Below are 60886 nucleotides of genomic sequence, written 5' to 3'. Positions count from 1 at the left end.
ACCCTAAGCAACTGCTGCTATCTCCAAAGTTTGGTCACGTTCCGCCTCATTAGCTATTCCCACCTGGCAGTCTGTCATTGGCTACTCTAAACATACAAAAGTCCGTGCAGCTTCCGCCCAAGTCGGAGACCTCTGAGCACACTGCAGAGTGACCTCGGAGAGCTCTGGACACATGACAGAGTGAATTGGCAGCCTGATCAACCACCAATTTCTCCTCGTCATTGACCGGCCCTGACATACCCCATTCCTTTGCATGCTCGTTTTGTCCATGGACTCGTTTCGTTGGCTCGTTGCGTTACCTGTTATCCGTAACTACGTAAACAACCTCATAGCCTGCATCGTGACCACCAGCAGCGTAAGTAAAATAAACTTTGAAACCAATACGCTGTGTCTCACCTCTCCATCCACCAGCCCGCCTGACGACTGATTAATTCGTACCCCTCAGGTCGGCTCTAGCTGTCTGAGACATGGCATCACGAACAGGATCCAAGGGCACGGTGGTGGAGATTAATCTAATTAAGTGCTGCCCCTGGCACACCGGGGGGCGCCGCGTGGATAACGCAGATGAACTCTGGGCACATATCGCCTACCATCAGGCAGTTGGAGGAAAAGGAGAGAACCTCCTCGGAGGCTACTTCTCGGTGAAGGGGGAAGAGGCGGTCATCAAGGAGTGGAAAGCGTAATGGCCAGTGACCGGGTTCACTATAGACCCCTAGACACAGTAACAACAGTATCCCTCGCCAAAGTCAAACCAGCGGGCAGAGCAGACCCAACTCTCGCCCAGGAGTACGCCGCCCACTGTATAAGATATGTGCGGGAGGGCAGAGAACTGACACCAACTGACTGGTTCAATCCCCCGACCCTGGCGCCCGGGTCGAGGGGCCACGAGCTTCTCTCGGATCTCCGAGAAAAGTTGGAGTCGGAGGGCTGCACCACAACATGGTGGGCAGGCCCAAAGTGGGATAAGGGAAAAATGTTAAATATAATGTTCCGCACGATCACAACCCTGCTGTGGGAAAATGCCAATCTAGAGGCCCAACTGCTCACCGCCGCCCAGGCGGCCAAAGAGGCAGCGGTAAAAGAAAGCCCCGAGCCGCTGGAAAACCCCGAGCCGCTGCCATTCCAAGATGGCACTGGGGAAAAAGAGAAGCGCGCGAAAAGTTCAGAGCGCGCGAAAAGTCCTGGGGAAGAAGGGGCGGTTACGCAACCCATGGCCCCGCCCCCCAAGGTGACATCACCTCCGACATTCCCGCCCCCTTATGAAGGGGAAAGATTGTATCCACTCCTCCCGCCAGATACACCTGCTCTCTCAGCAGCCGCTCACCCCGTAGCCTTAGTGAAGCAAGTCATCGATGCGCAGGGTGCAACCTGCACCACCACCACATACCGCACCCGCACACGGGGAGAACTGCAGGAATTGTGCTGGGAATCAAAAATAAAACCTGGAGAACCGCTAGCCATATGGCTAGGACGCTTGGTCGTGGAATTTGGGTCGGACTTGATGGACTTGGAAGAGGCTAGCTTCCTAACCCGCCAAGCCTCATGGAGTGGGAGGCACGCCACCGACCTGGACGTGGTAGCGGGTAACATTCACTGGCCCATCCCACTTCCAGCGCTTGTTGCAGGCCAAGTTAGCCACAAATCCCATGTGTGGCACGACGGCCGCCCACCAAAGGCCAGTGCGGAACAACTTCTGCTGGCTATAATAGGGGTTTCATACTGCTCTTGGAACCCAAGGGTGTTTCAGCTGGGGCTGACACAACCTCAGCAGCGGGGGGTGTGGCCCCACTGCCACCTGTGAAACCCTGGAACTGTTCCGGCAACTCTCAACAGCGTGGAGGCCTGCGTGGAAATCTATGGGGGGGAGGATGCTATAACACTCCGGCTTCTCCTCAACCCAGTGGCTGGCCAGCCCGCGGGTAATCTCTTAAGCCAACTCCCGCGGCTGCAGGCCCTTGTGAAGCTGGCCACAGCAACCTCCAGCGACTCAGAGCATCGACTCATTGCATACCCGATCGAGGCCCAGAACACGAGACGTTACGAATCTGACTTGACGAACACCGCGACCGTTGCCACAGAGAACACCAGAGGAGCGGGCCATGTTTGGATTCCTATTAAACCACTCGAAACTTTCGAAACAACAGCTACGCATCCTAGGGGACGAAGGTCAACGTCACTTGGCAAGTGAGCTAGGATTCAAGTTTAATGATAAGCAAAAAAACGAGTAGTAGCCGTTGGTCATGCCGGCAGCCTTCACAAACCCGACCCCGCTGACCCCCAACCCTATGTTGAGCTCCTCGCTTGTAATCCTCATGACCCAAGCGACCGCCGCCAAGTATCTTTCCTGCTCGACACGGGGGCCCAGGTCAATGTTGTCACCAATACCACGCCCTACATAAAAACTGCTAAGACCATCCAAGTACAAGGACTCAACGCCATCGCTGCGATGCCCTGGATTAAGTTCCAAATCCAGGGGCACGTACTAAATGGCGTCCTAGGGAGCATCAATATCCTGGGAATTCCAGGAATCAAAGCACTTAACCTCAAAGAACAGGTGCTAGCAATGGGAAGCGCTTGTATCCCGGAGCCGAATTGGCACCAACCGACACTCCGTAACACCTCCACCTGGCGATACCAGCCAATCCCAACCAAGGGCCCCCTTAAAGGGTCCCTCACCGACCTCCTGCGGCGACTCGAGCAACAGGGTTGCATCAAACCAGTAACCGCTAGCACCTACCTGTAACCAGGGAGGGGAGTTGCAAAACCTGGAAAACCCGACAAAGCCCGGCTAGTCGTTGATTACAGGGAGACCAACAAAAGGTGTCAAGTACTTTAGCAACCCAACCCGTCCACCCTACCACAATGCATGTCCGAAATGGCCCAATTCCAGCGAGACGAGTGCGTCGGAGTCACCCTAGACTTAAAGAACATGTTCTTCTCAATTCCGATTACTGACCCTGAAGGAGTGTTAAATATGTGCATCGAGGGCACTGTGTACAAATCGACGGTCTGCCCGCAGGGGTACTGCAACGCCCCGTCACTAGCCACTGGTGCTATGAACAATATCCTAAAGAACTTTCATGCCACACACGCCCTTCCACCAGAGGAGGAATTAAAAATCTGGAGTTATGTTGACGACATCGCTATTATGGGCCACAACAGTCCCACTGTTACCTGTATAGCCAACAAACTAGTGGCCCACCTTCAAGATGAGGGGTGGACGGTCAACGAGGAAAAGTCGCACCTACATCCTATAGCTGACATCACATTCCTAGGCACCCGATTCGTTGGCCCCACCCGTCACGGAATCTTACATGATGGCCCTGACATCGACTTATTAAAGGAACCCCTGCCCGTAACTAAAAGACATTTTCAGCAGCTTCTGGGTCACTTAAATTGGTACTGGCACTATGTCAACCGTAGCCATATAACGCTTCTCACCAAGTTACAGCGACAGATCCGTGACAAGTCCTGAAAATCCACGCCTTGGACGGAAGGGGATCAGCGGAACCTGCATCGCCTGTTGGCCACCATCAAGGGTACGCAGCTCCATGCAATCAACCTCGGTGAACCATTAATCGTGACTCTTGGATTCACCGTTAACCACGTGTGGGCTGTCGCGCACAACTCTCGCAATGACCTGGTATACACCGCTCATAAAACTCTTCAAGCAGCACAACATCGGTATGGGGCTGTAGGAAAGATCCTTCTGGCTGGACAGCTAGTAGAGCCATTAGCAAGGGGGCACGGAACGCTCCGCGCTCCCGCCGCCACTTTGTTGCCTTTGCTAGATGCAGAAAAGGTCGACCCGTATTTTCAAAGAGAGCCTAAGACGTGGAACACGTTGGTACTCACCCATCATTATAACTGGTGCTGCTGGAAATTTGAAGACATACCACCCGACCCCAGCCCGGGGGATGGGGAAAACCCCCCAGCGCTGTATGGAACCTCCGCCCCGGCCTGGATGGCCTTGGACGGAACCTTCCGACACGGCAGAGGCTACGGGTACTATTGTAAGGCCTGCCACGACGCGGAAATACTCTGGGCCCACCCAGACGACAACTCTGCTCAAAAATGCGAACTGCTGGGATTCCTTAAGGTGCTGCAACACTGTCTGATGCACCACAATGATACACTTCCAGTCCCAATCATCGCAATCGACTCGCAATACGTCTATAAAATCCTTACCGGCACTGCCATCCCCACCGAAAATTTAAATGACTGGGAAGACATCTGGGAAACTTTGACTAAATTTACACGGCTCCCACTGGTTAAGCACACCAAGTCACACCACCCTGACACCGATCCGGTGCACACGGCCATCGACAAGCTTTTGGAAGATCCACTCCGGACCGACGTAGTTCTGCCCATCACCACTACCCCCGATCCCAAAGTAAGCCCGTTCCTCGCATGGCTTCATGAGAATTGGGGTCACCCGGGACGGCAGGCCAGCCATCGACGCTGGCACCAAGCTGCTACAGAACCCATCTCGTATGGAGTTCGACGCGATTGGGAAAAGGTAGCACAAGCCTGTGAGATATGTGCAAAAGAGAAGTGCCATCAAACCAAACATCAAGCCGGAGCTTTCAATCCCTCGCAATTCCAGGCGGGAAAAGTCTGGCAAATAGACCTGCTCGGGCCCCTCCCAGGGTCCAAACCACCAAATAAGGGATTAGTCATCATCGATTTGGGAACGTGCCAGTTACAGGTCATTCCCCTAGGGAAAAGCAACGCCACTGCTGTCATCTCTGCCTTGACCGCTGCATTTGCCGCCTGGCAACCCCCCCATGAAATTCAATCTGACGGAGGACCCCCGTTTAACTCTGACGTTCTGGACAAATTCACCCGTCTTCACAACGTTGCATGGCATCTCCATTTGCCATACCAGTTGGGCCATACCATTGGGGACGCAATCCAACGGCGTCGTAGAGCAACACATCGGCTTATACAAAGAACAACTTCGCCTCAGAGGGGAAGGGACGTACAAAAACTGGACTAAGCACAATCATGGCGTCCTCATTTCGCTGAACACCACAAAGCCCTTATGGGACGAGGCCAATCCCAAGAAACCTCTACCCTGGGAACCCAAATTCCAACCCGATGAGTTAGTGTGGGTCTCGATACCGCACCCTCGTCAATCTCATCCACAAGTCTACAAGATCAAATTTCCAACTCTAGGGGTATATATGTAACAGTTGTCTTATCATCAAAGGATATCAATGTAAGCTGTTGTTATGCTTCCATTACATCTGCATGATTGTGTAGTTATCCAGGTATAGTAAAACTGCTGCAATTTGAGCACTGTTTCATCCAGAGTCAACATTAGGGTGCTTTGGCTGATTATGTATTGCTACAGGATCATGCAGATGTAGCAGTTAGTTATGATAGAGGATGTGCACTCCTGAAAAGCAGGTCCCCCCGAGCTTCTTGAATTGGCTTAAAGGTACATTTGCCCATACTGTAGACATCTCTGTTCCAGTTGACATGGGTAATAATGGGTTGGCATGGGTAATAATGAGGACCCGGGCAACTATAGGCCAGTCAGTCTCACCTCCATCCTTGGCAAAGTCTTTGAAAAAATTATCAAGGCTCACATTTGTGAAAGTCCGGCAGGACAAATTATGCTGAGGGGAAACCAGCACGGGTTCGTGGCAGGCAGATTGTGCCTGACCAATCTAGTCTCTTTTTATGACCAGGTTACGAAACGCCTGGACACAGGAGGAGGGGTGGATCTTGTATACTTAGACTTCAGGAAGGCCTTCGATATGGTATCCCACCCCATACTGGTGAACAAGTTAAGAGGCTGTGACTTGGATGACTACACAGTCCGGTGGGTGGCGAATTGGCTGGAGGGTCACACCCAGAGAGTCGTGGTAGATGGGTCGGCTTCGACCTGGAAGGGTGTGGGCAGTGGGGTCCCGCAGGGCTCGGTCCTTGGACCGATACTCTTTAATGTCTTCATCAGTGACTTGGACGAGGGAGTGAAATGTACTGTAACCAAGTTTGCAGATGACACAAAGCTATGGGGAGAAGTGGACACACCGGAGGGCAGGGAACAGCTGCAGGCAGACCTGGACAGGTTGGACAAGTGGGCAGAAAACAACAGAATGCAGTTCAACAAGGAGAAATGCAAAGTGCTGCACCCAGGGAGGAAAAATGTCCAGCACACCTACAGCCTAGGGAATGACCTGCTGGGTGGCACAGAGGTGGAAAGGGATCTTGGAGTCCTAGTGGACTCCAAGATGAACATGAGCCGGCAGTGTGACGAAGCCATCAAAAAAGCCAATGGCACTTTATCGTGCATCAGCAGATGCATGACGAACAGAACCAAGGAGGTGATACTTCCCCTCTATCGGGCGCTGGTCAGACCGCAGTTGGAGTACTGCGTGCAATTCTGGGTGCCGTACTTCAAGAAGGATGTGGATAACCTGGAGAGGGTCCAGAGAAGGGCCACTCGTATGGTTAAGGGCCTGCAGACCAAGCCCTACGAGGAGAGACTAGAGAAACTGGACCTTTTCAGCCTCCGCAAGAGAAGGTTGAGAGGCGACCTTGTGGCTGCCTTTAAGTTCATCACGGGGGCACAGAAGGGAATTGGTGAGTATTTATTCACCAAGGCGCCCCCGGGGGTTACAAGAAACAATGGCCACAAGCTAGCAGAGAGCAGATTTAGATTGGACATTAGGAAGAACTTCTTCACAGTTTGAGTGGCCAAGGTCTGGAACGGGCTCCCAAGGGAGGTGGTGCTCTCCCCTACCCTGGGGGGTCTTCAAGAGGAGGTTAGATGAGCATCTAGCTGGGGTCATCTAGACCCAGGACTCTTTCCTGCTTATGCAGGGGGTCGGACTCGATGATCTATTGAGGTCCCTTCCGACCCTAACATCTATAAATCTATGAATAAGGGAACAGTTCATCCGTTGGAACTATCCCAACACCTATTCCGTCCTATTGGAGGAAAAGCCCGATCGCTCCCCCGTTATCGTTCACCACAACTGGCTGACTCGCCGCTCCGCCGGTCACCCAGTTTCCTTATAGCGAACCTGATTACGGTTCCCTTTTCTTCTTCTTGTTTCCTTACAGGCCCAGCGGCGACGAAGCGGCAATCTATAGCTGCTCGATCACGAGATCCACCGTAGCACATTCGGGTCGACACAGCAATGGCCGCTTACTCACATGTTGTGAACGGGATCGTCATCATGCTTCTGATGTTCCCGACAGGTTCCTCGGCGAATGGAACTAACTTCGCAACCTCTAACTCAGTCCTGTCCCTTTTATCACTCTGGGCGAACATCACGGGAGATAGTAGCGAGTTAGGACTCACCGCGTGCTTACGCCTGCCCCTTTCTGTTAACGACCCAGTGTTAACCCCGTTTGTATACCCTCTTAATGTTGATAAGTGGTTTAAAGCCCGGAACACCGATCCGAATCCCAATATTACATTAGCCAAACATAGTTTTACATACCAACGACGCCAACATGCCGTCTATTACCGGTATTCCTAGCCACGTAACTTGACCCTACCCAAAATGAACCGCGCTGTCTGCAGATCGGAGGCTATGTTTCCGCCTGCCCCCGTCCTGCTCTTCTATAACATTCGTGTTCAGAGATACCGTGGGGGATTAACCCAGAAGGAGTAAAGTGGTCCAGGGACGATAATTCGTTAACCTGGAACCCCACAGCCATTACTCCAACATGGTACCTAGCTCTTCCCCCAGGCCTGAACAAAACGAGGGCACGAGATGAGTCTGGCCCGGTTCCATCCGTCTTTCAGAGGCCTCGATCTCTAGTCTCTTGGAACGGGTCACTAGCCATCAATGTATCGGATGCCCAAGATTGGTGCTCGTATTTTTACCCCATCTTAAGGGCGGCTAGACTCAGTCAGTGGTGCCATGGCTACGACACGCCCGCCAACACGGTCGATCTCCCTCGCGAGGTAGCTTTAATCACATGGAAAGGTCAAAGCTGTGCATTAATTAGTACGCCGGCCCCTTTAAGGCTGCTATGGGCTTGCTCGGATGGGCAGCTTTACACTAACTTCCCAGCCGCCTTAACGGGCGTCCAATGCTTTTTGAGTACAGTAATGCTCTGCCCCCCCTTAAGTGTTGACACATCTCACCCGAGTAGTCCGGCCGTACTTCATCACCATAAGCAATGTGCTCCGGTGTGGAGCGAGTTAACAGATAAAGAGAAATTCAACCAAAAATTTGTGTGGGCACTTGAAGGTTATTTTGCGTGGGGAATAGGGATAGGCAAGGTGAGAGTCGCTATTGCCAAGTTAGCTGAACAAGTTGAGCTTCTAGCCAATAGTACCGAAACATCCCTACGGTTATTAAACCAGCAATTACAGGCTACATCGCACATGACCATGCAAAACCGCTTAGCCCTCGATGCGATGTTACTACATCTGGGAGGCGTGTGTCAATTCCTTAACCTGTCTAAGGAACACTGTTGTATTAGCATACCTAACGTTACTATTCCACTAGAAGATCAACTCGACCGCATAAAACAAATTGCCGCAGACACCAACAACGTCGCTGGGATCGGGAAGGGATGGTTAGCCGACATTTTCGGCTGGATGGGATGGGACATGTCATCTTGGTTAATGCATTTACTAACTCCCCTCGTTACCTTGTGTTTACCATTAATTGTAATCGCCATTGTTGTATGTATGGGTTGTTGTATTTTACAGTTTGTTAAAAAGCGATTCATTAAGCTATCTGCTTATGTATATACTCGCTTGCCACCTGAATCCTGTAATAACGACGAGTTCCTGGACGAAAATTATCTATAACTTGAGCTCTTAATCTATTGTGTCATGGCCAAGGGGGCATGTCATAACCAAGTCAGTTAAGTAACCCTGCCACAATAGAACCACCCTAAGCAACTGCTGCTATCTCCAAAGTTTGGTCACGTTCCGCCTCATTAGCTATTCCCACCTGGCAGTCTGTCATTGGCTACTCTAAACATACAAAAGTCCGTGCAGCTTCCGCCCAAGTCGGAGACCTCTGAGCACGCTGCAGAGTGACCTTGGAGAGCTCTGGACATGTGACAGAGTGAATTGGCAGCCTGATCAACCACCAATTTCTCCTCGTCATCGACCGGCCCTGACGTACCCCGTTCCTTTGCATGCTCGTTTCATCCGTGGACTCGTCTCGTCGACTCGTTGCATTACCTCTCTTATTCGTAACTATGTAAACAACCTCATAGCCTGCGTCGTGACCACCAGCAGCATAAGTAAAATAATCTTTGAAACCAATACGCTGTGTCTCGCCTCTCCATCCACCAGCCCACCTGACGACCGATTAATTCGTACCCCTCAAGTCGGCTCTAGCCGTCTGAGACACAGAGTATCATCTGCAAGGCATGGGCTTAACTGTAGGGGCAGAAGGAGGCCGCAAACTTAGCCCTTAAGATGAGTAGCACATAAAGAACTAGTAGGGAGACAGAAAGAGAGATCACCTTGGGCTCACCAGCCTCTGAGGGCAGCCTGCCTCCAAGTTTTACAACAAAACATGTCAGGTGAGGAACCAGGGCAGAATGCTGGGAGGTGATGGCAAGAGCCAAGCAAGGTCAAAGTGATCATTAGGGGGGTGTTATGTTGCTTAGGTGACATCTGTTTGCAGCTGTGACCTTGGCCAATTCATATCCTCTGTGCTCAGCTTCCTGTCTGTAACATAAGGATTCCCTGCTTTACAGGGGTGTGTGAGGACAACAGAAAACAACTGATGAATGTGAGGTGTATTAGTGATGGAGACCACGTAAACTGACAGGATAAAATTTAAACACCAGATCCTAGAAAAGCGGGAAGTGCTGAGTCAAGGTGACAGTTGTGTGACCCAACACTTCCTCACTTTGACATCCCTAGGACTTTGGAGCCAGAGCAATACAGTTGTCCCAGCCTATTCCTGAACTCTTTCCTTCCCATTTTTCTGAAACAATTTTCCTTGTCTTGTATTTCCAGTCATGGAGACCAAAAACAGGACATCCTGTATCCCATGCACAAGTTGCCCTTATCTCAGTTCTGTTCAAGTTCAGGAAAAGCCCATGTCATAATGCTAGAGACCACCCTTTCCTCTCAAGCCACCCTTAGACAGTGCCAAGCATAAGAAACAGGGAAAAGCTCTCTTAGTTGTTCCTCACCACAGTCAGGTTGGCTTCATTAAATATAGACGTGAGGCAAGCAATCTGTGACAGTAAATACATTTGTAGTCCAGGGCAGGGGTGGCCAACCCATAGCACCTGCCACAAATGGCATGGGCAGCCTGTGTGGGTGCATCTACACGTGCACATTTTTTGTACAATAACCAAAATTACTATGCAGCACTGGCACACATCTGCATGTGCACACCCACACTATGCAGTAAATATGGCAACTTATGCTGACTTGAGCATAAATTTGATACCTGCATCATGCATGTATCAAATTTATGCCCAATTAGTTACTGTGTAGTAATGCAAGTGCAGATGCCTTACTGTGCAGTAACACTGTGTATGTGGACTGACTTGGGACTAACTTTAACACCTGCACATGTGGATGCCAGCTTATTCCTACGTACTGCGCAGTAACTTAACTGTGCAGTAAATTTAAGCTGGTGTAAATGCATGTGTAGACATGCCCTGCATGTGGTAAATGGCAGGTTGGAGAGGGAACAGGCAGAACAATGGCAAATAGGGCAGGAAGCAGAAAGCAGAGCAGCAGGTGGGACGGGGAGTGCAGGTGAAGCAGAAAGCAGAGGAGCAGATTGGGCAGGGGAAGGGGATCAGAGTGTTATTCGGGGAGGGTGCAGGGCTAATTTGTGGCATGCCTGCCAAAAAGGTTGACTTCCATTGACCTCTTGAGTTTATGCTCAAATACTAAGAGGTAGATAAATGATTTTCCTAATTTGCTGAAAATGTATACTTTCTCCAAAATGACCCTGCATTGAAACAGGGTGAGTTATACACAGCATGTATATCCCTACAAAAACATTTACATAATTTTTTTTCAAGCATGGATTTGGAATTGTTGTTTCCACAACAAATTAAGATGCCTGTGTAGATTCCTATCTTTTCTATGAATAATTGTTTTCCCACAACAACTGCAAAAACTTATTAATTTTTTCACTGTTCTCTCACTCCTCAAAGTTGTCATGATCTTTGCTGGGATCCCCATAGCAGGAGTTACTACGTGACTGTGTTCAGCATTCAAAGTATAGACAATTTCTGGAACTGATAACTGGGCAATTTTTCCATTCATACCTTGAAAGAAATTAAGGTTAATCAGTAACACAAGAGACTTTTAAGAGCTGGCAAAAAGGTAAAGGAAACTCATTAATTCAAATAAGATTACAGAGAGGTAGTAAGGCATGTTAGTCTGAGTTAGTTTATAATGTACCATGCTGTCTTGTCTTCAAATAAGGTTAAGGTTAAAAAACCTAGCATAGTATATCTTTTCCTATACTTTGTCTAACCATTCATGCTACTTATATACACTATACAAACACAGAGATATAGAACTAAAATGGCCTGTAGTGTTTACATTTTATTCTTGAAATAAGTAACCAAAAAAGCATTCTAAAATACAAAAAATCCTGTTCTGTATATTCAAAGTAAGGAATTAAGATTTTTTTCTTTTATCTCCATGTACCCAAATAAAACATTCATTTTTTTAAAACAAAGTTTACAAAAATTCCTTATATTAATAGATGATACACTACTACATTGACATTTTAAGCACTATATTCAAAGAAGGGAAACATAAATTGCTTTTTTCACAATCAGCCAATTATGTCTACATGATACATGTAATGCAAAAGCCAAATTCCGTTTTCACTCTCACTCTGTTCTCAAACTGGATTGACTCTGCTGACCCAATCAGAATTACTCCAGATTTATGCTCTTTTCTTTCAGTGGTCTGTGTGTTTCTGTGTTGCATCCATGTACTCTTGGCAAGGTGTGTGTGCATCTGTTTCATGCATTTAAGCCCTTTTCATATACATGCAATTATAAAAAGAATCAGTTTTAACACGGGAAAAATTTCTCATCTATTCCTTTATAAAACAAATTAACTGATTTCAACCCAGAGAAGGGTTCTGTTACCATTAATCTCAATTCTTGAAGTTTGGGAACAGAATAATTGAACTCAAAATAATAATTGTGGACAAACTCACTGATTTTCATCTATTCTCTTACTATTTAAATAATACCATTTTAATACTATATATTCAACTTTTAAATAAATTATTTAAAAAGTTATTTCATATAAATTTTTAAATTATTGCAGCTATGAAGCAGATGTCACACATTTATTTACTCTCTAATATTACTCTCATAATTAATTCTAATATTTCCATACACGAATTACTTGTAATTTCCTGGAGTAAATTTTGAAAAAAATGACCATACTTTTTGACACTATTTGTAAAAGGAACTTGTGATTTTTTTCTGCTTTATAGAATCATAGAAGGACCAGAAGGGACCTGTAACATCAAATCCAGTCTCCTGGGAGGTAATTGGGCTCAAATGAGCTCCACAATGTGCTTGTCCAGCCTCCTCCTGAACATTGCAGGGGATGGTGACTGCACCACCTCTGCTGGGAGTTTATTCCAGATTCTAGTTATCCAGAAGGACCTGGCACTTGTCCCTATTGAACCTCATCTGATTGTTATCAGCCCATAGGACCAGCCTGTCATGGTCATCCTAGATCCTTGCCCTGTCTTCAGATGTGCCCACATGTCCCCACAGCTTGGTGTCTTCTGCAAACTTAATCATTGCACTTTCCACTCCCTCATCTAGGTCATTGATAAAGATGTTAAAGAGTATGGGCCCAAGCACTGATCCCTGGGAGACACCATTGGAGACAGCCCTCCAGGATGAGGCCATCCCATCAATTACAACTCACTGAGATCGGCCACTGAGCAAGTTGCCAACCTACCTCACTGTAGCCTGGTCTAGGGCAGTACCCTCCAACTCGGCTGCGAGAATTTCATGGGAAACAGTATCAAAGGCCTTGCTGAAGTCTAGGTAGATGATGTCCACCCCTTTTGTCCCACATCCAGCTGGCTAATTACCTGGTTGTAAAAGGACACCAGGTTTGTTAGGTATGACCTCCCCTCAACAAACCCATGCTGGTTGTTTCTCAGTAGCCCACCAGTTGCAAGCTTGTGGTTGATGGCCTCCTTGACAATTTTTTCAAAGATTTTTCCCACAACCAAAGTCAGACTGACCAGTCTATAATTAGCAAGGTCCCTCTTCCCTTTCATAGATTCATAGATTCATAGATGTTAGGGTCGGAAGGGACCTCAATAGATCATCGAGTCTGACCCCCTGCATAAGCAGGAAAGAGTGCTGGGTCTAGATGACCCCAGCTAGATACTCATCTAACCTCCTCTTGAAGACCCCCAGGGTAGGGGAGAGCACCACCTCCCTTGGGAGCCCGTTCCAGACCTTGGCCACTCGAACTGTGAAGAAGTTCTTCCTAATGTCCAATCTAAATCTGCTCTCTGCTAGCTTGTGGCCATTGTTTCTTGTAACCCCCGGGGGCGCCTTGGTGAATAAATACTCACCAATTCCCTTCTGTGCCCCCGTGATGAACTTAAAGGCAGCCACAAGGTCGCCTCTCAACCTTCTCTTGTGGAGGCTGAAAAGGTCCAGGTTCTCTAGTCTCTCCTCGTAGGGCTTGGTCTGCAGGCCCTTGACCATACGAGTTGCCCTTCTCTGGACCCTCTCCAGGTTATACGCATCCTTCCCGAAGTGTGGTGCCCAGAACTGCATGCAGTACTCCAACTGCGGTCTGACCAGCGCCCGATAGAGGGGAAGTATCACCTCCTTGGACCTATTCGTCATGCATCTGCTGATGCACGATAAAGTGCCATTGGCTTTTTTGATGGCTTCGTCACACTGCCGGCTCACGTTCATCTTGGAGTCCACTAGGACTCCAAGATCCCTTTCCACCTCTGTGCCACCCAGCAGGTCATTCCCTAGGCTGTAGGTGTGCTGGACATTTTTCCTCCCTAGGTGCAGCACTTTGCATTTCTCCTTGTTGAACTGCATTCTGTTGTTTTCTGCCCACTTGTCCAACCTATCCAGGTCTGCCTGCAGCTGTTCCCTGCCCTCCGGCGTGTCCACTTCTCCCCATAGCTTTGTGTCATCTGCAAACTTGGATACAGTACATTTCACTCCCTTGTCCAAGTCACTGATGAAGACATTAAAGAGTATCGGTCCAAGGACCGAGCCCTGCAGGACCCCACTGCCCACACCCTTCCAGGTCGAGACCGACCCATCCACCAGGACCCTCTGGGTGTGGCCCTCTAGCCAATTCGCCACCCACCGGACTGTGTAGTCATCCATGTCACAGCCTCTTAACTTGTTCACCAGTATGGGGTGGGATACCGTATCCAAGGCCTTCCTGAAGTCTAAGTATATGACATCCACCCCTCCTCCTGTGTCCAGGCGTTTCGTAACCTGGTCATAGAAAGAGTCTAGATTGGTCAGGCACGATCTGCCTGCCACAAACCTGTGCTGGTTTCCCCTCAGCATAATTTGCCCTGCCGGGCTCTCACAAATGTGAGCCTTGATAATTTTTTCAAAGACTTTGCCAAGGATGGAGGTGAGACTGACTGGTCTATAGTTGCCCGGGTCCTCCTTCCTCCCCTTTTTGAAAATGGGGACCACGTTAGCCCTTTTCCAGTCCTCCGGGACTTGGCCCGTGTGAATATTCCCACCAGTGGCTCTGCAATGATGTCGGCCAGTGCCTTCAGCACCCTCGGATGGAGCTCATCCGGGCCTGCCGACTTAAAGGCATCCAGTTCTTCCAAGTGACTCTGCACCATCTCAGGATCTACGTATGGAAGTCTGGCACCTTGCTGCTGCCTCTCTACAACCCCAGTGAGAGACTTGTCGTGTCCCTCGCTTAGGAACACTGAGGCAAAGAACTCGTTGAGGAGTTCAGCCTTGTCCCCCCTGTCTGTCACCAATTTCTTAAAGATAGGTTCCACGTTAGCCCTCCTCCAGCTGTTCAGAACCACTCCTGGGTGCCACGAGTTTTCAAACAGCCTCGGCAGAGGCATCGCTATGAGTTCAGCCAGCTCTTTCAGCACTCTCGGATGCAGGTCATCTGGCCCAGCCAACTTGAAAACATCCAAATGTTCTAAAAGTATCTTCACCTGTTTGGGACTGATTTTATATGGACTGCTCTCATCGCTGTATTCTCTAGGCCTCTGGACAGGTGACAAGTTCTCACCTGGTTTCAGGAATACTGATGTGAAGTAAGTATTAAGGAGCTCTGCCTTTTCACAGGGGTCAACTGTGGGCTTCCCCTCCAGATTCAGTAGGGGTGCCACAGTGGAGCTTGATTTTTTTCTTCCTCCCTATGTACCTATAGAAGGACTTTTTGTTATCTCTAATTTTGGTTGCCAGCTTGATTTCCATGCATGCCTTGGCTTTCCTTGTCCCGTGTCTGAAAACCCTGGCCATATGGGTGTACTCTTTGAATGATGAACAGTTTTTCCATTGCACGTTTGTTTCTTTGTTCTTTTTTGAGAAGTTCCCTAATGTACCTGTTGAGCCAGGCAGGTCTCTTGGCCACTTTCCCTCTTTTTGACTGCTTGGGGATGGTCTCTTTTTGAGCTGTGAAAATTGCCTCCTTCAGGAAGCACCACCGTTCCTGAAATCCCAAACCGTCCAGTCACTCATTGCATAGGGCCTTTCTGACTAGACTCTTGAGTTTTCTAAAGTCTGCCCTTCTGAAGTCTAGGACTTCTGTTCTGCTGACAGAATTCCCAGCCTTTCAGTGGATGGTGAATCTAATCAAATCGTGATCACTGTCATCCAAAGTACGTCCGATCTTCAGGTCACCTACCACGTCCTCCCCTTTGGTCAGCACCAAGTCCAGAGTAGTTTTACCCCGAGTTGGTCCCTCCACGGCCTGTGTCAAGAACAGTCATCTATAGTTGCCAAAATGTTGGTTGACCTGCTGGAGCTGGCCAAATGGTCTTCCCAACAGATATCAGGATAGTTGAAGTCACCCCTGACAATCAAGTCTTTAGTGCTGGCTGCTTCAGTCAGTTCCCTGTAGAATGCCTGGTTGTTCTCCTCTTCTTGGTAGGGAGGTCCCCTTCTCCTGAACCCTCTTGTATCTTGACCCAGAGGGTCTCAAGGGACTTCCCCCTGCAATCAAATGAAACCTGCAGGGAGGGGTCCTGCTCTTCCACATAGAGGGCCACCCCTCCACCCTTCTTTCCAACCTAATCCTTTCTATAGAGCCCATAGCCCTCAACATCCACTGCCCAGTCATATGTATCATCCCACTAAGTCTCCATCAATGCAATGAGGGCAAATTCCTTGTCTGCCAGAGGGAGTACCAGTTTGTCCTGTTTGTTGCCCATGCTCCTGGCATTCCTATAAAGACAGCTGAACTCACCCCTAGTCATCTCAGGTTTTCTGTCCCTCTGCAAGTGTCTTTGGGCATTGGTAGTCATCTGGATGTCCCCTACATAAATACTCTCCTCTAAGTTACTTTGGTCAGAGGATTTATGCCCAGCAGTGGAATCTTCCCCCACTCCCCCGGGCTTGTCTAATTTAAAGCCCTCCTCAGAAAGTCCACAATTCTCATGAAGAAGAGCTTCTTCCCTCTGCCCATGAGGTGGATACTATCTCTTGCATGCAGACAAGTGCTGTTGAACTGCATACCAAGGTCAAAGAATTCAAAGCCAGCACAGTGACACCATCTCCAAAGCCTTTGGTTGACTTCTTTGATGCAGTCCTCCCTCCAATCACCTTAGCCTCTAACTGGGAGGATTGAGGAGAAGACCGCTTGTGCTCCTAGTTCCTTGAGCTTCACCCCCATTGTCTTATAGTCGCTCATAATTCTTCCAAGGTTGTTACTTGTCTTGTCATCAGTGCCCATGTGGATGAGGAGTATGGGATAATGGTCTGTAGGGCAGAACAGTTTTGGGATCCTTGTTGTCACATCTCAGATCCTGGCTCCTGGAAGGCAGCAGACCTCTCGAGCAAAGGGGTCTGGAAAACAGACGGCACCTCCTGTTCCTTGTAGCAGGGAGTCTTCCACAACAATCACCCTTTGTTGCCTCTTCAGTGGTGGCGGCTGTTCCTGTTTTGTCCTTGTTGCAGAGGATGCAGATGCCTCTTCTGTTGATGGTGTGAGGTCTGGATAGTTGTTGTGCGGGGCTATTGGTGGAGCAGCTGATGCACATTGTGGCTTTGGGCCTGATGTGACCAGTCTCCACTCTGTCATTAGGGGTGTCTCACTGAAGCTCGCTCTTCTTCCTGGTCTCCGTGGCATTGTTTTCCAGGTGCAGGGTCTGGCAGCAAGCATTGATGTCCTCCTCATGCTTCCTAATGGTTCCCACTCTGCTCACCTCCTCCTGGAGCTCCCTCACCTGGCCCTCCAGAGTCTCCACCAGTGAGCACAGGATGCTGTGCATCTCCATCAGGGGGCAACTCGGGGCTGAGAGCCTGCTGGTAGCCTCTCCGCAAACTGTCCTGTGCTAGCTCCACATGCCAGGGCCCAAAGCACACCTGTTTGCACGCTCTGTTTGCGCGGCTCCCTAGGGGGCTGGGCTAAGTAGGAGCCGGGGTGGAGAGAGGTGACCTTTCTTGGCTCCCCTCAGCTGCCTCCTGCTCCTGACTAGTGCCCTCCCACTGTGTGCCCCACTTCCCTCTCGGCTGTGCGCTGGGGTTGAGACTGGGGTATGCCAGAGAGGTCTGCCAGGGTCTTTGGTTCTCGGGGCCACGATGGGCTTGTACCCGTGCATCTCTGCCAGAGAGCTGTCCCAGTTTCCATTATCACCATTTCTTTTATATGTCTATAAAGTTATTTAATATGTACACTTCATATCTTGATAAATTTAAATTTCCCATAACTTTATTGTGACTGCATAACATAGCAATGACTTGTGTGCATTATTAAATGTTACTTACAAAGTATCTTTATTAATCCAACTTTCTCTATTCTTCACCACCACTTTCTGCATGATGAAAATGACATATAAGTTCATTGGAGAAGCAAGGATTTTTTGGGGGGTGAGATCTTTTAAGGGACCAACTGCATAATTGGAATAAAGTTAGACAAACTTTCAAATACAAAGCATTCTTTTTCAGGTTCTTCAGGGACCTGAAGAAGAATACCTTGCATTCAAAAGCTATTATAACTTTATCTCAACTATGCACTTGGTCCAATAAAAGATATCACCCCCCAAAAATCCTTGCTTCTCATATAATTTCTGGACCTTCATATAATTCCTGGCTACAACATCTTTCTAAGGCTACCATATAAGTTCATTCTGATACTACCATATACGTTAATTCTAATATGACCTTTCTTTTCCACTGAAACATAATACCTATTTCCCTCTCCATATAAATATTTTTTGCCCGTTGACTACAGCTCTTCAGAAATAACACAACAGAGCCATACTACAAGTATATGCATAAGATCCCATGTTACTTATGGAAATGAGCGTAGAAGGTTCAAAAGCACCTAAAAGAGTCAGCAGAACAAGTCAAAATCTCTTAGGTGCTTTTGAAAGTGCCTCTCAAAATGCAGTTGTTCCCTAATGATTCACAGTAGTTTGATGGATCACTGCTTTCCTCTGATACAGTGTGACATTCTATATCAACCTGAACTCTGCCCAGATGGAATTGACAACAACCACCGGGAATGGTTCAGTAAATGCGGAGAGGTAATAAGTAGCTATGAGGAATGACTTCAAGCATGGCACTGTGGTGGTGTGTTCTACCAACTCCATTTCTGGCATCTAGCTGCAATGTAAAAAGAATAAACAATCCTGGGAGAGAGGACAGGAGCTGTGGTTTCCTAACTCTCCCAAGGGCCTACTCTTGTCAGATTCCCAAGGGCCTACCCTCATCAGATTCCCTCCTGTTTCTTTTCCTCCAAGCCCCAGGTCTCTGGGCCTGCCCAGTGGCATAGGTTCAGAACAGGAAGGATGGGCGTGTGCTCTCATCTAGATTACTCTAGCCTGGTTGTAAGGAAGATACTACAGACTTCAGTCACTAATTTAAGCATATCTATCCTGTAAGGAAGTTGTAGTGAAGTAGGTTACTTGGATGCCCTTTTCACCCCTCGGGGAAGACAACAAGCTGAGCATAGCAACGGGACTCTGAGCCTGCTTTTGGTTTGGTTACTGATTATTTTCTATTTTATTTTATTGGGTGAACATTAGACCCTATGTTAAATGCTGGGCTAATAAATTTACAAAGGGCAGGAGTTCAGGGAAGAATCCATGCCCAAAAAGTTAAACATATCTTGGACTGCAGCTGATATATCCCTGCTGGACCTCCCAGCTGTTAGCTACACCCCAATGGTCTACCCATAGAAGGATTGTGGTTGCATTGCTTAACAAAAGTCCAGTGGGTTAAGTCTTTGTTTAGATTTCCAATAGTGATTCTCTTGAGAAGAAACAGGTGTGCTCTTCTCTTTATTCAGGGCCCCCAGCTGACAACAAAAGCCCCCTTTGTCCCCATTTGGGGTAGAGGGCTTCCCTCCATTGGTGGCTAGGTCACTTTCCTGAAGAGTCAGAGATACAGGTTTAAGTCCTTCAAGCTGAGGATGACCTCAAACCATGACCTCCCACATTTTTGGCATTAGTGCTGTCGCCATGGGCAGCCTTCCTCAGCAATGCTGATTGCGGAGGTTGCACTTTGCACTGAGGTCAGTGCTTGGGATGAGTTTGAGTACCTTTTCCCTAACGTAGGACTGTCTTACTGGTGCCTTACAGAACATTTAACATGGGTCCCACTAGCCTGGAGGCAGTGGCCCCCTCTGCTGTTATGAAATCCAGACCACACAATGGGGGGGCCACGCATCATCTGGGAGCTGCCCACAGCAGTGGGGGAGCCATGCACTGCTGGCACGGCCTGTGTGGCAGGGCTACACGTACCTCCAGCTCAGGCTGGGAGCTGTGGAGGCCACCTCTTACCCATGCAGCCAGGGAGGATCTCAGAGGGTGCCACACAGGGGCTGCCCACCGGTGCCATCCAAGGCCTCTGGCCATATGTAAGTGGATGGCCCTGGCTACCCCCAGCCACCAAACTGAAGTTGGCTCCTTATTCCTAGTTCCCACTTCCTTTTTCAACGCTAACCTATACCCAATGTAAGCTTTTTATTCATGAATTACTCTGAAGAGAGAATTTTTCATCAGATATGTGCATTTACAAATTAACAATCTGCCCCATAATCCCATCCTAATATGATCTTCCTTTACAGCTCTGCAGGGTATTATTTGACATATTAATTAGTCAATAGGCACAGCTAATGACACGCTCCCTCTTCAGGCCGTGTAATTCATGAATAACACGGTTTTATAGGGTACGGGTTCGTTTCGGAAAAGGACCCGGGAACAAGGAACCAATGTTGAGCCCCTCCCCGCTGCAGCCCGGACCACAGAGGAGCTCCGGGGAGCCCCGGGCAGGGGGGCGCGGGCCGGGCCGGGCCGGGCCGCGCCCCTAGGGGCGTTCCTCGGGCCAGACCGGAGCCACCAATAGACGCCGCTGCCCTCGTTCTGCGCCTGCGCGCGGGAGGCCGGGAGGGGGCAAGGCTGGAGCGCGGCCCCCAGAGGGGCGTGGCTGCCCCGCCAAGGTTGCGCGAGGACGCGCATCACCCGCGTACAGTGGGCGGGGCGAAGGGTTGGGCAGCTTCCGGGTCACGTGGTGCCCGGCGACGGTGGCGCTGGGGTGCGATTGCGTCTGCGCAGTGGGGGATGGGCGGGGCGGCGGCGTCCGGCCGGGCCGGCTGCCGTTACCGCCCGCGGCGGCAGGCAGCTCGCGGGGCGCGCCCCCCGGCCGGTGAGTCCCGCCCCAGCACCCCGTGCTGCACTGCTGGGCCCGGGCGGCGGGCTGCCGGCCCGGCTGGTCTCCGGGGCCCACGGGGGAGGGGGCGGCCCGGCTGCAGGAGCTGCTGCCGCCGCGGCCGGCGTCTTCCGGGCACAGGCGAGAGGGAGCCGCGCTGAGCCGCGGGAGCTCAGGGGGTTGCAGCCGCACGCGCGGAGCTGCCCCGCGGGGGTGCTCAGCCTGCAGCACGTCGCCTTTCACCTCGGGCTTGTCACTGGGAGGTGCGTGGGGCCGGGACGCGTTGGGAGGGGTCTGTCACCTGATGTCTTTGCTCCCTCTGCTGAACCGCGCCGGTTTTAGTGGCGGGGAGAGTGGGGGAAACCTTGTTGTTCGCGACGCCAGGGAAGCGGACTAAAAGTTGAAATACCACCTTTAGCGTCTTATTTTGGAGCAGAACCACATAGCAACATCCAGCTCTGGTTCTGTTATGTATCAGGTTGGAGCATGCCTCAGCGGTAGTTTCAAAGAGCGACTTCACAGCGATTTCTTGTTTACCTTGACGTGCTTACCGATACATTGACGTGGCTTATCAGTTGCAACCCATTTTGTCACCTTTTCCTTCCCTGGCTTCAAATTCCTTAATCCTCTTTCTAGCAAAATACTTGTCAGGGTCTTTTTCTTGTCCTTCTCTCCCCCCCCAGTCTTATTTCCATTGACTGCAGAGCTACAGAGCAACCAGCTAAGAGCTTGGGTTGTGTTAGTGGGCATTAACACAGGCACTGAGGGTTTTTAGTCATGTTAAACTAGTGATTAAAGAGGGCAGCCTTTTTGCCCGTGTGGACAATACCTAAAAAGTCTTAGCCCTGGAGAAGCATGGTACAGAAAGAGAGCATGTCATATATACCATTTTTTAGAAATATTTCCTTGTATTTTCTTTCAGTGCTGGCTTAATTCACATCTGGCTCAGACTGGTATCAGCCAGAAATTACTAACTGGCAGCTCCTTAATGTTTTGTGTGGAATGAGTCTCACTTGAGTCCTGAGGAACAAGTAGAAAAGTTTGGGGGGGGGCTTGCCTTCTTACTACCTTAACAAAATCACGGGGTCTTGCTTCACAGTATGTTTACACAGGTGTAAATGGGAGCAGAGACTCAACATATCCTCCTATAACGGTGCAGTTTACAATAATCAGGTATAAAGTTACTCTGGTTAAAACAGCAGAAAACACACCAGTGAGACTTGCACCCACGTAGGTATTTGTGTCTGCAGTGATCCTGGGGTAGCCAGTTGCAAACAGGCTAGCACAGGGGTGGGCTAAATGCGGCCTGGGGGCCGGATGCGGCCTACCAGGCCATTCTTTCCAGCCCTCAGGGCCCCTAAAAAGTTTAGAAAATTAATATTTATCTGCCCTGAGCTGCCTGTCATGCGGCCCTCAATGGCTTGGTGAAACTCAGTAAGCGGCCCTCTGCCCAAAATAATTGCCCGCCCCTGTGCTACACTGAGCTAACTGGTCACTTCTGCATTGCATCTCAGTTTAATTTAGAGCAGTATACAGAACCTGTGTGACTTACACCAGTGTGACCATGCCATGTGTCTGCACCGTTAGGTGCACAGTAGGGGCCTTATAACCCAGAGGTGCACATTCCCAGTTCCTCACTGGTGTTATGTTATACAAGCGTAAGAATACAAAAAGGCAGTGGGGTAAAAATACTACCTTCTCGGAGCTCCCTCACCCTTACATGTGGGACCTGTTGTATTGATCACTGGGACTTAGATGTGAATACTTGTACTAGCCTGCTGGGGTACCTCAGCCAGTTCACTTACCTGTCTAAAATGGGAGTGATCACGCTTATCTTTGTTAAGTACACATGATCTGTTGTTGGAAAGAGTTCTGTATAGACACTGGGCATTACAGTGACTGTAGGGACTTAGAGGTACTGGGCAGTAAGGGAAACCAGAGGTCGCATCTTTTTTCTTGCAATAAAGCTTAACTCAAAATCTGCCCAGGTACTTCTGAGCTCTGCGGAAGTAAAGCTCCTTGTAAAACACTACAGAAAGGAAAGGTCTATCAGATATTTCTAAAGAATATTGCCTTTTCCTCGTAAGAGCTTGCTGTGTTAATCATAGTGCTTGAAAGACAGATCAGATGCTTTATTAAACCTTGAAGAGGAGGCTGTGGATTAAGTGGAGATTCTAAAAATTGCTGTCTACTCTGTGGCTCTGTCTCCTTTGTAGGTACAGATTTATGGTTTACATGAACTTAAGTTTGGCTCCTTAATTTTTTTCAATAGAAAATGAGAATGAAAGTGGCTGCTGGTCTACAGATTGCTGCTGATGGTGCATTTGGCAGTTAGTTGCCTAAGGCTTTGTCTAGACCTGGTACTTATACCAGTTTACCATCTAACTGTTTTGATTATAGGCGTGACTTTTTTTTTTCCCATTGAACTAGTTCAATGGTATAATCCCTAGTATTGATGCAATTATACTGGTGCATATTATGGGGGTGTCTTTTGTTGTTAGCTTGTGCCTCTTTGTAGAAATAGGCATGTTGGTCTGTAGAGTGTACATGTTGACATGACTAGGGACCTCCTGAATTCACAATTGCACGATATTTGCAGAAATGGAGATAAATGGTGGGCTCACTGCAACCCCTTCCCCCCCCCCACTTACTTGCAAGCAGAGAGAAAGGACAGGAAGTCATGCATTCATGGAATGGGGGGTAGGGGGAGTGGATGGGGGAGAAGGGGAGGGTGGGGGGGAGGGCTGATGCTTGGGCTGGTGCTGGCTGCTGACTCCCTGAGCTGTCTGCAGGTCAAATCCAGTTTCTTCATGGCAGGAGGCAGCCTGTGGGCTGTAAGTTGCCAACCCCTGTCCTGGGGTGTATCCAGTGTAGCTCTGCTGACTTGAAAGCATCTAGCTTCTCTAAGCAATCCCTAACTTGTTCTTCCACTACTCTAGGATGGAGTGGGCAATAATTTGGGTTGGCAGGCCACTGAATGGCTTTTGGTGATCTGTCAAGGGCCACACCTCTCTCTCCCTCTTTCCCTCCCAGGGCTGTGACCAGCATGGAAGCCTGAACCTACCTGCAGCTTGAGCTCCCAGCTGCTCCCTCCCACCCACCCGTGGCAGGAGTCCATCCACCAGCAGCTTTAAGAACTCACTCTTGCAACACATTCATCATTTTTGACAGCCCTGTGTGAGATGATTTTTTTTCTTTTAAATTATGGCTTATGTCATGCTGTTTTTGATAGAAATCTCAGAAATACAGCACTTTAAAATTGTTCTCACTAGTTAAATTTAAATTATGTTAATATACTGGGTAAGAAAATGTTTATTGGTACATAATTTGTTTTTTAAACTAAATTATTTTCTCAGACAAAGGAAATATTAGCTCTAGGTAATGAAATAAGCCGATTGCTTCTGATCACCAGGTCTTCCAGAATTTTAGAACTTTTCAGGTTTAGAATTGTAGCACAAATAGAGCTCAGCTTCTTGCACTGAGATTTTTTGCTAGTTCTGTATACTTTTCCAGTGACCTGCTCCTGTTTGGTTGTTTGTCTATCTTTAAAACTTCAGCAGAAGGCATGAAATGACTGAGTATTATTTTGATGGAATTGTAAATGATTAGTAGTGTGAAGCAAGGTTTTTTGGGTGAGTTCTTTAATTGGGCCAACTGTATATGTGGGATAAAATTAGACAAGCTTTTGAACACAAAGTATCACATGTGGCCAGCTTGCATTTGCAAACTTGTCCAACTTTTTCCCAACCATGCAGGTGGCCCAATAAAACATATCTCCCCAAAAATTCCTTCCCTTTTGCATAATTGCTGGACCATCACAGCTCTATCACTCTAACACTACCATAACATGGTAGAGTGTGGTAAGATGAGTTGTCAATGTAGGTTATGATAATTTAAAATAATAATTAAAAAAAATTGTTTTAATTAATTTTAAAGGGGGGGGAAATTTTAATTTTTTTTTTTTAAATTTGCACTGGGTCTGTCACAGAGACAGCAAAAATTAGTCCAAGTGGTTAAAACAAACAAACAAAAAAAGTCAATAATGTTAGTTGTTCCTCAGTACAGTATTGCTTGAGAATTTAAATGCAGGGGAACGAATTAAAAAAAAAAAAATATATAGGTTTGCCTGACCTTATTGCACATATAATAATGTCCAGTTTTCAAAATTCCTAATATGCAATGTGAAAACCTTAATGTTTGAATTTTTTAACTTATTTATAAATTTGACTTCAACATGGCACTAAGTATGGTATGTAGCTTTAAAATGTATTTTTATATACTTCTTTTTAAATTCTATCAACAAAAATATACAAATTGTTTCCTTTCCTGGTATGTTCTTAAAGATCTGTAATGTAGCCACAAAAATCACTTTTGCTTGCGTGACTGACTAGATGTGATATTTATCACTGTCTTCCCCTGAATTTGATGGAATTGCTGCATGAGTTAGGACCATGAGTCTGCAAAGGATTTCCATACAGAAATAAGATACTGAGTTTTGTGTAGGTTGGTTCATGTTCTTTCCCTTTCTGGTGTAGGAAAGGAGACTGCTGATATGAAGAAAGAAAGAGAAGTATGATGGATTCAAAAGATTTTGTCCTGACAAATTCAAAGCAAAATACAAGTCATCACATGGCAAAAGTTAGCTCGGGGAAATATTACTTCTGTGGATATTGTGCAGCTTTTACCAATATAGCAATTACCTTTCCCATCCAGAAAGTCCTTTTTCGACAGCAGCTGTATGGAGTGAGAACAAGGGATGCAGTATGTCAACTACGAAAAGATGGCTTTCGAAATCTGTACCGTGGAATCCTTCCACCGTTAATGCAAAAAACTACAACTCTGGCACTGATGTTTGGCTTGTATCAGGATTTCTCCTCTCTGCTCCAGAGACACACAAGTGCACCTGAACTTGTGACTTGCAGTGTGGCAGCTGTGCTTGCAGGGACCACAGAAGCTGCTCTTACACCCTTTGAGCGGGTCCAGACATTGCTTCAGGACTACAAACATCATGACAGATTTACAAACACTTTCCAGGCTTTCAAGGTACTAAAAGATTATGGGATTAGGGAATATTATCGGGGGTTGATACCTATTCTGCTCCGAAATGGGCCTAGTAATGCACTCTTCTTTGGCTTGCGGGGACCTATCAAGCAATGTCTACCTGAAGCATCTACTTACAGTACTCATTTGTTCAATGATTTCATTTGTGGAGGATTGTTGGGTGCCATGCTCGGGTTCTTATTTTTCCCAATGAATGTTGTAAAAGCTCGCATGCAGTCACAAATTGGTGGGGAATTTCAGTCTTTCCCAAAAGTATTTATGAAGATCTGGCTGGAACGTGATAAAAAACTGACTCATCTTTTCAGAGGAGCCCATCTCAATTATTATCGCTCCATCTTATCTTGGGGCATAATCAATGCGACATACGAACTTTTACTAAAGTTGTTATAACAAAAAAAGTTCCTGTATGAAGTCCCTCTGCTGTTGGGTATTGGCGCATTGAAGTCGCTTATTTCCTGGGAGCAATTGGTTAAATGGAACTTTTCCATGAATAACATTGAGCACCATGAAATCTGGTGAGTTTATTTGCAAAATGGTGCTTATACTTCAGTGGGGAGATAAGCGATTTTACTAGTGCCTGCTTAACTTTAAAGATAATTACAGTCTTATTAATGGCCTTCAATATTTATGGGAGGATTGTTGGCAATATGTCTAGATTTTAATCTAAGAAAAACAAGTTTGCTGAAACGCATTCTTGAATTATTTGGATGTTGGAAGATTAAATTTACATGTACTTGAAACTAAATTAAACATTTTGCCTGCTATTTGTCTGGTCTAGCAGCTTACTCCAGATCACCCCCCACAACTTTTAACACTCCTGGTGATCAAAAAATATGCTTTATTGTGCAATATGAAAGTCAGGGATGCTTAGACAAGCTATTGTTCCTGCTTGATAAACTTCAAAGGGATGCTGTAAGAGGACTCCAGACTCCCATGCTATTTTGGGTTTCCAAGATAGCTTTACAGTTTGAAACCAGACTGCCAACTTCTAATGAGAGTGGTTCTCTCTCATTTTAAACTGTAAGATGCAACAAAGCCTATGTGAATATTTGCCAGTTGGCTTTTGCTTACTGTTTTTAATAAGAATGTCAATTTATCAAGCTACCTAAGGTTAGCAGTGAATTTTCAATATCAGTTTAAATTGGCCAAATACAGAATATGGTCGTATGTGTGAAAAAGAAATGGTGAGAGGAATGAGACAGTAATTTATCTAAAGCTTTAAAGTGACCTTCCTACGTAAAATATCATGTATTTGGGAATGTAGAACACCTGTGGATTGTCTGGTTTTGTTTTTGGGTGTTTTTTTTTGCCTTTTTGTACAGCTTAGTTTCTTTTGGAAACGGGTATGGTGCCAGAAAAAAGACATGGCTTCTGTAACATAAACACTTACAGAAATAGTACAACTTCCATGGTTTGCAAATTACTTTGTAAACATTTTTTTTTAAATTAAAATATCTATTGTCCTTTTGCAGATATTTTGTGCATTTCATCTGGGACTGTAGCATGATTGATCTCTCTCTGGTATTTTTAGCCAAAATGTTCTGTACCATCTGTCATGTGTATTGTGAACAGTGCTGTAAAACAAGTATACATCAGCATCAACAGAAGTGAAATTTCTGGGTATAACTATTGCCTTATGCAGGATGCAGGGTATATTGGAGTAGTAAAAGAGGTGCTCAAATTATGGTGAAGAGGACCATAAAGGCACCTAATAGGAAGGAGGCAATGTTTGAAGAAGCCTTTCTGGGTATCATTTGAGGCTTCTGTGGTCATTCACTCATGTTGACATACACTCATGTAAACATTAGAAGTGTTGTCTGTAGACTTGGTATTCAGATAGAGAAGACTTTAAAGTCTTGGAGAAAGGAAAGGAGAAGACTGAGCAAGAAAGTAAATATGACTACAAAACTAGTGGTCATCTTTATCAAAAGTGACAGCCTTTTTTTTTTTTTTTTTACACAAGACATTTATAAAATTTTCATATTTGCGGTATGCAAGAAAGCTTTCAGAAACTGGTCTGTATGGATTTTTCCATATATTTTGAGTGGATAAAACTTTTTTTTGTTTGTTTAACTTTATTTAAGCTTTCAGATGCTTATGACTTATTTTTTACCTCATTTCAATCGTTCATTTGATATACCCGTCCCCAGTGATTGACCCCAAACAGTATGTCCATTTTCTTTATAATCATATAGTACTTAATTTCACACTCATATAGCCAAGCACAAACAAAACAGATTTGTTTGATATTTTGAATATTGTGATTCTTGGCATTTAAATGTCTGTTGAATGTTTCTTGCTGGTAGAATCTGATTTTACCAGTATTTTTTTGTAACCTTTCCTTGATGGAATAAAACAAAAATAAATCCTGGTTTTCTGGAGTGATGGATAAATTATGCCTCTTCCTAGCTATGTTTGTTCTTGTCTGAAAAGTGAACCCAAGTTGAAGAAAGAGAAATTAGTTGCTACTTTGTTTAGTGTCAGTTAACATGTTTTAACTAAACTTTTTTGGCAGATGTGCAACAAATGAGCCCTGCACCTTCCCTGAGTGCCACTCTGACCACCTTTCTCTGCCTGACCTTTCGCTCTGCTTTCTGCTTTATCTCCTACTGTGCTGCGGCATGCCACACGTGGAGGATACTTGTGCAATAGGTGGGTCCCTACCCGTGTTTTAGCAGAACAGAACACTTGAGTAGCTTTGGCCTCATGCTGGTATCATTGTACTAGCCTGAACATTGGGAGATAGGAGGAAGGGACCTCAAATTCATCCTGCTTATCAGAAGTTTAAAAACGTATTTTAAATGTCTCATAATAGCATTATGCAACTTTGGGGTTTATTCCTTGACCATTTTAACTACACAAAGTGAATATGAATGCACTAAGGAGTGATAGTAGTTTAGTAAGACAAGGTTCTTTGGGTGAATCTGATATCTTTTGTTAGACCAACTTAAGTAGTTTAGTAAAGCATTTGATAATGGCTGAAGTGTTTAATCGTTGTCTATACAAGTGGTCCTCCAGTAATGATACCCAAATATTAACTGAAACCATAAATTTGCGGAGAAGGGCATACCTAAAATGTCTTAAGAGCAAGAATGAGGCAGTAGGGCTGTGCGAAACAGCATTGTTTCGCTTCAACTTTCGTTTCAGTGGAACAGTGGTTCGTTTCAAGTTCCTTTTCATTTCAGAAGCACTGTTCCATTTTGTTTAATTGAAACTATGGTTGATCCGACGTTCCACCCATAGCCAGCACCAGGAAGATGGGTGCTGCCGCTGGCCCCAGCCAGCAGCACCAGCCTCCTGTCATCTGGCAGGCAGATAGGGGGCCGCACCCCCGGGAGCAGTCTGGCACACTCTCTGCAGCCCTCCCTGGGGTGCTGGCGAGCCCCCAATCTGCCTGCCAGATGACGGGAGGCTGGTGCTGCTGGCTGGGGCCACCGGCATCACCGATCTTCCCAGCACAGGCTGCATCCAGCCAACAGAACCAGCCTCCTATCATCTGGTAGGCAGATTGGGGGTTCGCCTGCACCCCTGGGAGGGGCTGTGGGACCTGTGCCGGACTGCTCCCTGGGGTGCGGACCCCCAATTTGCCTTCCGGATCACAGGAGGCTGGTGCTGCTGCCTGGGGCCAGCAGCAGGTGGGAGTGGGGCAAATCAGCTCAGGTGGGGGCAGGTCCTCTGCATCCTCCTCTGATTGACTCTGGTGCGGGGTCTGGGGAAAATCACTTCGTGCAGGGACCCGCTGCTACCTCAGGATCAGTGCGGCGGCAGGTCTGCGCACACAAATTTGCCCCGGGCCCTGCACCAGAGCTGATCTGAGAAGGCAGGGAGAGCCAGGGCTGTGCTCCCCATGGGGCTGAGCCACATGGGGCTATGGAGCTGCTTGGAATGCAGCCCTGGCTCTCCCCTGCCTCCCACCACTGGGCTGCTTTGAAATTCGAAACATTTCAACTGGCCTTGTTTCGTTTTGGTTTCACTGTTTCCAGGCTCGAAACAAGTCGGAACAGGGTCAAAATGAAACAGCCAGTGAAGCTTTGCACAGCCCTACTAGGCAGTAAAGTCGAAAACTTATAGTATCCATTAGCAGTAAAAGGACACTTGCTTTCTGGGTTGCATATGTTGAGGTAAGACAGAAGGGAAGCAGAAGTCCAGTTAAAATACGCATTTGAGGCTGAGGTCAATATCAGAATATAGGCAAACCAGACAGAATTAGGTCACTGACTCATACAGTACCTCCAGTAACTGGGGAAAAGAGCTGAAAATTGGCAAGGAGGCTGGTAGTATAGTTCAATAACAATTTAACAAGATTGTGAAGCCATCGAGCCATTTTAGTCAGTTAAGTGTTTCTATACGCAAAACCTCTGCAAGACAAATCTGCATCCTGCTCAGCTGTTTCTGGTCTGTTTGAAGTATTCCTCCTTACTAATATTCAAATAGTTGAATGTATGAATGAGTTACATAGTGAAAGTCAGTCTAATAAAAATGGATATCTCTGTATGCAAAAGGCAAAAAGCCATAGCAAGACCAAGCATTGGTTAAAGCATCTCTCCTCATGATGTAGCCAGTGCTTGGGTCTTTTTCAGCCCTTAGGAAAGCGTTACTAGTCACTTCCAGGCACTATTCAAATTTAAAGTTTTCATGCTAGCTCCCTACTAGAATTTTCTTTATAACAGATCAGTTACTTTCTAGCCATGGTTTTCTTGTGCTGGAGTCAAAGTATGTACTCAGAGAGCAGACTCACAGCTCCATATCCCAAGGGATGACTGGGTGCACATGGCTGGATTATAGAGAGAATTGTCACCTTCATGGCTATGGGATTGAGTGGAAGAACTGATTGTGGTGAGTAGTTTGCCTGTCTGAGCCTTTTTCACCACCCAATTTCCAGGGTAGGGTAAACTGATCCCGTTTGAACCTGCCATCTGAGATGCATAGATATCACCAGGGATAAGGGTTTTCTGTTTCCCATGGAAAAACAGAGAAAACCACAGATTTCCTGCTCTTGCAAAGAGCTCTGCAGGTGGCAGAGGTCCAGCCTGCAAGAGCTAATTGCAAAAAGGGTGGGAAACCCCCAACCTTGTCCGGAGGGGGAGGGAGAGGAGGGAAAGGGAGGGCCTGAGGTTCTCAGTCACCCAAGGCTTGACTCTGGCTCACTTTCCTTCCTGGAGCTTAAGGTAAGCGGGTTTTGCAGGGGGCTGGGGCATTGCAGGTAATGGCTGGGGGGTGCCCTGGGTGGCAGGCATGGGTGACTGCCGGGGGGGGGGGGGGGCGGGTCATAGGTGTATGGCTGGGGGCTGAGGGAGTGGGGGAAGCTCCACATGCAGTGCCCACTGGTGGTGTGTGGACCGGTAATGGCACACTGTTGGCCCTTCATGGAAACTGCACAGAGAAGCATGGAGCCCACTCAGGCCAATAGTGTGCTGTTCCCAGTCCATGTGCCATGGCCAGGCAGGCACTCCATATGGGGCTTTCCCCAATGCCCGCCTGCCCAGTGGTGCACGGTCCTGGAGCAGCATGCTATCGGTCCTTCAGGGAAGTTGCACACGGAAGTGCGGAGCCCGCTCAGCCAATATTACACCGCTCCTGGTCCATGTGGGATCCACATCCCCCATATCTGTGCAGGGAGCAGGGACAGGGTGAGTGGGCACTGCAGGCTTGTGGTCCCCATCCTACTGCCCTCCCCTGGGGCCTCCACAGCTCAGCGTGTGCAGGGCACGGCAGGAAAGCTGCTTGCTGCTGCAAGCTCCATGCTGCCCTGGCCACACTTCCCCTGTATGCACGGGGGCAGCATGGGTAGCAGTGCAGAGTTGTGCCTGTTGATGCTGCCCCTGCTTGCAGGTGAAGTGTCACCAGGGTATTGCAGAGGCAAGCAGTTTTCTTGTGTGGCCCTGCCGTGGCCTACCACACTGGGTGTTGCACTGTGCTGTGGAGGCCCTGGGGGAGGGCAGCGGGGCAGGGAGCATGAGCCTGCAGTCCACATATGCCCTGCTCTCACCCCCTACACAGATCTGAGGGGGTGCAGGTCCCTCTGTCCCCCAGGAGTGGGCACAGCAGCAGGGAGCCAGCCTTGCCCCCACCTGAGCCTGCAGTAGGCAAACAGCCAGCCATGGGGCAGCTGACTCCATGCTCCTTCTGCTGCAGCAACTGCTGCCTTCTGTTGGGGGCAGGGAGCTGCAGACCTGGGTCCCTGGCCCCATAGTCCTGGCAGCTGGGGGCAGGGGCATGAGCAGGGCTGGGGAGGTGAGAGAGGCACCAGTAGGGTGTGTGGGGGGGGGGAGGGGAGGGGGCTGTTGGGGGAGTGAGGGATGTGAGCAGGGCTGGGGGTGGGGACAGGACTGTGTGGGGTCTTTAATTTTAATCATGGATTTGGGGGTTTTTTTTATCAGAGAATACTAGGATCCCTGGATATCACTGAAGAAATATTGATGAAGACTCTCTTTAGGCTTATGGGAAGACCTTGCTGATTGTGTACCTGGGCAACCACCAGGAGAAAGTATTTCTTGTGGGATGGCCCGATGATTATGTGAAAACTGGCATCCTGGAGGTTGAGATGCCAACCCATCCTCCTCCTCAGGATAGTAGGGCAGTCTTGATCCTCTGACTGACAGAGTCACTTCATGTTTGGGATGAATTGTCCTTTCTAACTCATACCAGATACATTTCCACATCAAGCTCTAGAGCAGGGCTGTTTAACTAGTGGTCTTGGGGCTCCCCTGATTTCTGCTGCATGCTCCCACCCTAGGAGATGGGACAATGCAGCACAGCACAGCCTAGTGCCAGGGGAGCTGGCTGCCAGGAACATTTGTGGTACAGTGCCAGAGAGGGGAGGGGGAAGGGTGCCATACTATAGAGGGAAGTGTACACCTGCCTGCCTGTAAGTGTTGCAGCCTGGGGGGAGCATGTGGCCCCCCAGCTGTTTTGAAGTTGGACAGCCCTGCTCTAGAGAATATCAGAGCAACTCTGTTGTGGCCTTTCACAGTTCTTTGCAACAGGAAAATGGTTCTATTTTTCCATAGTCAAAAAGCAAGTGAAAGCTAAGAATCAGCAATTTCTCAGGGGGCCATGTATGTAAAAAGGTTGAGAACCGCTAGTCTTAACCAAAAGTGAGTTTTAGACTTCTGTTAATACTATTCCTGCTCTAAAGAGCTCATCATCCCACAAGGGCACGCTGACATCTAGGTTAGAGAATAAGGACAATATGCATATTATGCATACAAGTCATTTCACTATAAGCATTCATTTTATGTTAAAGTTCTGCCCTAGTTGAAGTAGCAGTGAGGGCAGGAATCAAGCAGATGTTTTTCAGCATAAAGGGCATCATGAAGTTAAACATAGTTAACATCCATTTCCTGTTGGCTTTAAAGAAAAGCACTGAATTGCTGTAATAAATGTTAAATTTATTATGCAAGCAAGAGAAACTTCACAAACAGTAAGAGTTACTGTATAGGAGTAAATACAGTATATTTAGAAGAGCTCGGATACTTTATGTATTGTATTGTCTCCACCCTTTTACTAAGAAACCTTTAAGTATTTCAAAATATTCTACATGCACAATTTGCTCTTGTATTAAAAAGCCTTACACTTGAGATTGCTGAATATCAATAACTGTTCACTGTTGCAGAGAATGCACCATTAGCTAAGATCAGGAAATAGGATTTCTCCTCCACACAAAGCAAACAAGTTACTGAAAAAAAAAAACACTGTCAGCTATTTCTGTTCTCTACTGTTTAGAGATGATCTTTCCTTTTTGACAATCTTACGACTGTGAAGGGCTTGAATCTATCTGTGGACTTCAGTTTTACTTTGCAATACCAAAACATCTTTTTCTACGTTTGTACTATTTGAGACTTCTTTAAGGAATTATTTTTTGCCACTTATCATTTAGCTACAGTATTGTTGGACATACAGGAAGATCTACTGGTGAAACTAAACATCTCAAAATCAGGTCTAGGATGTAGCAGATTAATAGTAAAGCAGGTCAGAATTGGGCACTTTAAATTATTTATGTTCCTTCAAGCTAAATTCTCCTTTCCCCAACCTGAACTCCAAAAAAAAAAATAAAAGAAAAAAAAGTATTTCAGACATGCCAGCTGAAACTTGCTGAAGTATAAGCATGTTTAAACAACTCCATTTTTAACTAACTTCATTTTTACCCCATTTTTCCCTTACCCAAAAGGGTAACAGTATTCTGGTGGTTTAAAGAAACAAACAAACAAAAAAACTACCTCTAGTGGAATATTTAAAAAATGTATTTCACTTCAACAATACTGCCACTGGACAAACTACAGAAGACTTACTGGCTTCAAAATGCACTAGCTGTGGTTTTCATAAACACTTCTAAAATTGATATTCTTATGGAGCTCTTAATTATGCAGTATAGCTGCTTCTGCTGATCATTCATGCCAACAATGAAACAATTACAACAATAACTAATGAGCATGAAATCATGCTTTGGGAAAGATTATTGCATATTCCACAGTCCAATTAAAATTGTAGGACTTGACTGGTGAAAAATATAATGTAAACAGAAATAACTGATTTAAGCCACTAGCTTAGCATACTAGTTATACAAGGTTGATCTATGATAATTTAACTCATTTTTCCATCAGGGATAGATTTTACACAATGTTGCACCTTAGATAGCAGTCAGGAAAGGTTAATCATGACATAGTTTACCTTTTGTTATTTAAAATAACAGACGTGTATATAAATCCTTTCTTCCATCTAAAAAAAATGCAAATCTTACACACCAAGTCACTTTGTTAATTCAGTAAGGCAAAACAACATGATTCAGAAAGACAAAAAAAATCCCACAGAAATCATGGTATCTTATCAAGAAATCGGGAGCATCTAACTGCATTACTGAACAAAGTTTCCATATGCTGTCAATTATATTTCATAAGTGAAATATATTAGCTTTCAGAAAACTTTCAAAGGTGGTTAAAAAGTAGTTATCCATTACCACAACTAACATTATCTATTTGTTCTAACTCAAACTTATTGCAAATGAGATCAAGCCACATTCCTATAGCATACATGGATGGAACATGTCTTCATATAAAAGTAAATCTGCTTCTATGCCATTCAACAGACACTACAAAGCACCCTTAACATATGATCCAAGCCCTAGAGCAGGACAACCTCTGATAGGCCTTATTCTTAATGGCCAGGCCTTGCAAAGCAGTGGACCACGCAGACCTGTTTTGACCACTCTGGATTGCTGTGCATTTTAAATAGTACCTACATGTGGTAGGACAGCTGCAATGTATTTAATAGAGTAACAATTCCCTGTACAGAAAAAATAGTGTCAAATGTTTCAGAGCAATACCTTAAAAATTGTCATGAGGTAGAATTCTTCAAAAAAGCAGTACTCAGTGCATATTCATAGACAAAGAATAATTTAAAAAAAAGTCAAATACTCTATTTCAAGGAATTCAGATAGTAAGACTATCTACAACCAAAAGCTGCAGTGAGTTTCCATGGTACTTTCCTGTATTTGAAATGAATATTGTGTTCACAAGTCCAAATATTTACCGAGAGCTATTCCACATGATTCTCCCTATTTTATATAGTTGCCGAACTGACCTATGCAACAAAGTATTTAACAAGCTAAGTAGCAGCATTTCGGGATGTTTGGAGCAGAGCTGGTCCCTGGAAAGAGCTTTTGTGGTTCACAAAATGAAGAGGTGTGGTACCAGTGCCCTACATAATTATTTCTAGGGGTATTTTTTTTTCTAATCAATATGGTGGGAGGGAAGGAGGAGGTATAAATCCACAAGCTTTGACCAACAACTTTTCATTCTGTTTCCAAAAATTAGCTGCATGTACAAGCTTGCATAAACTTTAATCCCACTTGTCAGGCTGTCACACTAAACCATAACATTTCACTGTAGCCTTGAAAGGAACCCTAATTTAATAGTTTTACAATTCAAACACTGATCTCTGTAGACTTTTGTCTAGGCCTCTTTTATTAAAGCCCTACCCAACTAAAAGCATTGCAAACTTTGCATAAACTTGTGTTCCTTTACAAATAAGCACCCTGCCTCAGGCAGGAGGTTGGACTAGATGACCTTGAGGTCCTTTCCAGCCCTATGTCTCTATGACTTCTATGTGGGATAGCTTGTATTTCTCAGGCAGTCAGGCTAATACACAGCGTATTTAGTATTGTCATTTCCAGTCCTTGACATAACAGATAAGAAAAACCGTGTAAGCCATCTCATACACAGTTCAAGAAATCCAATTCTTAGGAAGTTCAGATTTGCAGATTGCTTATTAAATAGTATGAACCATGCATGCAGCAAGGAGTAGAAGGAATGTGGGAGTGATTATTTGCAATAATTAGCTTTTTGAATGAGTCATTTTGCAGGAGCACAGAGTATACAAATTAAGTGGATCTTTCTGTATTCTCTATATAGTTATTCAGTCCTATTTATTTCTAATGGGATTTGGCCATTGTAGTGGTGTTTTTTTGGGGGGGCAGGGGGCAGGAGGAAGAAAGAGGGGAGAAAACATTTTCTGAAACAGTTCAGATTGATTTCTATCCTATCTTCCTGTAAAAATTGTTTAAACAGGTGAAAGTTTGTTCCAACATCTATTCCCTTCCTATTTTAAATTTCAGATGGCAAAGCACCCCAACGTTTGGCTTAATTTTTTGAATCTGCCACCAATGCTATTATGAACTTGTGGTCGTAGCTACCACAACAACAGAACTCTCGTAGTACCCAAATGGTTGTTTCACTTAAATTTCATGTTGAACCTACGGAGTATTGTTTCATATCAGTTATCATCTGAAGAGAAGAGGGGATGCTCCCTGTACTTTAAATTAATGGAGCAAAGTATAACTAGATTAAGTGTCATAGGGCTTCCTCAAAGTGCATACTGCATTGAGAATTTTAAAGAGCCATTTAGTAAGAGAAACAGCAAAGAATTACACAAATAAATTTACAAAGACAAAACTGTAACTGTTTTTCAGATGCTGCATGATCAACTACTTGAAATCAATCCTCAGTGCAGCAGTCATTAACCAGATCACTTCACACCTGCCCTCCAATAGCAAAGATCCAATGTTTAGGCTTTTTATTACTGAACATTTTGCCAACAAAACATAAGGTTTTCATGATTTTTTTTTTTAGTTCTCCAAATAGGTTTCAGCGGTCCCATAACACAAGTTCCATCCAACCCCTAGAATGAGAGGTTGTCAAGGAAGTTACTCATGTAAAGCATAGAGGAATCCAAGCCCACTGTCAGATTTCCAGCCTTTAGTTCTGTGACCTGCTCAATATTGTTGCCTCCCATTTCATTTTTCTTCTCTGAATGTGGTGCCTTTGGCAGAAGGCTCTCTTAAGGAGTCATCCTAAAGTAAGTGTATTTTGTTAAAATTCTCTTTGGCTATTGAAGGCCAAAAGGAGAACCCTGAAGCTTTTTTCCAGCAATATTTCCTACTGCGCTCCAAGAATTTTTTGGCCTAATTAGGATCTTATTCTTAGGTCATGAACATATTGCAGGTTTTTCCAGGTGGTGCAAATTAAAGTACTCTCAAGACTGAAATTAGACAAGAAATGTACTTCCTATCAATCCTAATCCTGTGCGTTTAAACCAACAAATTTTAAAGAGGTGGGGGGAGGAGGGGATGAAATGGGTAGTATTTCAGCTCAACTTTGAAAAGATCAGGCTGAAAGATCTGTTGTTACCTACAGCAGTCATCTTCCTGTTTTCCTCTTATGTAAAATCCTTCAGCTCTTGTGCTAGTCTCAATCCAGGTGTGGGAAATATCGTTATTTAAATGATAGTCTATGCACTGTGTCAAATCTTGGTGTTTCATTCCTAGTTTCACGCAATGGGCACTCAGAGTTATACATGAAGTTAAGCTCATTCGTTTTCCACCCAGAGAGTAAAGTTATACAAACATCTGCTCACTCCCACTAGTGGCTTTTGAGCAACTGGAGGACATCATCTTTTTGATGCAGATTAGAAGTGGCATTCAAAATTATACCCTTGTGATAAGCTATTGAAGCAACTATACAAGGTTAACTACATTGCAAATAAGTAAAATTCAGCATTCACATGAATATTGTCCCTTGTCACTGAAGGGTCCAATTTGAGCAAATGATCTTTGGACCTATATACTTTGATCTGTTCCAAATTGACAGTGTAACTTTAAAGACAGCTTTACTAGTACAATTACAGTACCCTCTGTGGGCTATGCTTTGGATAAAAGAGGTGGCTAAGATCTGTGCACATTACAAGAGTATTTTATTATGCACTTCTGTGGGAATTAGTTGGGAATTCACCTAGTTAACAGAATGGGAAATGCAAAAAGTGTTGTTATTTCTTAATTTTCAGAACAAAATTCCAAAAAGGATTTTATTACCATAAAAAGCTTTCCGTACTATGGGTCACAGAGAGCTTGGTGGTTGGGGTACACATAACTTGCCACTTTATGCCAGACTTTTCTAAAGGCTATTTTGCAATGCTTACAAGGCAAGATGTTTATGCTTCCAATGCATTACGGCACTCTTTTCCTACTGAATTCACTGAAGAAATGCAGCTGCATCTCCATACTGAAAATTTTCTATCTGATAATAAACACAGTGTATACAAATTAAGGAAAAAAGCCTAAAATTTAACTACAGCAAAGCATTAGAAAAAGTAACAACACTTTTCTAGCCAGTCACCAAGAACCAAATTCATTATATTGGGAATGCAAGTAGGTTTTGGGGGTTTTTTTTCTTCCCCCTTCTGTTGCAAAATTAATCTAGTATGTGTAAGAACAGTTCCATTACCTCTTCACTGCAGAGAAAAGTTACAGCAGCAAAAAAGGCTGAATGAGTGGATGCAAGGAAGTCCAATTCCCTTTGTGATGAGGAAAGATTGTACCAGTGGAAACAGAGGGAGGGGAGGTTTGCTTGGTTAACTGTTCTTCCTGCCCCTGTCCTAGGCATTTTGCAGTGGCCTACCAGAAGTCATGTTGAAAAGAAAGACCAAGTGCTACTGTGCAAACCAACCAGAAAGACTGGAGATCAATGGCACAGGATCAGCAGGAGCAGGGGACTGCATGGAAGGCTGAACACAGGGTGCAGGGCATCTGGCTTGTGTATACAGTGCCAGATGTATACAGTGCTGGACTGAACTCATTTCACTGGTATGTTCACAGACCATAGTAACTATGATCTTGTCCAAACTTACAAGATTTTAAAAAGAACACACTTCAACTAAACTGAAGTAATTATAAAAACAAATGTCTGAGAAGTTCCTGTTGATGCAAGATGTGCCTAGAACTTTGGCTGATATAAAGAAACACGTCCACTAAGGCACCCTGAGGCAATCTGACAGTGCGTTGGAGAAAACTTGGTCGTCAGTACCACATCGTTGTGTGAGTACAGAGAACGGATTTCCTGCAAGGGACCAGCTTCTTTGGGCAAACAGTCAACAAGTTCACTGCACTGTGTGTCGAACCCCAACAAGCGGATCCCGTAGCCATGTGGGGAGGAAATCATTCGGCCATCAGGGCTGAAACAGAGTTCTTTGATATAACCCCGGCCTACATTGGCTTCTTCTATGCAATGAGTCAGTCGTAGAGAACAACGGGGTGAGACAGGACGCACTGGGGCTCCCTCTTGGAATTCATAGACACAGGTCCACTGCAGAGGAAGAGACAGGAAAAGTTTTATATGAACATCAGTATCCCAGATATTTCTTCACGTGAAGAGTGAATGACACAGGAACTGTCTATACACTTTGCCCATCTATTCTTACGTTCTTCAAATATGAATGCATCTAAAATATTTCATTAATATCACATAACATCTGCAAACGTTACGTTTTGTATCCTACTCTACTTTGTGGGACTGAGGAAAAGGTAATCCAAAATCTGCATTTCAGAAACTATTTTGCAGTACAACATTATAGAATTTATCTTACAATGGTTCACCCTACAACAGTTCAAAGACCAGTCATTTTCAAGTTCGGCAAAAGTCTGTCAGATTTCCAATAATTAGTAGGCAAGAAGCTTGTAGAAAGCATGTTACTTTGTATGCATGAAATCCATTTTAAGTAAATCAGTCAGCAGCCAGGTTCAGGTAAACTAGGGAGGTGTCAAATGGTAAGTATTAAAAAAGAAGCCTTTTTTCCCCCGGAAAGCAATCTAAAAATATCCCATCAGTCTCTGGGCACATGACTCAGGAAGTTTTGACACAACCCTGCACTAGTACTGAGGTTTCACAAAAAATTTCTTTTCACTTAAAAGACAAAGAAGGTCACTAGTAAAAGGCACTGAAATGATTTAAAGGTCCCTTTCTGGCCTTAAACCACAAATGAATCTATGAAGTAGCCTGCAAACTAATTACTCTAGAACTCAGCCTCAACCACTGCATACAGTTTCCCAATAAGTAGGTTTGTGACACTGTTTTGTTTACAATTCTAGTTTCAACTCATCTTGGTCCACTGTGATTTTATTTTAGCTTTAGAGCAAGTAAACATAAAAAAAAAAAATGAAAGGATGCAACTTAGACACCAACTGATCAATGCTCTTTATAAAGTAATGGAGACCTTCTCCTCCACCCCCACTGAAAGCACTTGCTCTAAACTTCATTGATTTCAGCCAGATATGTAAAGTATGAACATTTTAACTTAATATAGGCAAAAGCACACCAAGAGATTTTTAGTTTTGTGCAGAACACCATCTGACTCACCAACACAGCATGAAAAGAGTAACTGATTCAATTCCCCAAGGACTTGAGTGATTTCCCAGAGTCCAAAGGGGATAAGATGCTTTTTCTGAGCCAGAGGCATTAGAACAAGCAGGCAACTATCTAATCTTGTTTCTTTATCAAGCAAGAGAGATCAGGAGCCCTACTTCTGCAAACACATTTAATGCACATATCCAGAAACGTGCATTTTGGCAAGCACTAAGTTGTTTTAATCCATTAAAGTAGGGATGTCAGACTTGTTTGGCCCACCACACTGGATCCGGGCTGCAGGGTTCCTCAAGGGCTGGATCCAGATCTGCCTCTAGCGGTGGGGTGAGTGATAACAGAGATCCATGGGGGTTAACATGGTAGTTGCTTGCCTACCACAAAAACACATTTTCAACAGGGCTCCATACCTTAGAATTCACCGACATGCCCTACCCCTGAATTCCCAGCCCCACCAGATGCCCTGCAGTCTCTATATTTTAGGCTCTAAAGTGGGTATGTCATTGATGCTAAATAGGCCACTCCAGAATAACTGATGCAGTGCAGAGCTCTTAAGCACAGCATGCTTGAATTTTTTGGTTTTTTTTTTTAATAAGGAGAGAGCGCTCAAATTCTAACCTGCTAACCTCTTACTGGCACACTTAGACTTGTGCATTATTAGATTCAGAAGCTCCTGTTAAAAAATATTTAGGACGCCAACAAATTTTCTGCTAGTGGTAATCAAAACTGTTACAGATGGCTAGCATCACCAAGAGCTATGAATGCGAAGTGGTATCCCATAACTAAAAGCATCACATGTGCAGTTCTTAAAGTCCCTAACATCCATACAGTTAGTTTGAACAATACTGCCATGTGAGGAGCTTGGCATTTTTAGGAAACTGTCTATCACTGCAGGAAGCATGTTTCATCCACACAATGCCTGGAGGCGAAAACTGCGTTTAAAAAAAGGTCTGGGTCAACTAGTCTCATCTCCCCTGGCTGAAGTGCATTGATAATATTTGTAAATAGTCAGACTCATTTTTCCCCTTCAAAACATCAAGAGGGATAGCCTAAGTGTTCCTGGGCCACGTCTGTACAGTGCAATGCAGCACTGTGTAGAGATACCCACGTTAAACTCTAAGCAACCTGGTATATATTTATTCAGCCCAAAGCCACAGCGTGCAAGTAAAAGCTAGAACCAGTACAGCTGTATCAGCGTTGTGCTCTTCCCTCCCCAGGCTAGTCAACAGGGAGAAAAAAAGCTTATTAAAGAGAACTCAGGAAAGAGACTAATGCAGTTTATCTGCTTCTGAGACTCATGTGAAATTGGTTTAGGCCTCTCTACACAGCACTACATTGTGCCATAGAAGCCACCATAATTTTTAACATACATTCTTGTTCTGTTTGCTGCTTCATCATTTGTTCATGGCTTGAGTTATTTCCATGGTCCAGATTTGTCCATCTTTTAGGTAACACAGTTGAAGAGTAAAAGCCCACTGAAGCTCTCAGGATTTCTTCATCATGAGGAGGTCTTTCCTCATCAGGCCCAGCTTGTTTCCCCACCATCCCTTACCACACTCAAATATCAAGTTTCCCAGACTGCCTGCAGAATATCCTGACATCCTTTGTATGGTTAGGTAACGAGCATTCAGTTTTTCCTTAATGATGGTGAATGAAATACTCAAGACTCCACTGGGGACCATATATCCCCATATTGAGATAAAATATCAACTTTGTAAAAATACAAGAGGCATGGCACAAATATTTAAGGGAATCACTAGGAATAGTTAACTTAACCTAAATGAATCAGAAATAGAAGCACCATATTTTCACCTGCCAAAAAGGCATTATTTATTATGTAGAATCTATATAACACTAAGTACATCTATTATAAAAGTGTTCTTGTTTTCTTTACCTCATGGTCATCTGTGTTACTTGAGCACCGAAGAAGAGTAGCCCATCCTTTAGGATGGAGCTGCAGTGATGTGATGCAGTTACCACGATCTCTTTCTCCAGGAACTTCTGGTGTTAATACCTCAAGGCTATTTCGTGGAGATCCACCTAGGAAAATATATACCAACTCTGTCACACAGCATCACTATACTACGATTCTTATTACTTCACTCTTTGGCCAAACTCTGCATTAAAAAAAGCAGTTTATTAAATATTTGGATCTAGCTTTATTGTCAGGTATTTCCAGTGCTTTACAAAAATTAAATCTAACACCCTCATGGAGAAATGTACACCAGTCCTACAGGTGGGTAGAGATGCAGATTTTGTGAACTGCTAATAGGTATGAGGGAATAACAGAACTGGGGAATCGTTTGCTTTGACAGTTTGTCCTTCATAATAGCTGTATAAATTAGAGGTGCACTGATACATCAGTCCCATATTAGATCAGCACCAATAAAAGGAAAATTGACAGTATCGGCAATCAGCTTTTTTGGCCGATAACGTGGCTGATAAATGCTCTGTGCATGCATACAGCCACAACACAGGCTCTGTAAGCTGCCCAGCTACACATCATCTATCGGATCAGTATCGGCTGACATGGCTCATAAAAAATTGGCCATCAGTATCAGCTCAAAAAAAACCAATGTTGGTGCACCCCTAGTGTAAACCCATCTTGGATAACACAAATGCATACACAAAGCCAGAGATATCATCCCTACATACTTCTCACTGTCACTGCAGAAGGTAGTTTCAAAGACTGCTATTCTGCCATAACTTTAAAATTGACTATGTAAGGAGCATTCTGCATAAAAAGCTTACTCAGTTTACAAGTGATCTATATTTATTGCCAGTTCTTCAAACTCACCCTGAGAGCTGAACCTCAAGCTGGAATCTTTCCCTCTTATTCATCACCACCAGTAACCAAAGCCTTTACTAGTATATTCTGCCTCCTTTCATTTAGGTAGTTATATAGCCATCATGGCTAAAAACGTCACGATCAGTATCCACAACACTATTCCCATTATGTTGGTGGAAACAGATTCACACAAAGTCCAGCACAGTAAGGAAACTGAGTTATAACCAACTATAGGGCATGGTATTTCCTACTTCAATAGGCAACTTCCCCTGTAAATGGAACTTTATAAACAAGTCAGTTAATACCCAAGGAACAGGATCTGGCCACTCACTCCATGTAGGCTCTGCATGAAGCACCAGTAAACACTTATCTGTCACTGAAGCAAACAGAGATAATGAAACACAAAGCAGCAAGGAGTTCTGTTGAGCAAAAAGGAAATCTGACTAAAAATGCCACAAAGTTCAAGCTCACTGCAAGTGCTTCCATCCAGTCAGAGTTAAAAAAAAAAAAGCCCAAAAAACTAGCCAGTGGGTTTTTCCAGCCCCCTTTTGCATTTGAGGAATAAATGCCCCTACCAGTAGGTATTTACATTCGAGTGGTACAAAATGCTATGCAATACAATTAGATTGCAATTTCCCAGGTATAAAAGTGTTTATATACTACTGTGAAGTGAGTGTTCCCCTTCTGAAATCTGAAAATAAATAAAATCAGCTCCAGACACCACTAGGTGATGATATGCTGATTTGATGTAAATCCTAGTAAGATCTGTTTTTCTTACTAGTCTTATTTAAAATAAGTAGGAAAGTACATAAAACTACTAAAAACGCAACACTGCTTTTTAGGTTTTAAAAGCCACTTAGTTATTCCTTGGTTCACTTACTCATACACATTTTAATCTTAACATACCTTCCCTCTGTGAGGTTCGTGACATGTGTTTTTCAGACAATGGACCCGAATCATTCTGGTGACATGGTGAACCAACAGTTCTCGGACCAGATGAACTGGAAGATGTCATATCTGAAAACAGCAGTACCCATATAAATTAACAGGCTAGCCCAGCTTTTGTTTTGTATGCAACTCATTTTATCCCTTCAATAAATAATTTTAATGCTTTACCTGCATATGCATCTTGCTAGGACAGTGTGTTTTTTTTAAGAACTGCCCCCAAACAATGGGGTCTGATACTGAACTGCCATATGTAGACCACAATGGATTAGTATTAATTCAAACCAAAAAAAAAACAACCCCAAAGTTTAGAGAGCTAATACTGTTCAAGGCCAACTGAATGGGTGTTGACACATAAATGCTTTTAAAAGTCTGGCCCAAAAGCTTTTGGCTTCCATCTTTGACTATACCCTGAAAAAAATAAGCCTAAAAGTTTAACAGGCTCATGACTGCCTCGGTTGCAAGTCAACTGCCAACACTCTACAAACTCAACCTCGGCTCTAAGGGACAAATCGAATACCTTCCTTCTCTTAAAATAAGCATCTTCACTTAAAATAATGCTGGAAGTTAATCCTTCCCTGTTGTGCTACTCCAAACGCAACTGAAATAGGGTTTGACCTGCAGCATTTTTATAATAGATGGAGATGAATCAGAAAACAAGAATTCAATTTGGCTTACAGATTTCAGGACAACTGCATGCGAGTGGCTGTTAGAAATCAGTTTCTTTGTTCACTAATAACTACTGCAAATTAGTAATATGGCAACAAAAAGGAAAATCTGTTATGCCATTTTTAAAAGTCACATTTCAGAGTAGCCCCAAATATTAAATTCCACTGTCTGGTTGAGTAAGAAGCTCGTGGCAGTTCTGCTAAGATAAAAGGAACCAAACAAAGAAAGGACATGCACAGTTTTTTCTTTTTCTTCACTTTTTGGTTCTGTTATTGTAATATTGCAAAACATAAGCCACAGAACTTTTTGCTGCAAAGTCATATGGTCCCAGCCACAAAGTCCAGGTTGTAAGCTCATTGTGCCAAGCAGTGCTGCCCATACACACATAGGCTGCGTAGCTCTGTGTACACCAAACCCATTGGGAAGCAGTACAGCTACACTTGCATACCAGTAAGGGCAGACACCTGGTCTCCGCTTCTCAACAGTACTAATCAGTCTGCTCTTAGCAACACAAACTCTAGCCAGGACTTAAGTGTCCGGCACTACCTGGCATTTTACAGTGACAGGAAATGTATCTTTACCACACAGACAAAATGACTTCGTGTGTCATGTGAAAGCATTTCATTCCATCTGTCAAGCATTGGAAAAGGCCACCAAGGGAAGTTGCGGGATTTCCATTTCTGGATATTTTCACAAGCAGGTTGAACAGACACTTGAATGGGATAATTTAGTCAGGAATCATCCTGCTTTTAGCAGGGAGCAGAACTTCCAGTCCTACTTTTCTATGATAAAAAATACTGTAAATATTTAATATCATTCAGAATTGTGGGTCTCATTAGGTATCAAGCCACAGAACCAAAGTGCCCTTGAACAACTCATCATATAAATCTTCCTAGCCACTCCTCCCTGCTTTCTACTGGTCAAGGGAATAGTCTAAAATAATACATCTATCAAGAGATGTATGATGCAAGACATCAGTGACAATTTACCTGAACTTGATGTAGTTCTTCTGGCTCTTAAAATTGGATAGCTGCCAACCTCTAAAGACTTGTTTAAATCAAGGTCATGCAAAATCAGGAGATATCCAGAGGAGGTCGAGATCAACATTTTTGAACAGTCTGGTGTCAATCTCATCCGCATGAGAAACCGGGTGTGAAAAAACTTCTTGTGAGGACATCCATCTTCTGTGCACCTGGACAATGAAGGAGGAAAGATGGTTAGGGCTGAAAAGTAGGAGCCTGAGGTCAGCATCTGAAATCTGTAAGTTAGGTTCATAAGCAGATAAAGTGGGTGATGAACACCCCCTCTTTCCCAGGAACTAATTCACTTGTTATTTTTGTGCATCAGTTAAGATGGACTTTAAATAGAGACTGGAAATCTGCACTTGCATTTCAAGTTAATTCTGCCAATTTTCAGCTTTTAAGAATGACTTTTTTGGAGTCTCAAGCTCACTCAAGATAGATTCCTTTTAGTTCCTTGGTCTTCACTGTACTATGGCAGTTCAAATTTGTGACAGTCACTGTTGGCTGATGAATGATCACAATGATTGTATTAAAGAACTTACTAAGCTTTCATTCCGAACAGTGTGTCTTCATCCTGCTATTCACATTTAGGAGAGTCCTGTCCTCTCACAGTTCATGCATTAATGGAAATACACCACCCGTATACCTGTTGGTGTCCCAAATGATCACGTTTCCATCAAACCCAGATGTCACCAGTAGTCTGGTATTGGTGTCATACTCAATGTTCTTCACCCAGCTGGTGTGACCATGTAAAGTGCACACTTTTGTGTTTAGTTTTCTCAGATCCCAAAGTGCTATTGTAGTGTCATCAGAACAAGTTGCAAACAGTCGATTATCTAGAAACCTGTAAAATGGACAGAAAACTAAGTATCAAAGTGAACTCAGATCCATGGTACAGCCAAGGCACTATTACCTCATACTTAGCTATTCCTGAACTGGTATTTGTGGGTTTTAATTTTTTGTGACAAACCGTTACAAATGAAAGATAGTTTACAGTAATAGATAGGATCCCCCAATAAAAATTTTACATTTTTGCCTCAAAGAGTAGCAAGGATATTTGTTTACCTCCCTATCTCCTTTCAAGGTATAAACTGAGGAGAGTATGCAACCAGATCTACAAAACAAAACGAAAACATGGAATGACAATTTTTATTATAGCACCAACCACAAAGTTTGTATAACTGCTATGAGGACATCCCTGAATCAGATGATCTTTTGCTGGAGAGCACCAGTGATCCAGGTTTTCTGTTCCTCACAGAAAAAAAGAGAGAAAACTACAGATTTCCTGCCTTTATCAGAGAAAAAAAAAACGGATTTTCCCTTTTAGCAGAGATACCCGCGGATGCCCCGCTCTTGCAAAGAGCTCTGCAGGTGGCAGGGTCCAGCCTGCAAGAGCTCCTTGCAAAAAGGGTAGGAAACCGCCAACCCTGCCCAGAGTGGGAGGGAGAGGGGGAAAAGGGCAGGGCCTGAGGCTCTCAGTCACCCAAGGCTTGACTCAGGCTCACTTTCCTTCCTGGCGCCTAAAGTGAGCGGAGTTTGCAGGGGGCTGGGGGGTTGCAGGTCATAGCTTGGGGCACAGGCAGGGCTGGGAGGGCCATGGGTGGCAGGCTTGGGTGACTCCCAGGGCTGGAGAGAGAGCCAGCAGAGCAGGTGGGGGGCAGGACATACGTGTGAGGCTAGGGGCTGAGGAACAGGGAGGTGTTGGGGGAAGCCCCACAAGGAGTGCCTGCTGGTGGTGCGCGGACCAGGAGCAGCGCACTATCGGCCCTTCAGGGAAGCTGAACAGGTAAGTGTGGAGCCCGCTCAGGCCGACAGCGTGCTGCTCCCAGTCCATGTGCCATGGCTGGACAGGCACTCCATATGGGGCTTTCCCCAACCCCTCCCCGCTCCCTCAGTCCCCAGCCAGCTTCCCGCAGGAGTGCCTGCCTGCCCGGCAGCATGCTATCGGCCTCTCAGGGAAGTTGCATACAGAAGTAGGGAGCTCGCTTGGGCTGACAGCGCATAGCTCCTGGTCCGTGCACTGTGGGGCAGTCCGGATCGGCTTCATGCCTTCATGGGCAGCTTCCTGCAGGAGTGCGGGAAGCCACACAAGGGGGCACAGAGTCCACTCAGACAACAGCACGCAGCTCCCAGTACACACACTTCGGTGCAGGGGGGACGGACCTGTGCGCACCCAATCTGTGCGGGGGGGGGCAGGGACAGGGTGGGTGTGCACTGCAGGCTCGTGGTCCCCACCCTGCTGCCCTCACCCAGGGCCTCCCCAGCGCAGCATGTGCAACCCGGAACAGCAGGGCACAGTAGGAAAGCTACCTGCCACTGCGAACTCTACACTGCCCTGGCCACACTTCCCCTGTGTGCACGGGGGGCGGTGCAGGGTTGCACCTGTTGCTGCTGCCCCCGCTTGCAGGGGAAGTGTCACCAGGGCATCAGAGTTCACACAGGCATGCAGCTTTCCTGCACAGTCCCACTGTGCCCTGCCACGCTGGGTAACATGCTGCGCTGCAGAGGCCTTGGGGGAGGGCAACAGGGCAAGAAGCCCTACCCCTGCCCACCGCACACATCTGGGGGTGGGGGACGCAGGTCCCCCTACCCTCAGGAGCGCATGCTGCAGCCTTGCCCCCACGGAGTCTGCAGCAGGCAGGCAGCAGTGGGGGCGCTGGCTGTGCTCCTTCTGCTGCAGCAGCCGCTGCCTTCTGTTGAGGGCAGAGGGCTGTGGACCTGGGTCCCTGGCCCTATAGCCCTGGCAGCTTGCGGGGGGGGGGAAGAGCACCAGCAGGACTGGAGTGTGGGGGGCCTTTAATTTTAATCACGGATTTTGGGGGTTTTAATCAGAGAATTTGCAATTTTTTAAATCAGGGAAAACCAGGGTCCCTGGAGATCACACATCATCCCTGTGGCAGTAAAGCACAGGGAAAGTTAAAATGCATGAATTCTCATCTTTTAATGCAATGTAACAGGCACAAAAGGGGCATGAGCACCCCATGACTATCCAGAGTTCGGATCATTGGTAGGATGTTCCCACAACCGATTGTTTAGGAATCTCTGATATCAAGGCTGTCAAATTTAATTTAGACCTTCAGCCTTCACCTTGGCATGTGGATTCCTCTACTTCTTTGAACAGGCAAAGTGCTGAAAACAACAGGAATTCTGGTTTCTAGACTCCCAGGGAGCACGAAATTCTAGTAGGTACTGCCGGACCGGGACAACGCTGTCCTGCTCTTCACTTCTATTCTCATCTTCCTTTGTTTCTGCCTTGTCTGCTACTGCTTCATTCCTCCTTCTCTGACTCTTCCTCCCATTACTGCTGTATAAAAATACTCACTTCGCCTAATTCAAATACTCCTTTTAAAGAAACCCTGATATTTTCTGTGAAGCCTACTGTAATTAATCCACTTATTTAACCTTGCCTCATTGTAAAAGGCACCCATGCTACTAAGTTACCTAGAACATTTTACATCCAAGACTTTTTTTTGGCTACACTCCTTAGGATAGAGGGTGTTTCTCTGTTTTGTACAGCATATCACCACGATCTCTTAAATAGCTGAGTGAATCAGTGAAGGAGGCAAGCACAAATTAGACCTCACTATAGCTGGTCATGTCACTAAACAAGACAACATAGATTGTTTTAAAATTTGACAAAACAAAATTAGCAGCAGTCAATTTTTCAAAAGTGCATTTGTACACAGAACCTACCAAGAGGCAGCTCATCAGACATCCAGGGTTATTACACAGTACACAGGTATTTCTCAAAATCTGGCCCAAAGTTAGCAGAGAAGCAGAAGATGCTTTTTGAAAATAGAAGAATCAGTCCATTAAACAGGTGACCAGCATAGAGTAAAATATGCACTTCACCGTTCCACTTTCATCTTACTATTTTTCTTTAAAGTCACAGTACAGTTACCTCAGAAACATTTAAAAGAAAAATTAAGGTGGGGAGCGGGAGAGGGTTTCCAGCTTTTTCACGAGTATCCCTTTATAATCACTAGGGATCCTGGTTTTCTCAGATTTAAAAAAAAACCCTAATTTTTGGTTAAAAACGTAACCCTAAATCCACACTTTCCTTGATTAAAATGAAACGTATCCATCCATCCAGATTTGGGGTTATTTTTTTTTTTTTTAACCAAAAATTGGGGATTTTTTTTTTTTATTTTTTTTTTTAAATCAGAGAAAAACCACGGTCCCTTCATGTTCATGCCCTAGAATCCTGAAAGCAAGCATTCACTCCCTGTTAATTTTGCCTTTGGCTTCACTGCCTCTTCCTTAATTCAGGGACCAGCAGAAAGTTAGCACAACTCTGGGATCATTCACTGTGGCTACAGGGCCAGCAAAGGGAGGTGCAGACAGGACTGGAAGCAGACAACACAGTAGGAGCCAGGAAGCTCTCCATCCAAGTCCTAACCTACTGCTCAGGATGTGGATGCTAGCTCTACTTTCATGCCATCTAACTCTTAGCATCACCTTCTGCTGCCAGGCTTCTCATCTTTTATCCAGATCTCACTTTCTTTAAGCCTTAGTCCAACACTTCCATCCTCTTTTTGTGCATGTTTTATAATGTAGCTGCTGCTGACAAGCACACATTTTTCTTTTTAATTGACACCATACCTCATTTAATCCACAGGCTGAACTGCAAATAGTCACAACTTCAAGGCGCAGATCCTGGGAGAGCATGAACTGACTGACGTGTTTCAGCTCTGGAAAATCTACATGCTGGAAAGTGGTGATGGCTATCAATACTGCACATGCTATTTGCTTGTCCATCTGGTGCCATTTGGTCTCTCATTCTTAGGGAGACAGGGAGGCTCTTGAACATGTCTTTTTTTTTTTTTTTTTTTTTTTTTTTTTTTAAAGAGACACCCATCTTTTAAGGATCAAGCTTAAAAATAAATCTTTATGTAATTTAAAACTCTAATTTTAATTAGGAAACTAAAATACAACAGACAACTCAGATCTGAGGAAGGGTCTTTTGTACCCAAAAGCCTGTCTAATATCCCTCCCATTTGAACAGTTGGTCCAATAAAAGGTATCACCCACAGCAATTTTTATCTCACACGTACTTTTTAGTTACATGATACAACAGAAAGACAATGAAACCGATTTTAAAGCAGAAATGTATTTATTTAAAGTTGTTTGTTTTCAAATCCTTATCTTTATCCACCCACTTCTCACAGTTAAACATGCTGTCCTAACTCATTCACTGGGCATCATCATCCAGCCTGTACACCAAATAAAGCACATGTAGTGTACCCTTGCATCACCCCGTGCTCACACCATCCACTTCTTGCAAGGAATAAGCATGGATCCTATTTATAATGACAAGTCTTATCTGAAGGAAGATGCCAAACATCTTAAAGTCAAAGAAGGCAGTCAGGATGGAGCAAGTCTATGGGTCACACTAGTTACATGATGACAGCCAGAGGGGCAATTATCCTAGCAGGTAAAAACTTTATCTTCACACTCTCTGGTTTCTGGCCAAAACCCATCCCAGCATGAGGTGGCAACAGGCAATTTGATGGTCTGCAAGAACCTGCATAGAGAGGTGGTTTCAAATGGCACAAAGCTCTTTGCTCTAGCAGACAAAGGCTGATAAGTCAGGGATGCAAGGTGAGGCTAGGAAACCCAAACTAAGAAAACAGGATGCTTTTCTTTAGTGAGAGTAATAAGCCACTAGAAAAAGCTATTAAGGGAAGTATGAGGTTCTGCCATTTGAAGCATCTCATATCAAGTCTACATGTCTTCTAAAAATCATGCTCTACTACAATCACCAGTTGGTGGATCAGTATGAAAAGTCACTGGGTGAAACCTTTATAATGCACACATGGATAGAAAATGACTGTAGGGTCATTTTTGCTATAAAAAATCTAGGATCTTGCTTTGCTTTAACAAGAGAAAATGATGCAACTGCTTGTCTGAAAGTAAGCAAGTGTGTTACATGCAAGGTGCTTGCAAAAGCATCTAACAATAAGTCCAAAGTAAATAAAACCAAAAAGATCACCAGGACTGGCTATAACAGGACAAGGAGAGCATTAGAGACCAAAGTAATTGTGCCTGCTGCTGTCCTTTGCAGACCAAAACAAGAGAAGGCAGAGATACAAGATTATAAAAATAAAGGGACAGGGATAAACACCACCTAAGAGTTGAATTTTATTTCTCTTTATTACAGACCATCTAAAAATTGCACCTCTTCACAAGTCTGCTGACATGACTGACTACACTGGGAGTGACCCAAGGATAAGCTGTAAGCTTTTTATCTAACTATCTCTGCTGAACTGGCATAGCAATGGACAAGTGAAATGGGTGATAAACTTAGACCTGATGGACAAGGAAGTCTAAGTCAGTTATTTTTGTACCCTAAAATATATACATTTATATTCAGCATACTAATCCATATATTTCAAAGCTCTTAGCATCTAGATTATGTCAAACATGTCATTAGTGGCAACACTTGGTTTGCTGAGTGTTTTTCATTGGAGATATCATTTGTATTACAAGAGCATCTAGGCTATCCAATTATGGACTAGGGTTCTAGTATACACAGGGTGGCAGGGTAGGGGACAACGACATAGTTGAAACAATGAGCTAGAAAAATGAATTTTGCAGATCCATCCTGAATGGGCAGGCAGGGCAAGGCTGTACTTGTCAAAAGCTGGACAAAAGGATGCTGCAGTGACTAAGAGGTGAGGTGAAACTCTGCCACAAGTTTCACCTGGGTGGAGATATGAAAGGCAGTAATGTCATTGAGGTGTATTGCAAAAAGGACCTGAAAGAGTCAGTCAGAACCTGGATACCAGGACTTGGAGAAAAGTTCAAGTCAAAGATAACAATGAGATTATGGGCCTAAATGACAGGCAGGATAGAGGGGATACCCAAAGTGATCAAGAAATAGAACAGCAGAATGTCTTAAATAGAAAGATTAACTGTTTTAGGCGTACTGAGCTTCAACTCTATTTTCATGCCAAAATGACAGTTTCAGACAGTAGTTTAACCTTTTTAGACTCAAGGCACCCCCTCCATAATGTCTCTGAATTACTGGCATTCCATTTCCAAAAGTTTAATTTTGCTCATTATTTGACCACAGAAAAATAACAGAGCAATTCCTCTGTTGCAAAGAACTTGAGAAGACTATAACATGTAAGAATGTTTCTGGCACTATAAATTCTTATTTGAAGTCTCTGGGTTTATCTTGTGTAGGTATCTGCACACCCTGCAGTGCTAATACCGTGTTACACCCTTAAAAGGATCTTTCAGTACTCTAGTTGAGAATCACTGGATTAAGAGTTGTGTTTGGATACGAGGCAGCAAATCTGGAACCAACAGGTATATCTGTGAGCTGTCTGCAAAAAGATGGCAGTTGAATTGGTATTTGTGACTGAGAGTACCCTGATAAAGTATAAGAAAATGAAGGGGAGGGCCCTGTGGGACACCCCACAGAAAGGAGGAGAAGGGGGAACAAAGAGGATCTTTTGACATGATAAGTAGAACAGAAGCAGAAGCAGGAAAGGCAAAAATCACAATAGCCAGGGAAGAACCAGATTTCAAGAGTATGGTCAACTTCCCATAAGGCAGCTCATAGGCCAAGGAGGGGGCCGGAAAACTGGCTGTGAGAGGTGGCTAGGTCACTAGGAGTCAGACAATAGCACAAACAGTTTCAGTTGAATACAAAAAGTAGAAGCCAGAGCAGAGATGCATGAAAAGGAAAGAGTCAAGTTTGCCTCGTGATCAGCTTATGTTGGCAGATTGGTACGTTAACCAATAAGGCCACCTTTGGTCATAAGGTAAGAATGTCCGATATGAAAACCTGTGACAAACAAGGAACCCAAAGGATGCCTTATTTAAAAAATAAACAAACAAACAAACAAAAATCATTTTTAGAATATAACGTAAATAGAATATACTTCTAAATTCAAGGTGTGGAGTCCTGGAATAAGGAGGAGGTTAGGGTAGCAAAACGCACACTCAGAGTAGAGGGGAAAAACAGTCTTTGCTTTTGCACTCCCCACCTCTCACTGTTCACCTTTCATACAAGACTTTGGGTAAACAGTGTTTGAAAAACAAAGCTTCAGCCCCCACTTCTAAAGAAGAGAGGAGGGGCAGCACAGGAAGGTATCTCCATTATGCAACACATCACCACGTTCTCTTGTTGAGGTCTTCCAAAAATATTTAATCGTCACTCTTCTCTTCACCAAGCCACAGTGTGAACCAGTCAATCATTTTTCTCCAGAATTCTGAAGAGTAGCAATAAAACTGGCCATGTCAATTTGTCCTGCTGCAATCTTGAGATGCTATGAGCTAACAGATTACTGCCTAGCTAACAGCTAGGCAGTAATCCTGTCTACAGGCTCAGACAGGCAACACTGCATCAGCTCCCATTTGGGAGACTACCTTCACAACTGTAACAACTACATATTTAAGGTTTAATAGTTTTCCACAGAAAGTGATGACTCAGGACCCTCAGATTATCATGGGGTTCCCACCTCCTTGATAAGCAGACAGCAAGTTTTGTGAGTTAGATTCTAATACAGTGCAGTCCATCACATTCATTGTTTAGTTCAATGTCAAAACTCTTTACTGTATGACAAGCTCCAATGGGACATCTTCATTTTGACACAAGACTTGCCAGACTGCATCAGCTTCTCACTCCATCTATGCCACAATTCTGTCTCCAATGATGGCAGTCTCAAGTGCAAGGAACCCTGTAGTAGGATAATCAGTCCCCAGTGAAGGCCACATTCTAATTCCAGAGTCAGAGACTGGTTTAAAGTAAGGGCAGGCAAAGTCTTGCCAGTGGTAGACTCCATTTCCCAGCATCCCCTGCCCATGTTGCTGCAGCTGGTATCCATGGAGACTCCAGCAGTGACAATGAGGCCACGGTTTCCATGGAGACCAACCTCAGCAGCACTGGCAGGGCATGAGGCTGCTCCAGGGCTGGGATCCTGCAGTGATGACAGCATGGTCCAGAGCTGGGACAGAGCTGTGATCCACTGCCCACACACCCTGGGTAGGGGCATCCAGACAGAGGATCGCAGCTCTGCCCTGGCTCTGAACCACGCTGTCACCACTGCAACATCCTTTCTTTGACCACAGAGCAGCTCCCCATCCAGCCACACGCCCTGCCAGTACTGCTGGGGCCAGTCTCCATGAAAGCCCTGGCCCCGAACTGTCAGGGAGCCATTGCTGCTGGGGTCTCCATGGAAACTGGCTGCAGTGACATAGGCAGGGGCTGTTGGGAAATGGAGTCCGGCCTCTGGCTGGATCCGCCATTTTGCCCACCCCTAGTTTAAGGCCTTGACCATGAGATTTCCCTTTCCTAAACCCTGATTAAACTAAAACACCAAATATCCTTGCTTTCCAAATAAATGCTCATCTTTTTAAATCTTTCTAAGTTCTGGCTTTGTATAAATACAAATCCTTTTCTTCCTGTGCCTGGTGCTTACAAAACATACCCCGCAGTTACTAGGCAAACTGAAATAACCAATATTCCTTAAAAACCAAGCCCTCCACTGCATCCCTCAAACCACAGTCATTTAAAAGGAACAAGTGTGTGTGTTTCGTATTGCAACCAGACACACAATAATGCTCTTCAACTTCTCACCCTGTTCTCCCCCGCTCCCTCCCCTGCAACAGGATGCAGCAAAACAAGGTAAACAGTACACATTAAATCACATTCTGTTGGCTGGATAAAATGTGTAGGAGAAGAGAAGACTGAACTAAATTATGACAGCACCACAATGCACAAAAAATATCTACCGTTAAAAAAATTATGGCATTTCCTTGCATTTAAAGTTTGGCTTCCCGCCATGCCCCCTCCCCCAAGGGACTGACCTGATATTATTTACACAGTCCTCATGAGCTTCAGAGAGAGTTTTGATGTGCTTTGAAGATATGGGGTCAAAAAGCAAAACTTCAGTCTGTTCACAAGCAACAGTCAGCACTGACCTGAAAAGAGTAAGAGAAAAGGAAAGGTATTACTCATTTAAGAAAGTAAAGTCTTTAAATACTCTTGACAGGCATCCGTTAGACCTATTCTCATCTCTGCTTTGTTACCAACTGTGCACATTTCACAAAGCCCAAGACACTGTTCTGATTTTGCGCAGGTAGCTTTGTTCCATTGCCTTCTTTCCACTGTGCAGTCTCAAATAAGGAGTTTAACATTGGCATGCTGTCTACTCAACTATGAAGTCATTTCTTTGTCACCTGTTCTGAAAAAAAAACCAAACCAAACCTGCTCTCCTTTGCAGCTTGGCGGCTGGCATAAATCGATGCGTAGCTGGTGTATCCACTGGACAGGTCATGTGAACCCTTTAATTGAATAACGGCTAATTTATAACTATTATGCTACTGCATAAAACTTGATGACAACACAAATCAATCCACAGGCTGAGTAGAGTTACGAGAGTTTTGAACAAAATATTATCTAAGGGTGTTGTGTCCCATCACTGCCTTTGTATTCTAACCTACTGGCTACTGGGTGGGGGAGAGAGATAAAATCTAGGAATACATATGGAAACTGGAGCTCCATATGTGTGCAGCTCTGTTCATAACTGCAGCCTATTAAATGGAAGGAGAAGGAGGATGTAGACAACAATATGGGTTCTAACCCAAGGTTTATAACAGACTTCTGTGGCCATTTCACAGTCTTTCTCCACCTATGGACTGAAGGATCTTGCAAAGCTATATCAATTTGTGCTTGAATAGTGTACTAGAATCCAAGGGTTAGAAGGGACCTTAGGATCATCTAGTCTGCCCCCTTATCCTGAAGAGACAAGAGATGCTATTCCTAAAAGACCCTCTAATAGCCAGCTCTGAATAAGCTTGGTGAACTGACAGTAGTAGTACCTAGCAAAGAAATACGTAGTACCTGTGGCACTGAATCCTAGAATGTGGGTCATGTCACCATCTTACTAGCTGGAGTAGTTTAAAAAGATCCAAAATTATAAAATATAATCACAATGTACTTAAGCACCAGCTGATCAGTAATGCAAGGTTTTGCTATTTAAACTATGATACCATCCTTTAGGCATGTTAACTAACATGGACCAGACCATGTTAAGTAACCAGCCAGTAGCTGCAGCAAATCCAACTGACTCCCTCTCGGCCTAGGAAACTATAACCATTCTTTCTTTTTTTCTAAAATTTGGGTTGGGTAGCTGCTTATTTGGAGACTGACTCAAAGCCTGTTAAAGTCAGTATAAAGAAAACATTCAGAATATACTAGTTAAACAACGCTCCACCAGAAAGCAAAATTCATACACTGACTAACTGAATTAGCCTTCATCAGAATGATAACATTTGCCATCCGACCTGCGGTTTGTCTCATTTAACTACACAAGGACTGTAGGACGTATTAAGGCAGAGACATGTTCACAGATAACAGCAACAAGGAAGTGGCAGCAAGGCAATTTCCAAATTCCAAAGAGCCATATAAAGCATCAAAAGTCCATAGTCTTTTAAAGAAATATGATTTTGCATTAGCCAATAGTATCTTCTATCATTACTATAAAACAACATTTTAAAGACAGGTAAATGTTACCAAGCCTGATTTAGTACTATTAAGATCAGTTGCCACTGCCAAACCACTGTAAGTGGATTTTAAAGCTGTTCTAAAAGGAGGGCTAAGGATTTTCCTAGCATGACAGAATTCCAAACTGCTTTAGAACAACGCAGTGAAGCACATCAAAGACTGAGGGTTGTCTGCTCCACCAACCCGAGGAAGCAAAATACGTGCCAGAAGCTAGAATCCAGTAGCTCCTCAAATTTGAGCTTCCTGTCATCCTGTGCTGTCTGGAGAGATAAACATGTCCTGTCCAAACTGGGGACCTTTGTGCTGATGTAACTATGCTGCACCATAGCAAGCGACACTGAACTGGCACTGCTCACCTTCACTAGGTGTTTACATCATCACCCCAGCTACCCCAGCATAAAACATTTCACTTCCATCCCTTATGCCACCAGCTCCTGCAATCTCAGCAGAAGACTGACCCTGTTGTTTTGAAAAATTGGCACGACTATACACTTACATACTGAAAACATGACAGAGGAATTCATCTGTCCCAACATGAGAACTGCCAACAGCTCAGTTTGGTACTTATTGAAATTTCATTCTGTCCTGCTCTGAGAATAGAGAATGAGGCAAATTAGGGGCCAGATCTGGTGTGATGTAACTGCTTGATTTCATTGGTAGTTTCACCACCAATATCCAAGGAGAACTGGAACTTGGCTCTGATTAAGTTTCAGTGCATCTGGGAGGCTACACTACCACTCACAGCTTGTCCTTGACCATTAAAACTTTGTATTTGGTTGTCCAGAAACAAAATATGGTTGTGTCCACTTTGGGGGGGGATGCAAGTCAACTAAAATGAAAACATGCCGCAAAAAGTGATTGTTCAAATATATTTTTCTGAATTCTGCTTGTTCCACATTGTGCTATTGTTCTAGGACCTTCCATCCTTCTTTAAGCTCACCTAACTCTCTCTTTTTAATTTTGTCTATATTTTAAAGTAGATTTTAGTGTTCTGTTACCTCAAGTCTAAAACTAATGGGCTACAGGTGTACAACATGTCAAATTCAAATAATTCGAAGTAACGTTCCTTTGGTTCCAAACCCCGATCTCTCACAAAAATAGTAGGTTAATCCTCCATCAATATGCCCTACTACTACTGTTGAGCGCTTGCTGCCAGTAGCATACTTGCTAAATCAGATGAGAATCAGAATGATGCCGATCTATTGCCACGTCACCTACTACACTTATAAGCAAATATATTGTTGGACACCAGAGTGCTGTAGTTCCCCAGTGCACAAATAACTTGTTTCTATTCTCAGTGGGCCTCAAAAGGTAGGACATTAAAACTAGATCTGGTCTCCTCCAGTCAAGCATAAAACTAAAAATGTCAAGTACCACACTTTGAGCTCTGTCCCAGCTCAAGCACCACACTTTGAGCTAATCCCTGCAATTTATGTATCTGCTGAACATGGCCCAGGCGGTCATTCGGATGGGGGGGGGGGGCGGGGGCAGTGTGGAAGGGGTGCACACAGATTTTTCTGTCTGTAACCAGCCTTACATTTTGCAAGAAAACAGCACCCTGAATACACAGTGCTATTAGACACACCACTGTCCAGAGTCAGTTTTGCTAATCTTCCTGAAGTCAGTGGCATTACCTGCATAAACAGCCCCACAAGAGGAATAACCCTTGATCCCAGTACAGGTCTGAAAGATTAAAACCCAGACCACTCTTGGAAGTGTCAAGCAGCTCTGCCAAAATAGCCAGTTAGTGAGACCAACCCACAAACCTTTGCAAACAGCAGATGAACAGACGCATATTGAGTTTCCACTAGTAACTTTTTCCATTAAAAAAAGAAGAGGAAATAAACCCAACTAGGTTTTATCAAATACAGAAATTGATTAACTAGCTTAAACTTTTACCTACTGCTTGGGATCAACACATCCCCCATCATTCAAAAACCTGCCAAGTGATGAGCAGGATCCAACACACCACATTTTGTGGGGAAGATTTCTGCTGCCCGCCAAGAATCAGGGGATTCGGGACACCCTTGACCAAAGCAAAACCCACAAACCCTCTTTCCAGGATTTGTGGATGCGCTGCTTCTACCTGCAGAGGTTTGATCACTTCCTGGCCTTACTTAGCATTATGCCTCGGTTACATAAGAGGCTCCCTGGGTGGGCACACAGCGCTGCCATTCCTGCCCTCCCCCCGCGGCTCAGGCCCCTCACAGGGAAGGCAACAGGCTCCTCCCAGCCCCGGGCCCGACAACCACGGGGAAGCGGCTCCCGGGCACCAGGGCGTGCGGGTGGGCGGCCCGGGCCCGGCCTTACCCGTCGGGGGAGTACTCGAGATTGAAGACGGCGCCGTGCGTGCGGGTGCTGAGCGACACGGAGTCGGCGGGCTGGATGGCGCTGTACAGCCCTGTCAAGGCGCGGTAGTTGTCCCGCGCCGGGTCCACGAAGGGCCCCCGGCCCAGGCCCCGCCGCCGCAGCCAGCCCAGCAGCCCGCCCCGGCCCCCAACCCCGCCGGGGCCCGCGGCGGCCCGGGGCGAGGCGGGCGGCGGGTCGCCCCCGGCCGCGGGGCTGGCGGCGCGCGCCGGCTCCATGGCGGCGGCGACCGTGGGGGCCTTGGCCTGGCCCCGCGCGCGGCTCATCCCGCCGCCATCCCCGCGCCACCCACCGCAGCGCCAACACCGCTACTTCCGGGGCGGGGCAGCGCCTGGCCCCACCCACCGGAAACCATCGCCCGGCAGACCCTCCCCTTCCTCCCGTCGCCCCGCCCCCAGCGGCTGGCCCCGCCCCTTCCAACCCTGGCGCTTAGCGTTCTCAGTCTGCGGCCCCGGCTAATCCCCACCCTCCTCCCGCGGTCCCGCCCCTCGGGAACGTCCGGGATCTCAGCCCCGCCCCCCCCACTGGTGAGGCGGCGGAGCAGCGGCCGGGGCGGAGCCTGGAGCAGCTGTTCAGACAAGCGGGGGGGGGGAGGCAGTTGCCTGCTGAGGTTGCGGAGCGCTGGCCAGCGACCTTGAAAAGTGGTGGTGACTTGGGCCGGTCCCGGATGACTGGATCAGGGCAAACAGTGCCTATCAGTAAGGAAGGGAAGAAGGAAGATCCAGGGAACTACCGACCGGTCATCTTCACCTCAATCCCCAGTAAAATGATGGAGCAGGTCCTCAAGGAATCCATTTCTAAGCACTTGGAGAAGAAGAAAGTGATCAGGAACAGTCAGCATGCAGTCACCAGTGGCCAGTCATGCCTGAACAACCTGATTGCCTTCTATCATGAGATAAGGGGCACTGGGTGTGAAGAAATCCCCCTCTGTCCACCCCTTCTTGGGTCAGTCCAGCTACACCTCTGTCTCTTTCACCTGTTTGCTATCCGGTACAACCTGGTCACCCAGGTGACCAGGTTAGATAAA

At 45.3% G+C, this 60886-nt stretch overlaps 2 protein-coding genes across 3 annotated transcripts; one reads left to right on the top strand and one right to left on the bottom strand.

Annotated features, from left to right (window-relative positions):
- The first annotated feature begins 20696 nt into the window (after positions 1–20696).
- On the top strand, positions 20697–28234 carry SLC25A51 (solute carrier family 25 member 51). Of its 2 annotated transcripts, none has more exons than XM_006272074.4 (3): positions 20697–20799; positions 23836–23977; positions 25338–28234. In XM_006272074.4, the coding sequence occupies exon 3, from the start codon at positions 25375–25377 to the stop codon at positions 26251–26253; it is 879 nt and encodes a 292-aa protein (XP_006272136.1). In that variant the 5' UTR covers positions 20697–20799; positions 23836–23977; positions 25338–25374; the 3' UTR covers positions 26254–28234. The 2 variants fall into 2 exon arrangements, with proteins under 2 accessions (XP_006272136.1, XP_019346249.1); XM_019490704.2 differs by having other exon boundaries at positions 20730–21065; positions 23836–23979.
- A 4999-nt stretch (positions 28235–33233) lies between these two features.
- Positions 33234–60148, bottom strand: DCAF10 (DDB1 and CUL4 associated factor 10). The gene is made up of 7 exons (XM_006272082.3): positions 59803–60148; positions 55794–55907; positions 46621–46818; positions 45942–46144; positions 44245–44355; positions 42445–42590; positions 33234–39497 (listed from the first exon to the last, which is right to left on the bottom strand). The coding sequence occupies exons 1-7, from the start codon at positions 60123–60125 to the stop codon at positions 39129–39131; spliced, it is 1464 nt and encodes a 487-aa protein (XP_006272144.3). The 5' UTR covers positions 60126–60148; the 3' UTR covers positions 33234–39128.
- Between the last annotated feature and the right edge of the window lie 738 nt (positions 60149–60886).

This window comes from Alligator mississippiensis, chromosome 3 (assembly GCF_030867095.1).
Source record: "Alligator mississippiensis isolate rAllMis1 chromosome 3, rAllMis1, whole genome shotgun sequence".
Lineage (NCBI taxonomy): Eukaryota > Metazoa > Chordata > Crocodylia > Alligatoridae > Alligator > Alligator mississippiensis.
Note: the sequence above shows the minus strand (reverse complement) of the source record. Positions and strands in the feature narration are given on the sequence as shown.

What these genes read in the sequence shown, in the direction of transcription:
- SLC25A51 (XM_006272074.4), top strand. Translation starts at nt 25,375, where the DNA reads ATGATGGATTCAAAAGATTTTGTCCTGACAAATTCAAAGCAAAATACA.
- DCAF10 (XM_006272082.3), bottom strand. Translation starts at nt 60,125, where the DNA reads ATGAGCCGCGCGCGGGGCCAGGCCAAGGCCCCCACGGTCGCCGCCGCC. An exon ending in GACTGTGTAAATAATATCAG is followed by an intron (nt 46,819 to 55,793) that starts GTCAGTCCCTTG and finishes TCCATTTTACAG; the next exon opens with GTTTCTAGATAATCGACTGT. An exon ending in AAGAACTACATCAAGTTCAG is followed by an intron (nt 44,356 to 45,941) that starts GTAAATTGTCAC and finishes TGCTGTTTTCAG; the next exon opens with ATATGACATCTTCCAGTTCA.